This window comes from Labrus bergylta, chromosome 18 (genome assembly GCF_963930695.1).
Source record: "Labrus bergylta chromosome 18, fLabBer1.1, whole genome shotgun sequence".
In the NCBI taxonomy this organism is placed as follows: domain Eukaryota; kingdom Metazoa; phylum Chordata; class Actinopteri; order Labriformes; family Labridae; genus Labrus; species Labrus bergylta.
In genome coordinates, this window is record NC_089212.1 from 11,452,339 (window position 1) to 11,507,458 (window position 55,120).

Genomic DNA, 55,120 nt, shown 5'->3' on the forward strand with positions numbered 1-55,120 from the left:
GTCGTCCCTGAACCAGAAGGTTGAGGGTCCAATCCCCAACTCCTGCAGCAGCATGTCCAATGTGTCCTTTGGTGAGACACTTAACCCCAAATTTCTCCCACTGCTTCATCAGCAGGGTATTTATGTGTGAGAATGAGATAAGTTACTTCTGATGGTATCACTACATAGCAGCCTCTGCCATCAGTGTGTGAGTGGGTAGGTGTGACAGCGCAGTGCAGTGTAAAAGCGCTTTGAGTAGTCAGAAAGACTAGAAAAGCGCTATATAAGCTCAAGTCCATTTACCATTTACGAAAGACTGACAGTGTGCTCTGTTGCATTGGTAGATGTTTAACAAACCCCTGTGATGCACTTCAATTAGAGAAAATGTGCTGCAGGACCATGCAGGCTGCCTCATATACTCAACTGTTAGAAGTCTTCATTAAAGAGCTTTGCTATGAGTCTAGAAATAAAATAACATTCATAACCATAAATGTAACCCGATTTCCACATGCTGATACTGCTGGTTGTTAGTAGGTTGTTAAATGCAAGTTCAATGCAGGTTCCTGTAAATTGAATTATTTTGACTCTGCATAAAGCAAACACAGAAGAAGTGAAAAACAGAAGTGGAAGGTTTATGCCCAACAGTCACAGCATAAGATTTCGGTCTTGGATTCAATAAATGCTCAATTTCTGGACATATTACCATGGATGGTTTAGGGTGCAGAAAGATCTATTACAGATAGCACAGTTGCTGCAATTCAGATGAAAACATCTGGCCAAATGTAAAGGAACCATAGACTGTATATAAGTATACAGTCTATGGTTCCTTTACATGAGAGGAACAGGATAATTTTCACTGTTTAATCTAGCTATTCTACAGAAGTGTATATTGTAGCTTTAAATGTTTCTTTTGCATCATCAGAATGACTTTAGTTTCATTTTGTGGACTTGGAACGAATCACTCCATGCCAAAATGGCAAAGAAATAACTAATGTGGAAAAACTTGTCATTGCTGTCTAGTGTTTCAGTTTCGTATTGAGTAGAAAAATAATATCTGCACTTGGAAGAATTGATGTGCTTTTTACATCGACACAGAGAAATACAAAAAGCAACTCAAGGGAGATTGGAACTTCTTCAGGTTCTCCAGCTCTAGATGATCTTTGCCTTCAAACACCCAAATCATTTTACATCGTTATAAAGAGTGTGTTCAAGACATGATCTTTTTTTTAAATGTCATAAAATAACTGTTGTGATGATTTAGTGGTTGTAATAATAAAACTAATATAATGTACACACATTTGGGAGAGGCTCTGAGGCCCTCTCAGGTCAACTAACATGTCAACGTGGAAACAAATCTTTACTTTATGTCCATTAACACGTGCTAGCAGCTAGACGATACAAAACAATGCATACAGAACACAGTGGGAGGACAGTTAACATACTTAGTCTTTACTTGTACCATTATTACTGACATTGCACCGATACATCTATCTTATTCATTATTGTTGTCGTTGTTGTCGCTGCTCTGTTGCTTAGTGCACATGATGGATTTATGTTTGGTCTTTGTAATATAGTAATGAGTAAGGTCTTTTACCTGCTCTTTTGTAAAGTGTCTTGAGATAACATTTGTTAAGAATAGGCACTAATCAAATGAAGATTCATTGATAGATTAAGACGAAAAATACAGCATTATACTGAGACATCAACTAGACTTCAACAAACACAGACATTGCAAAACATTACGAAATAATAATCAAGGGGAAAAAAGATAATAAAGGTACAAGCAAGGAAAAGAAGAGAGAGAGGGGAGATGGTACTTTTTGTATGGTGGGCTTGAGAGGGAAAAGAGAGTAAGGTGTGTGTGTGTGTGTGTGTGTGTGTGTGAGTGAGAGAGAGAGAGAGAGCTTTCATCTATAAATGTGAGATGTTGATGTGAGTATTAATGTTGGGGTGTGAAAGGTGAGGGTTTGTGTAATGTTTATGTTGTTGGGTAAGGGGCTGTAGTAGGGGTTTTGGGGTCAAAGGTCAGCTGCCAGTGATATGAAGCTAGTATGGGGGGAGAGGCTGAGGGGAGTGATGGTACCGTTAGTGTAATGAGTGACAAAGAGTGACTACTGGTGTAGTTTTGGGTAAAGATGATCCTTTAATTTGTATCAGATGTTGTGATTTTCATGTGTGCATTTTGGATTCTGGGCTGCAGCTGTTAGCTGGTAGGTTGTAACCAGCCACTATAGGTTCCAGGTTTCAAATCCCAAACAGGGGCCTTTCTGTGTGGAGTTTAAATGTTCTCCTTGTGCATGGGTTCTCTCCAATAACTCTGGCTTCCTCCTATGATCCAAGGACATTCTGTTTAAGTGAATTGTTGACTTTCCCATGGTTGTGAGTATGAGTATGCATGTTTTTTTTTTTTTATCTCTGTCAGCCAACAGAAAACACAGCCAAGGGAACAGGCTTGGCAGAATCAGTTGTAAAAGAAAACACTGTTGATCTTGACTGCAGATCTGTCCAGGTTGTACCTCGCTGCTCGCCCAATGACAGTTGGGTTTGGGTCCAGCTGAGCTGAACTTTTGTGCCGAGCCTCATTTTGCCACCAAAAAAAAAGAAGTTTTTTTGGAAAAAGTGAATACTGATGAGAAATGTGACTGTTACTGGAAAAACAAAGAGCAGACTGCTGTGACTTGGAGCAGACTGGGGTTCAGTCAGAATGAAAGCTAATTTCCATCCAAATTTGAGTTAAAGTTAAAGTATCTGCCAAATGATTCAACCATTGTTGAAACATTTGGTATACTTTTAAGCACTCAGCGATGTTGATGAAATATTTTAGACGGTTTTAAACAGAATCAAATGTTCTATTCCAGTCTCAGCATCAAAGACGTTTGTAGCAGGACTCAACATTAACTGCCACTCATCTTGTTCAAATATAGTAAGGATGCAGATGAACAAATGTGGCCTTAGCAATGAGATAGAAACACATTTTTATCTTCTTTTACTTTGTAATGTTACATTGCTGTCCAGTAGATGGCGCCATAGTCAACGTTTTAATCTCTGCTGACTGTGAGGTTTCAAAAAGGTTACATTTTTGTTTTCCTCTGTCCAGTGAAAATAAAGAATAAAGTTAGCACTGCATGTGAACTCATTTTAATTGTACTTGAAAACCAGTTATGTTGATTGAGGGTTCAATCCCCAGCTGCAGCAACATGTCTGTTGTGTCCTTGGGCGGGACACACCCTGAATTGCTCCCGCTGCTTCGTCTGTGGCTTATGAATGCAAATGAATGAGATAAGTTACTGCTGATGGTCTCACTACATAGCAACTACTGCCATCAGTGTGTGAATGGGTGTGAATTGATAGGCGTGACATGCGGTGTAACAAGCTCTAATCCATTTACCAGTTTCAAAAGAAATGTTGGAACTGACGGTGTGATCTGTGAACCTGTGATGCACTTCCATTAGAGAAAATGTGCTGCAGGGTCATGCAGGCTGCCTCAGAAAAAATGAAACTCAGTTACTACTTTGTTGAAGATTAAGAATTTCCACATGCTCAGAAAAAGACGGCTGTGGCTCAGTCGTTAGAGTTGTCGTCCCTGAACCAGAAGGTTGAGGGTCCAATCCCCAACTCCTGCAGCAGCATGTCCAATGTGTCCTTTGGTGAGACACTTAACCCCAAATTTCTCCCACTGCTTCATCAGCAGGGTATTTATGTGTGAGAATGAGATAAGTTACTTCTGATGGTATCACTACATAGCAGCCTTTGCCATCAGTGTGTGAGTGGGTAGGTGTGACAGCGCAGTGCAGTGTAAAAGCGCTTTGAGTAGTCAGAAAGACTAGAAAAGCGCTATATAAGCTCAAGTCCATTTACCATTTACGAAAGACTGACAGTGTGCTCTGTTGCATTGGTAGATGTTTAACAAACCCCTGTGATGCACTTCAATTAGACAAAACGTGCTGCAGGACCATGCAGGCTGCCTCATATACTCAACTGTTAGATGTCTTCATTAAAGAGCTTTGCTATGAGTCTAGAAATAAAACAACATTCATAACCATAAATGTAACCCGATTTCCACATGCTGATACTGCTGGTTGTTAGTAGGTTGTTAAATGCAAGTTCAATGCAGGTTCCTGTAAATTGAATTATTTTGACTCTGCATAAAGCAAACACAGAAGAAGTGAAAAACAGAAGTGGAAGGTTTATGCCCAACAGTCACAGCATAAGATTTCGGTCTTGGATTCAATAAATGCTCCATTTCTGGACATATTACCATGGATGGTTTAGGGTGCAGAAAGATCTATTACAGATAGCACAGTTGCTGCAATTCAGATGAAAACATCTGGCCAAATGTAAAGGAACCATAGACTGTATATAAGTATACAGTCTATGGTTCCTTTACATGAGAGGAACAGGATAATTTTCACTGTTTAATCTAGCTATTCTACAGAAGTGTATATTGTAGCTTTAAATGTTTCTTTTGCATCATCAGAATGACTTTAGTTTCATTTTGTGGACTTGGAACGAATCACTCCATGCCAAAATGGCAAAGAAATAACTAATGTGGAAAAACTTGTCATTGCTGTCTAGTGTTTCAGTTTCGTATTGAGTAGAAAAATAATATCTGCACTTGGAAGAATTGATGTGCTTTTTACATCGACACAGAGAAATACAAAAAGCAACTCAAGGGAGATTGGAACTTCTTCAGGTTCTCCAGCTCTAGATGATCTTTGCCTTCAAACACCCAAATCATTTTACATCGTTATAAAGAGTGTGTTCAAGACATGATCCTTTTTTTAAATGTCATAAAATAACTGTTGTGATGATTTAGTGGTTGTAATAATAAAACTAATATAATGTACACACATTTGGGAGAGGCTCTGAGGCCCTCTCAGGTCAACTAACATGTCAACGTGGAAACAAATCTTTACTTTATGTCCATTAACACGTGCTAGCAGCTAGACGATACAAAACAATGCATACAGAACACAGTGGGAGGACAGTTAACATACTTAGTCTTTACTTGTACCATTATTACTGACATTGCACCGATACATCTATCTTATTCATTATTGTTGTCGTTGTTGTCGCTGCTCTGTTGCTTAGTGCACATGATGGATTTATGTTTGGTCTTTGTAATATAGTAATGAGTAAGGTCTTTTACCTGCTCTTTTGTAAAGTGTCTTGAGATAACATTTGTTAAGAATAGGCACTAATCAAATGAAGATTCATTGATAGATTAAGACGAAAAATACAGCATTATACTGAGACATCAACTAGACTTCAACAAACACAGACATTGCAAAACATTACGAAATAATAATCAAGGGGAAAAAAGATAATAAAGGTACAAGCAAGGAAAAGAAGAGAGAGAGGGGAGATGGTACTTTTTGTATGGTGGGCTTGAGAGGGAAAAGAGAGTAAGGTGCGTGTGTGTGTATGTGTGTGTGTGTGTGTGTGTGTGTGTGTGTGTGTGTGTGTGAGTGAGAGAGAGAGAGAGAGCTTTCATCTATAAATGTGAGATGTTGATGTGAGTATTAATGTTGGGGTGTGAAAGGTGAGGGTTTGTGTAATGTTTATGTTGTTGGGTAAGGGGCTGTAGTAGGGGTTTTGGGGTCAAAGGTCAGCTGCCAGTGATACGAAGCTAGTATGGGGGGAGAGGCTAAGGGGAGTGATGGTACCGTTAGTGTAATGAGTGACAAAGAGTGACTACTGGTGTAGTTTTGGGTAAGATGATCCTTTAATTTGTATCAGATGTTGTGATTTTCATGTGTGCATTTTGGATTCTGGGCTGCAGCTGTTAGCTGGTAGGTTGTAACCAGCCACTATAGGTTCCAGGTTTCAAATCCCAAACAGGGGCCTTTCTGTGTGGAGTTTAAATGTTCTCCTTGTGCATGGGTTCTCTCCAATAACTCTGGCTTCCTCCTATGATCCAAGGACATTCTGTTTAAGTGAATTGTTGACTTTCCCATGGTTGTGAGTATGAGTATGCATGTTTTTTTTATCTCTGTCAGCCAACAGAAAACACAGCCAAGGGAACAGGCTTGGCAGAATCAGTTGTAAAAGAAAACACTGTTGATCTTGACTGCAGATCTGTCCAGGTTGTACCTCGCTGCTCGCCCAATGACAGTTGGGTTTGGGTCCAGCTGAGCTGAACTTTTGTGCCGAGCCTCATTTTGCCACCAAAAAAAAAAGAAGTTTTTTTGGAAAAAGTGAATACTGATGAGAAATGTGACTGTTACTGGAAAAACAAAGAGCAGACTGCTGTGACTTGGAGCAGACTGGGGTTCAGTCAGAATGAAAGCTAATTTCCATCCAAATTTGAGTTAAAGTTAAAGTATCTGCCAAATGATTCAACCATTGTTGAAAACAAACCTGCAGGATTAGGATTTTTTCTGTTAATGTAAGCTCTCATAAAACCATTTTATAGTTCTCTTTACAACCAACCAGTCAAGAAGGGGGCTTTGTTTCTCTGTAGCTGGGTCTTCATAAAATGAGGAGAGAAACATAATTATATTATTAAGTGTAATAAAAAATAGCCAGACACACAGTCTCGGTGTCCAATGTTTAAAATCTAAAAATATCGCTCTATATAACTCTGATCAAAACTTGGGGCAAATTTTTTACCAATATGTTTTTATTGTATGAAGAAAATAACAGTATGTGAAGTAGGCCCAGGGCAATGCTGTGCTAAACAATAAATGCAATTTGCACTTTAACGATGATAAATAGAAACTGCTGTATCTTTAAGGACCACCAGGGGGGGCTCAACCTTGACTTTGGAGATCACTACTTGGTAGAATATTTTGGGAGCTTTTCATCATCTTGTTTTGAATCACTTTCTGATTCATTAACACTCACAAATACACTGACGTAGTCAAACCTCCTGATTTTTTACCAGGTTTTAAAGAAAAGGTTGTTGCAGCATCAAGTTTGTGCAATGTACCAGTTCAGCAGGGCTATTGAATGACAGAAGTAAAAAATAGACATCAAATTTAATAGGCCACTTTCTTCAAGGGAGTGTAAAAGAATTGTGCCACTCACAGATTGGATTCCCAATTCACCTACTTGCATTGACTACTGATAATTGAACAGGAAAAACAAGCTCTTACAGGTATTTCCACTAATTATAATGTAGAAATAATACAGGTTACAAATTGTCAAGGAATGCAGATGTGAAAAGTGAAAGTGAAAGCCTTCAAATGAAATGTGTTCTCATAGCAGATGTCAGAGGATATAAAGGTCAACTCTGACTGAATTTTTTCAGAAGAGGACTTTGTCATCTTCTGTTCCGTACACTTTCGATGATGACTTCTATTCCCCCATTACACACAGAACCTTCAACAAGCTTAGACACCAAGGTAAGCTGTTTGGAGTTCACCCTGCATTGATTTAATGGCAAATAAGGACACCAAAGACGCAGAGAGCTCCCTGAGTAAGTTCTCAACCTGTTATAAATTATAAAGCTAATTTTGTGGCATAGGTGGCCTACTTTTACTCTCTTTCATAGTCATAGATTTTTTTTCTTGTTTGGAAATATTTGAACATTGTCGGTGTGTTGTGTGAAAGGCCAGCAAACACTGAAGTCAACTTTGGCTCAAAGTCTTACTAAACAAGTGTCATGTGTTAACTTAAACAGGGAGGCAAGAACAAAAGTAACTCCCTTAAATTACAAGAAAAAAAACACTTGTACTCTTGAATTGCAAAATTAGGCTTACCACCTCTCATAACATCCTTATACAAAAACATTATAGCCATTTATAGCCTGTTACTGTTACTGTTGGAGGGCTAATTGTAGGCTACTGTCTTTTTTTTTTTCCTCTTTTCTGTTGTTGTATTGTTATTTGGAATATGAGCCACTCCCAAATGATATAGCCTAACACAATTCAGATATTTTTATAACTAGGCTAATGTTTTCCCGTCCTCTGTAGCCTCCCATAGACTATGCAACATGTACAGAAATAGAAAAGCAGAACGGTCTGGTTGTTGTCATTACTGCTTTTTTTCCCGAGGATGTAAGAATTTTTCTTTAACTGATGGCTGATGTTTTATTTTGGAAAAAGGCTATTTTTAGTTGTATAGCCTACTGTGAAAAAGCAGGACCCCTTGATAGCCTATCGTGTAAACGTAAGCAATTTTATCACTATTTGATAGTCTGCAATTCATACCCTTAACGTGATATGTACACTGATATTCACACTTTGTTGCTATACCAAGGTCAATACAGACTAAAACTATTATTTTTAGCTACAGTCTATGGTCAATACGTAGCCTACAGTGTTAGTTAAGGACACATGATTTCCTCTGCTACCTGAACTGAAGCCGCAGGACTGGAGCAAAAGAACATGCCATGTGTGTACGTCATAGTGTGACGTGTGAGGTTTCCAATGAATGAGCCGCTCGAGAGGAAAGAGCATAGGAGCCTTACGGTCAGCGCGTTGTGTGTGTGTGAGAGAGAGAGAGGGTCGTTTTGAAATGCTGTGAGGCGGGTTTTCTTTCTTTCGGACGCAAATATTGCGATAACAACAAAAAAGAAAATAATTTCCAAATCACCTTGAAAAGCACAATGGCACGAGGAGAGGGCGCCGAGCAGTACGCAGCCACTTTACTAGTCAAACCTATAAATACAGAAGTCAAGACGGCAAAGGTGAGTGGCTGTATATATTTTTTTAATTATTTTTTGAGAGGGGATGAAGTGTTTTAATTAATGAAGTGCGTTTCTGTGTTCCCCCTGTTTGCTGATAGCGGGGCGTAAAAGGCGCCTTAATTGACGTTAGATACAATGTGTTCGTTACTTCCTCTACACATTTCAAACGCCCCCCACCCCTGACTTGATATTTAAATTTCACTTGTCCATCTGTCCTCGAGCAGCTGCTAGTGAGGCAGACATACCGGTTTTAAAGGGACCGCCTCGTGATAAGGCCTGAAACTCCAAGACATTTTGTTTAAACTGTACAGTCCTGTCAAATAAAAGCAGCCTCGGTAACGACAGATGTAAAGCAGAGGCGTGACGTGGTGTTAGACTACTGCTCCAGCGCTGCATGAAGCATGAAGCATGAAGCATGAATCATCTTTGGTTTCAGTGTCTACATTGCATTTATATTTAACTATGGCATTGTTAATGTTAAAATGCATTTCAACTAACAGCTTGTAGTGCTTAAGCAAATGCCTTTAGCTTGTGTTGAGGCATTCAATGGCTCAAATTGGTCTTCAAATAATTACCTTAAAGTGTTGGCTTTTTATGTGTGACAGATTTGCCTCTATAGAGCCTGCATATAATATCTTCCACACATATCAAGGCTGCTCTGTTATCAAGCTTACATCCATGGCAGATCACAGGACATTTCATCTCATCGTCAGAATGGTTAAAGGACGAATAATCTAAGCTTGTAGGGGCAAATGCAGTTTGCCTATTAAGATGAGGTGATGCTGGTTTTGTGTCTAGGTGATGTGAGTCAGGGCCTACGCTACAGTCCCCCTTGCTGACATCATCAACCTGGAGGTATATGTGGTTGGCTGTAGCTTGTGAGATGTGATGAGTCTCTAAACGGTCTGCTGACTGGTGGCTGCTGAGCATGAAATGCCACGCTACCACCAACATCCTATTTCTAGAGCCAATAGCAGCGCTGGAGCATTTGCGATGTGTGACCTATTATAACCTCCTAGTTTTACACACCACATCATTGCTGTGGATTTGCCTCTAATCTGACATTCTGAGCTGTGGGGTGAGGGACGTTAGCCAATCTCAGGTCTTTGCGGTAGCAGGTTGTTGAATACAGTAAAGTTGTTGCCAGGAGTTTTTCCACAGATGAGGGTTAAGGCGGAAAATAGGTATTGAACAGTCTACAGAAGAGAGCAGTGTGCATTATGATCATGTAGCTCACCACTGCCTGCATCATGTAACATTTAATCACAGTTCCTGCTGGATTATGAGCATTAAAGTGTCTATTGTAATAAGCACAAACTCACTGACTCACTTTAAATGTCTCCTCTGTCATCCCCTCTTCTTGTCTCCCAGCCACAGGACCTGAGAAATCGTCTGTCTGTGTGGAACAAGCTGTGCTATGCCATTGGCGGGGCTCCCTACCAGATCACAGGCAGTGCTCTGGGCTTCTTCCTCCAGATCTACCTGCTAGATGTTGCTCAGGTGACTTAAATTGGTCAACACAATTTTAAGTATCAAATCATACTGGTATCATTGACTTATTCAGAAAACTTAGTTTTACATTGCTGAATAAAGGAAATATCCTTCTATTCATTCCACCCATTTGTTAATTCTGTAAAATACTCACTAATTTCCCTAATCCTACATAGTTTAAAAAACGGATTAGCGCAAAGGCCAGACTTTGTGTTTGCTTTCCTCAGCCTCGGATCACTTTAATACTCTCCATCCAGCTGTAGTCGGTCAAGCGCATTAACTTGAACCCCTGCTGTTTTGCTTTGTTACTCAATTAAAAAATCAGACTCTTCCACTGTACGCAGTGGGAATTTCAGAAAATGCCTTACAGCTCAAGAAATTAGATCATCAGATTGGCTCTGAATGGCATGTTGTTCTTAAACAAATGAGACAGTTGTGCATTTCACTGCTGTTGAGTTCTCAAAAATGTCTCTATAACCTCATTGGTGTCATGCCTTTTTTTTAAATCATTCACTAGCACTGCAATATGAGGTAGTGTTTGGCGTCCTCTTTGTTTCAGTTTCACGCCTCACTCTTTTTCCACTTTTTCTCCCTTCAGCTGGATCCCTCCAATGCCTCCATCATCTTGTTTGTGGGCCGAGCCTGGGACGCTATCACAGACCCCACAGTGGGTTTCCTAGTGAGCAGAAGTAGATGGACCGGCATCGGCCGCATGATGCCCTGGTAGGTGTCTGAATCTCTCAGCGGCACATTGCCTCAGTACAGGAATAAAAAGCAAAGATAGGGAAAATCTGTGATAATAAGGAAATTGTAACCAAAAAAAATTACTGACAGAAACCAGTTTGGCTTTCTTGCTACTTGCGGCTTTGGCAGTGACCATGACAACAGGGCTGATGTGGCTACTGAGGAAGTACAAGTGGTAAAAGTAGAAGAACATAATCTGTCTGAATATGCATGTGTGCAACAGAAATCCCTCTGACACAACCTTAACATAGAGACATCTTCCTAGATGCAGATGCTGGAGTTTTTCAGCTGTTTTAACTTTTAGTGAAGTAACTTGAGTTGGCATTTAGTGCAACAGCTGGTAAAGCTTATAAGCTTGTAGCTGAATAGCCCTTCTTTTGCCTTGCATTTGTTGGTGCTCTGCTGTGTTTCCTGCATGGATTGTGTGTAAGACTGAATATATTTACCGTGACTTGACCCATTGGCCATGGTTGTTCCCATTATGTTTTATGGAGCCAGAGGTGACCTTATGTGGGTGAAAGCATGAATCTTGAAAGTAATGAAATGAGAGTTATTAATTGTAATTCATAAGAATATGTATGTTCTCTACTGACTGTTAAAACTTTCATTAGCTGTAACCTTCGTTGTAATATCGGTAGATGCATCGTTCCACATCCTCATCTTAATATGAGCAACAGGGTCAACTTAAACTGGTGCATTTTGTTAGCTTTGAAGCCTGTCAAACCAGGACACATGCACATGTCTTATTGTCAATTCAAATGACCCTCATTTCTTGATCAATTTTATTTCCTAATTTCTTGTTCTGTGTGTGAAACTTTTTTTATGCCACTGTCTTGGCCAGGACTCCCCTGTTAAAGAGATTTTGTATCTCGATACCTTCAAATATAAGGTCCTCTAACCACTATAGTCTGCTGTCTTCTCTGCAGGTGACAAAAACAATCCTGGCAAGCTTGTATATCACAATAGATATCATCACCAACAGAAAATCGGTATTTTAAACCATGGAAAAGGATAATGATAGTCCGATATTTGATTAAAAAAAATCCAAAAGTCACCAGCACATTAAACAAGGCTAAAAAGGTGGACCAAAAGCTCGTCCAAACCCTAATAGTGAATCACTTTAAGCGGTCATGTAATAAAAACTATAGAACTGTAAAAATATTCACTTGCTCATACAGATTTTATAACAGAATTTCTGTGTTTTTATATCCACCATAAATCAAATCACCACTAGTGTATCAATAATTTACTTTTTATCTGTTGATTTCTAAAATTAGTAAAATAAATAAAACATGAAATAACCTGATGGAAATGTCTGCTTTTAGTTAATCTGGTGAAAAAAAATACTTACATTTTAAGTATTTGAGTCACATTAAGGCAAAAATATATGAATTTTCATGAAGCTGTTTTTGTTAATTGATTAGATTTTTTCCTCAAGGATTCAATATCCAAAAATATAAAAACAAATATATAACTTATATTAACAAAGCAACCCAATCTCTTCTCACAGTCCACAGTATAAACACTTGTTTTGGTAAACCTTGTGATATAATGGTTACCAGCTGTCCACCTCTGGTTGGGGTTTCCTCCTGTCAAAATAAGGTAAAATGTATAAAAAAGAATGAAAGGCTCAACATGAAATGGTGCAGGTTGAAAAATTCAAATGATCTGCTTAAAACTTCTGCAACCAAATTTACACACCAAGATAGTAACGCCATGTGGAGCTGACAGTTTATCTCGTGGAGTCAGCAATAGATATATATATAGATATAGATATATATAAGATATATGACCTTCAAATTCGTGTGTGTGTGTGTGTGTGTGTGTGTGTGTGTGTGTGTGTGTGTGTGTGTGTGTGTGTGTGTGTGTGTGTGTGTGTGTGTGTGTGTGTGTGTGTGTGTGTGTGTGTGTGTGTGTGTGTGTGTGTGTGTGTGTGTGTGTGTGTGTGTGTGTGTGTGTGTGTGTGTGTGTGTGTGTGTGTGTGTGTGTGTGTGTATTGAGGAGGGAAGTGTGAAATGTGGCTGTTGTAAATCTGTATCTGGTACTGAAGTGTTTTTTTAGCTGCCTGAGGCTGTGATATAATTTGCTCTGCGAACAGATCTAAATATTTAACAGGCTTATTTCCCACGTGAAGTCACGATGATATCTTGAGCATCGTGGGTGTTTGAGTCAGAAATGCAGGCTGTGAGCATGAGTTGAAGGGGAGGGGGTGGTCTACCGGCTTCTACTGCGATTGGTCCAACCCACAACACACCATGAGCCTCAGACCAATGGGGGTGTGTCCATGTGTGTTTGAGTTCCTAGGTTACCTTGGGTTAAGAGGCATGCTCCATTGAAATAATAGAGGTCATTGTTAAAAAAATGCTAACATGTACATGATCTCTCAGGCTTGCAAATCTTATCCAATTGAAGTGAAACAACCAGCTGTTAGAAATGAACACCATGTCTTTATGTCCTCACCGTTCCTCACAGTTACATCAAGAAATTGTAACAGAATACCAGGGAACACAATGCCATATCTGCACATTCAGTCTTCTTGCGTATAAATGGATTTATTGTATTTTTCTGAAGGTCATTTCCTGTGTCTTAACGACAAATGTGACATGTGAGGAATCCGAAACTGTGTGTTCAATCAGCTGTGATGATGTGCGGTACAATCGTAGCCTCTTCTCTAATTCCAGATAAATTAACTCTCATTAACCCAATTCAGTCAGACATTAGATTTAGATCAGGAGGGGCCATCTTTCTTATTTCCCACATGTATCACAGAAGGCCGGGAGCGAGGGGGGGGGGGGGGTTCACATGACCGCATGTGAGTGAACATGATGTGTCACGTTTAATAAAGGAACATCGCTCTGTGTTTGCTGATATGGCTCTGAGGGAGAGTTTGCATGAAAGCTAATTATCTAAGATTACAAGCAAAAAAAGAAAGTTGAAAATTTTGCTGTTTACTCTGCAATGTTTGAGAAGATGATGTTGGTGGTAGCGTGGCATTTCATGCTCAGCAGCCACCAGTCAGCAGACCGTTTAGAGACTCATCACATCTCACAGCTACAGCCAACCACATATACCTCCAGGTTGATGATGTCAGCAAGGGGGACTGTAGCGTAGGCCCTGACTCACATCACCTAGACACAAAACCAGCATCACCTCATCTTATAGGCAAACTGCATTTACAATATTCTCCCAAGAGTGAAGCCTCTAACTGTAAAGCTTCAACTATCTGCTGCATGCATTTTGAAGTGAATCTTCTTTAAGGTAACAGCTTCATTAACTCTATGATCTATTACCGGTACTTGTCTGAAAAAAGGAAAAAAAAAATCTGTTTAAAATGATTTCTACATTTCACCACTTTGGTTAACTATCACAGAAACAGCATTGAGCTGAAACCAGAGAATATTTTGAATTACGTAGAACATGAATACATTTAAATTGTAAACTAAGATTACAATCAATCTGATCATCACCTCAAACTTTCAATTTCCTGCTTTGATACAAATGGGAGACATGGGCAGTGTCAAAAATGTGTTTGCACCAGTTAGAAGTTTGTGTAAACATAAAACAGAATGGTTTCCTCGTGCTTATCAGGAGCTTTATCCAGAATTTTTGTCTGTTTTCAAAGTTACTGAAGTTGACCAGCTTCTTTGTCCAGGGTCAGCTGGAGGGCACACAGAGCTTAGGGAATACTGTTGAGACTGAGTGGAGTGAGAGTGAGGTGCACCAGTGGGGCCACACCGTTGGGTCCACCCTTGTCTCCTCCCTCAGCCCAGACTGAGCCCTTTCTCCACAAAAAGCTCTAACAAGGCAGGATTAGAGGGATTATACACAAAGAGGCAGGGAAAGAGTAGAAAAAAGGGTTAAACTACAGTAACAGTTGGCAGAATTCAATACACACAAACTTTAGCAGTGGGTAAATAGCAGGGTTGGAACTTCAAGGCAAAAATCACTAAATGTTAAAGAGACCATACAACAGCGACTGAAACCAGAAGATATAGTTTTATTTAATTTGCTTGTTGAAAACATGAGTATTTGTTATCTCTTTAAGGGTTCCTTCACTATACTTCCTACTAACAATCCTCCAACCTTATTTTTCTTCCCAGGATCATTTTCTCTACTCCGTTTGCAGTGCTGACTTACTTCCTGATCTGGTATGTGCCTCCTTTTGAGCAAGGGAAGGTTATCTGGTACCTGGTCTTTTACTGCCTCTTCCAGTCAATGCAGACGGTTAGTATCACACATGGACACTTCCCAGTACTTCATTTCTTCTTGACCCAATTTGAACAACGGCCTAACTGTGTTTTTGTGAACGTTCACAGTGCTTCCATGTGCCATATTCAGCCCTCACCATGTTCATCACCAAAGACCAGAAAGAGCGGGACTCTGCCACTGCTTATCGTACGTTACGTTTGCATTTTGATCAAATGTTTTCACCTGCTGGGTTGTGGTCTGTGCGCTAACATTACATTTCTGTGTTTCTGTCAGGTATGATGGTGGAGGTGCTCGGCACAGTTCTGGGCACCGCAATCCAGGGCCAGATAGTTGGAGGCTCCTCAAATTGTCCCAATGAGCCTGATACTTCAGGCAGCAATAACTTCACAGATATCTACTTATCAAAAGCAACACTGGATGAGACAGTGAGTCCATAAAAAAAGAGTTGTCTGAATCTGAATGATGATATTTTTATCTATGGACTAAAAGTAGCGTTTATTTATCTGTGTGACTCAAAGCCAATTCTGTCTTTTTTTTGTCCTCAGAAACAATCTTACCTGATAGCTTCAGGGGTCATCTGCATCATCTACGTCCTTTGTGCAGCGGTTATGTTTTTCGGTGTGAAAGAGCAGAAAGGTATGAATCCATGAAACAATAAGAGGTCTTCATTCATCCATGTGAAGGTGGACATTTTATAATATTAGAAGCAGAGCTGTGAGGCTGAGACATATAATTTACAGTACTTTCTGACTGTAGACTCTACATATTCAATCAGTGACTCAGGACTTAACTTTGTTTAAGCCTTTCTGTGTTTGTGTCTTCAAATCTCGTGCAGCAAATCAGATTTTCCTGACAATCAGACAGGATCAGCTAATCCATCTTAATTTTGTACCCATTTTTTGAACAACATTCAATGGATGACCCTATCCAGATAAACATATTTCAAGATAACCTAATCTGGATTAGCAGTGCTCTAAATGGAACTATTCACTGTGGACTACTTTCTATGTGAGAGCTAGAACTGAAATGGGGTCACTTCAAGGGATTTAATTTAAAGTGACAGAAAATCTATGAACATAAAACTGAATTGCAAACATTCAAACATTTTTATTTAATTTAATTCTAATATGACAACCAGACCACACAGTTATAAAACAGGACCAAACACAGAACCAACTGATCATAGTGTGACAGACCTTAACAGGTCCTGTGTCGGGGCACAGGTCCAGTCTGCCCAGGAGGGTCCAGACAGACTGATGAAGACCTCTGAAGTGCAATAAGCAGTGCTACTGTCAAAAAAGACTTTTTCAACCTAATAGTGATAAAATGAAGGTCAGAATTAAATGTTTGTGTTTTATTATTGACAGCTATGTAATGGCAAAGTAAACCTTTATGTCTTTTACATTATCAACCTGGTACTCATATAATTATTCATCTGCTGTGTCGCTGGAATGGTTTAACAACATTTAAGAATGTATGCAGTATCTGATGTGTTAATGTTTTATTTTTTAACAATTTAAAGTTGTATCACATTTTGTGGCTGAAATAATCCCTAAATTCATTTCTGAGGTCAGAATAATCCAATCTTTTTTGGGTCAAAATGTTTCTAAAGCAACCCAAAAGTTTTGAACAACATATTCTGGAGGGTTTAATTGAAGTAAAAACTAAGCTTGGTTAAATGATGTGATCTGATTTCAGAATCATTTGATTTGATTAAACCCATTTCATCTAATCAGAAAGCCAAAATCTAATCCAATTACTGAAGATTAACTAGGCTCCTTCACTTTGAGAGACACACACACACACACACACACACACACACACACACACACACACACACACACACACACACACACACACACACACACACACACACACACACACACACACACACACACACACACACACACACACACACACAGATGGTATCTCAGATCCTGTTATTTGTTAGTAAACAAATCATGGAGATCATTGTTGTTTATTTTATTGTATTTAAAAAAATATAGATAACTTATGGAAGGCTTGAGAATAAAAGTTTAAGAGAGCTTCAGTCAGTCGAAGTCACAGTTTAAGACGGAGACTTAATTCAATTTACCTCTGATTTAAAGTCTGTATCAATTTTTAACAGTCCTTGGGAATAATTTGGCCTTTCCATAAAAATATTTCAAAACGTGGAGGTTACAGATGCTAAATTAAGCTTAAAGGTACACAGACTAAGGAGATGAAACTTTATTCTTTCTAATAATGACATTGCATGATATTCATGACAGATTTCCAGCTGTCTCATATTTGTTCTCTTCTCCTCTGTGTTGGATTATAGAAAGCAGGAGGAAAAAAACTGAGCCCCTCAGCTTCAGTCAGGGCCTATGGATGGTGATTAGCTACGGCCCGTACATCAAACTGGTCATCGGCTTCCTCTTCACCTCTCTGGCCTTCATGGTAATGCTGTGTTTCATTACCTTCCCCTTATTAGATACACGTCTCATTTCTATTGATATGATAAGGCCATGACTAAAGTGATACTGTACTATTTGGAAAAATAACTTACCATTGTTATTTTTTTTTAAACAGAGTTAAAAGAAAAGACGTTTTACCTTTTTTTTGTCACAAAGTAACAGCCTAGGGTCAGTTAGCTTAGCATAAAGACAAGAAATAGAGGGAAACAGCTAGCCTAGCTCTCTGCGAAGGTTGAAGTTACCTATTGTTCAAGCACATCTTTTATGTATTCAACAAAGCTTAAAGCATGTAAGAAAAATGAAGGAAACCAGTGTTTCCCACAGAATGGCGAGTAGTACCATCAAAATAAAATAAATGTGCTGAATGTCAAAACTAACAGGTGTGTTAAGGGTTGCATGGGAGTAGATTTTACTCTAATAAATACATATAAAAAGATAAAATGACGAATATGAAATGCTGTATTATGTTGCCAGATAAAATAAAATCTATTTCCCAAAATGACAAACCTTTCATTTTAGCTGGAGGTTGCATAAAAATGACTCTTGGACATTTGTCTTCTACAGCTGCTGGAGGGAAACTTTGCCCTTTTCATCACCTATGCTCTCGGCCATCGGAGTCACTACCAGAATATTCTCCTGGTCATCATGGTGAGTGTTTCTATGTCCTGCTGAATGATTATTTAGCCCTGGTGTCAGTATGAGATTGAGAAGACAGCAGGAGCCCTGTTGTGACACATCCATGTGTCACGGTGTAAACTCCCTGAGTTTGTGATGTTTTCTGTCCGTGCTCCGATGTCTTTCCTCACGTGAAGGAGCACATGGTCCAGGGGCTGAAAGGGCAGATTTTCAGCGTGAGGGGAGATGTTGTGTGGGCTCCTGGGAACCTGCCTCCATGTCACACACTCAGTCGGGTTAGCAGGGGATCAAGGAACAGACAGGCACACAGTGGAGCTTTTGTTGCCCTGGCGATCTTTCACTGCCACCATGGGAACTGCCACCATTGGTTGCACCCTCTGTTTCATCCTCCTCTCTGCTCCAATGCCTCCCACTGATTAGGAGTGGAAACATTTGATCATATTTGAAGAGGTGGGAGACGAGGCGGAGAAAGGGGGGGGAAAAAAATCTACTTTATTTTCCCATGTTTGGATATGAAGTTAATGATTGTTCTTGTGTGGTCATTTTACACCAGTTGACCAAGTTTGGCCTTGAGGTTGAAGGTCACCTGCCCCCCCTTGCTGAGTTAAGTCAAGACCACACAAAGCATATTGTGCAAGTGTCCTCTGACCTCCTCCTCTTGAGATCACTTTATCATTTCCTGATCCCACATTTTCCACCATTATAATGATGATTGGTTAAAATATTGATTGATTTCAGATATTTTTCATTTTGAAATATCAGATACGTTTTTCTGAAAATGTAATCTAGATCACAATGGGTATTTTTTTTTGCTATCCAAGATCAGCTTTTCCATCTTTTTTCTGTGTGGGTTTCTCAGGACAACAGTGGATTAGATCACCTTTAACAAACTTTTTAAGGTGATCAAATTTGGATTAAGGGTGCTCTAAACTGTGACAATGAAGAGAGTGATGAAGAAATCAATCATCAATTTAAAAAAAGCAATACTAATAATAATAATTCTTTGACTCTTTTTTCAATTTATTTTTTTACAGCTATCAGGGGCTCTAACCATCCCGTGGTGGCAGTGGTTTTTGACCCGGTTTGGTAAGAAGATGGCAAGTTACTGGGGCATCTCGGTAAATATATATATTTTTTAAATTTGATACATCAGAGGCCTTTATTCATGGAAGATGTACTGTCAATATATTGCTAACATTCTTCTATCTCTTATTACAGTGGGCTATACCCTTCATGATCGTAATCGTTTGCATCAAGAGCAATCTGATCATCTCCTACCTTGTCTCAGTGGCGGCAGGTGTGAGCGTAGCTGCAGCTTTCCTGCTGCCTTGGTGAGTTCATCTGCAGATCTCATCCCAGGATCTGGGTGCAGAAGTGGATTATTGTCCTCTGTGTCTTGAGCTGTCTAAACGTTGTTTTCTGCACTCTCAGGTCAATGCTTCCTGATGTAGTAGACGACTTCAAGGTTAAAAACCCAGACATCCATGGCCATGAAGCCCTCTTCTACTCTTTCTATGTGTTCTTCATCAAGTTTGCCTCAGGAGTATCTCTGGGTGTATCTACACTCAGCTTAAAGTAAGTTGACAAATCCATTGTTGAAATATCTTGAGCCACTTTTTCATAAATTGTTCTTCTATGACTCTAAAATGCAATCCTAAAAAGCTTTGCAGATCAAGTTTATGTCTGCACGCCCTTAATCTTTAACACTATCCGAGATAAGCTCCACATTACCACTCATCAGTGTAACAGTCAGGTGGTCTACACTCACATGTTGTTCCTCTAACTGTGCACTCATCAGCTCAACTTTTCTCCCTCTTTCTCTGCATTTTTTCACAGATTTGCAGGCTATGTGACCGGGAGCTGCACACAACCTGAGGCGGTCAGTTTAACCCTGAAGGTGCTGGTCTCTCCGGTGCCTGTGGTTCTTATTATCCTGGGACTGTTGATACTTAAAACATACCCGATCGATGAGGAGAGAAGGCAGGGCAACCAAAAACTACTGCAGGAAATGCTGTAAGTAAAATGTACAGAAAAGCTCTTCATGTAGCCACTTTTTTTTTGTCCAAGAATGAAAACACTTTGGTGTTAATTCAGTTTCCTTTTCTACACCTGAGGTAAATTCAGATGAAACCTTAAAAAACTGTTTTGCCCCAGTGTTGGCACACTTTTTTTTTAACCCTATCTGGGCAAGCCAAGTCCTTTGTGTCTGACTCCTGGCTCTTCTCCCATCCTCTCACAGGGACTTGGAAGCGGATTCAGAGTCTGAAACTTTAGCCCTGGGAAGCAACGTTTAGCAGGGAGCACGAGTCAACTGCCCTAGATGCTTCATGTGTTTGCACAGACTGTTGAGGGACAAACCACCACCAAGTATCTGGACTAACAGAAGAGGGAGCACAGACCAGCACCGCTGCTCCAACTGCACCAGCGTAGACTGGATTCCTGCATCGGATCACACAGGTTTACATTGCCCTCTAGTGGCCTACCAGTGTCACTACGTGTGTGATTCAGTATTTTCTTTTGGCCTTTACCTCAGCTGTGTCCCAATTTAACTGCATCTACAAAAACTTAAAAAAAGCCAAAATGAAAGGCAGGCGTCTGTTCTTCTACATTTAAACAGGTTTTAAATAAAGCACAGCACTTGGATCGGTTCTTATTTTAACCGAAATGGGTCTAACCACTAGACTAGTCAGTTTAACCTGATCACTTTCTCATTCAGATGAGGATAAGGCAGGTTTGTGTTCAACACCTCGTCCTAAGTGTACAACTAAGACTCATAGGGGGGTGGTCATTCTTATGTTGAAGGATTTTTTTCAAAGGTGTATTGTTTACAGAGATGTTCATGTAGCCGTCTAGTATAATATTTACTTGACTGGTTGCTAGTGCCTCCGTTATTGTTTTTGTGCTTTGCATTGTGGGACACTAGTACTCATACATTACTTGTAGTGTGAATGCACTAAACTGAACACTTTGCTAGAATTGGGGCACAGATTGTGATTTGTGGTATTGTTTAAGAAGGCCAGTTTATGAGATCAGACCTTCACTTGTGCAAACTGCAGTGTGGCGTTACCTCTGATGTTTACATGCTGAAAAATGTCAGCCCTTGATTATATAGGGCATACCAGCACTAAAATTGAAGCTGTATAGGGCTGTGCTACAATTTCTACTCTTCCTTTGGTGTGATTTTTCCTGAAGATCATTTTATGAAGGAAATAACTTGAAGTTAACTTGAATCTTCTGAAGGTTGTACGATGTACTGTATGTAGGCTGAGTTACACAAACATATCGTTTGTAAATAGTTGCGTCAAGATTCTCTCAGATTTTCTGGGTTATTTTTATTTTTGCCACAGAGACAGGTTTCCAATCACACTTTTGTGTGCTTGAGTATTTCAGTCACTCTCTATGATGTTTAAAGACATTTCTGAATGTGCTTTCAAAATCAAATTCAGTATGAGGTCTCTTCACCGAGCACATTCTCACTTCCCAAGGGAAGAAAAATGCTTTATTTAACTATTTATTTAAATAAACTATTTAAGGGATGATATGTTTCTGATAAAAGCACATGTATATAATAATGCAGTGACGGTGGCTGGTTGTTGATTAAACAGCCTAAGAAAAGGAGATATGATAATCTGCTGCGATGTGAAAAACCAGCTGCCTTCATGACTCTCAGAATCAGCATGCCAAACAAAGTTGATTCTGGTGTAAAGTACGCTGGATACATTTGTCCTCACTTGAAGGTTTGATCGTATATCCTTACGGTTAAGTTATGAAAAAACGTAATATATTCTGAGGGCTGTTGAAGTTGCACTTACTGGTCTGAATGATGCACATTGCACACGCTCCTAGTGTTTATATGCTGCTATGTGTATAATATGTAAATATGATTATTTTCTAAGTTGGCCCTTCATAAGCAGTACAGTTTAAAAATCAGTTAAGAGAAACTCATGTGTTGTACATTTGTAATTTTAAGTTTGTAAATAAAGTTTGTCAAAACAGATACAACCTGTGTGATGTCATTGCAATACCCAATATTCCTCCCCACATGTAGGCACCTCTTGATGAGTTTACTTGCCAAATTAAATTCAGATAGTAAGTAGGTGCACATTTCTCATGGCAGAAGATATCAACATTGATATATCAGAAGTCATGATCATCCCAATAAAGAAGAAAACATTTTAATAAAGTCGAACAAAATCAAACATTAACTACATAAAGGCCAGGTGTTTCCACTGCACCAACTGGCCCCTGGTTTGACCTGACCGCTGACCCCTCAACCAAATTAGTGTGAAAAGGAATATCGTGAAAATGAAAAGAATACAAACATACACTGCCGCTGTGTGCTGTCATTGACTGGATTAACCAGAACCAAAGTGTAACTTGTAACTTGACAGCAGGCTGCTGATTTGAGCCTCTCCACTAATTACCTGCAGCCGTGCCCAAGCGCTGCTTTTACGCGCAGATTAAAAGAGAAAGGTAGAAGCACAACGGTCTGTTGCGATGAAAACAAAGTGGCGTCACTACATTTTGTGGAGTATTCTATCACTTGGTCTCTTTACATGTGCAGTAGGCACTTCTCAATTTCAATTAAGGAAAGGAAAAGAGGTTTTAAAACTGGGCAAGCCAAAGTCAAAACCAGTCAGGGTGACAACAACAGGCGGTAGGAAATCTTTGCACAGGTCGTCTTCCAGCACGGTTCCTTTGTCCCAACTGAGCTCCCAAAGGCCCGACTGGCCTCTAGCGCCTGCAAAACCTCGATCCATGCGCCCCAGGGAGCTCCAGGCAAAGGTCCGGTCGGAATTTGCCTACCTTCCAGACGTTTCTGTAACCTGCTCCACGTCTGACGTTCTCGTGCGGGTCAATCCGGCGTTCTACGGTCTGGGCGCAGAGGCTAGTGAGCTGAAACTTGGAAGCTCATGTAAAAGCAACGGAGTTCTCAGACCGTACGGTGACCTGCTATTCACGTATCCTCTGACAGCGTGTGATGCCATGCGTCAGGTAAGCTTTCCATGAGTGTATTTGTTCAACAGATTCCCTGCATAATATAAAATTCTCAACTTCTGACCCTTGCTCACAGTTGACCCCTGGTTATCTGGTCTACAAATTCGTCCTCCACTATGAGCCTTCACCAAAACGTTTCCCAAGCAGAGCGCACCGGATAGATGTCAACATTAAATGCCGTTATCAAAGGTTTGACGTTTACGTGTCTCCTCGCTATTTCAACCTTGTTTTTTTTGCGTGTGTTTTTTTTCACTACCTCCGAACCTTGTTCAGAAACCTCCATGTTTACCAGCTAACCGTGAAGCCCACTTGGGAAAGTGCTGTCGTGCGTAAGAGGCTGATAGGAAGTTCAAATGACTTTCAGATGGAGCTGATGGATGGTACGTTCAAGGAACTGTGGGTTGTATTGAATAAGAGTTGCATTGCATGTATGTTCTCATTGACTTATTTTGATACATCTTTTTAATGAACTGTTAGATTCATGGAGCAGACCTTCAAAGTCACAGGTGTACCAGCTCGGAAAAGCAGTTAATTTCCAGGTCTCTGCTCCAAATCTCCCAACTAACTGGAAACTGTACATCAGTAGCTGCTTTGCTACACCAGCAAGTGGTTTCAAATCACCCCTCAAATACACCATCATTGACAATTTTGGGTGAGTTTTATGGACGGTAAAACATTGAAAGTCTCGATAGTGACCTAATTTGAAGTCAACTGAGACCAGTGTCTAATTGTTGTCCTGACAGCTGTATGATGGACAGCTGGAGAGCCCCAGGAGCTTCCCAATTCATCTCTCGGACTGACAAGACCTTGAGGTTCTCCCTGAAGGCTTTCCAGTTCACCTCTGACCCCAATGCAGGGGTGAGTGTGAAGTATGACTCTGGATTCACATGCTTTAAACAGTAGACTAAACCATTTTTCTCTTTTTAGGTCAACATTCACTGCAAACTGTTTGTTACATCTGAAGACCCGAGTCCTACTCACAAATCCTGCACCTACAAAGAGGAGAGGTGAGCCTTGAATTGCATTTTGAGGACTGAATTTGACCTTTGCTGGTTTCCAAATAGTTCAAGCATATGTTTAACAATTCCGATGACAGGTGGAAGGCCTTGACTGGTGACAACTTCATATGTGAATGTTGTGATTCACAATGTGGGACATCTGAACCCATCAGGGCCACGATGGAAGGTACGTTAAAAACGTTTTTTTCTTTTTTTTAGCCTTGATATAAGATGTTACCCAACTTTAAAAAAAATATTTTATATGGATAATTACAAACTATTTCCATCCACTGGCTGAGGTTGGAAGGCTCAGGTTTATTTCACTTCCTTGTAATTTATTTTTTGCAGTTAGTAAATTGTATTTTCTACACAATTCACTAAGCAGACACTTTTATCCAAAGCGACATATATCAGAAAGTAAGTACAACACGAGCAAGGATCTAGAAAGAGGAGACAAAGTCAGGAAGTGCGAATGAACAGCTTTAAGTCTGATAGGACACAGATGCTGACAGGCAGTGCAGAGGCAAAGCACACAATCGACAGCTGTTCTGGAGAGTTCTAATCAGCTTAAAACCATCCTAAATAATGTCATGATCAATATCATTAAGTGTGTAGGTATTCATTAAATAGCTGGGTCATCAGCAAGGTGCAAAGGGACTTTGCAGATCGAATGAAGTTTGGTAGTTCGTTCCACCACTAGGGGGCAACAGAAGAGAAGAATCTAGTGAGAGACTTAAGGCTCTGTTGTGAAGGTTGGATCAAAAGTAGTGAGCTGGAGGGAGTGTAGACCTGGATGATAGATGATATATATTAATCATAAACAAGTCTATTTCATTGCATCGTTTCTCATTAAACAAAGATACTCAGGTCGTATGTAATCAGGAATTTTATAACACTGAGCTCAATACAGCATAAATTCACACTGAAAGTTGGAATTTTTTTGACATGTCCAGAAAATATGTGAGCGATTATTGTCCATGTGTCTGTAGTGTTCCCAAAAGTTGATCTGAATGAGACTTTTGACATTTAATATGCTGCATTACAAAGACAAACTAACCAATGTTTTCCAGCCAAAGTGTGGATGAATGAACACCAATCCTGCTGTGATTCTTCTATGTTTAGGTCTTTTTCATGTTTTAATTTGATGAATCCAGAATTATTCTCTTATCCTGATATAGTTTGAAACTAATGAACTTGCTGTTGAGGCCAAATTAGTATGTCAATGTCCCCCTATATCTTGACTTTTGTTGTAGGCTCAGTCAGCATTGACTCCTTGCTGGTCTCAGATCAGGATGATTTTCTACCAGTCAGAACCTCCTCCATCAGCAGAGGCGGCGAGGCCATAATCAGTCATTACATCGATGAGCTGAACCGTTACAAGGACCTGTTGGAGAGTCTGGATGTAGTGAAGTATGATGATGATGATGAAGAAGATCGAGTCTACACAGATGAAGATGGAGAGTTGACAGAACCTGATTTAGAAGAGTTGGGTTTGAGAGAGGTCTTAGAAGAGGAGGAGAAAGACTCTGCAGGGAACTATTTCATCTTAATTGAAGATGAAGGATCAGGGCATTTGGAACAAGAGGATTACTCAGAGAGTGAGGAAGGAAGAGAAGATGAGATGTCTGCCGTACAGCAGGTGATCCATCAACATGAGAAAGAAGCTGAGGTGTTGCGTCATTGGGTGGAGTTGGAGCAAACGTTATCAACAGAGGTGAGCGTACAGAGAGAGTTACAGCAGCCGCAGGAGGATGAGGAGGGAAACATGTATCCAGGTAGAGATGACGAGGACAGGATGGTAGTCTCTGAGGTGCAGTGGAAAACGGAAGATGGCTTAGCAGATGATGGAGAGCAGACCTGGTATTTTTCATGGTAGTGTTAGTTTATTTAATTTAGTAGGTTTTTCTGCTTTGAATCTGTTGTAACTCTCTAACAAAAGATGTTTGAATAAACACATGAAAAGCAAAAAGTTTTTTGTGATCTTCAGGATGCATAATCATAAGTGGTTGTCGTGCACCAATTCTGCCATGCTAATAAGATAGCTGATGTCATTTAAAACCATCAAAACATTGGAAAGGACATTTGGTCTAAGCCTTCATACTTGTGTTTTTATGATTCAGACTTGAGCCTCAAGATGAGAAGATGATGTCATAGGAATATGCAAATTATCAGATTTAAGGAGAAAAAGAATACGACTATTTGATCCATTCATAAGTTTTTATTCTTTTAATGATTCTCTGAAACAAGTTTCAAAAACAGAAATATCCCACTGTTTTAGCTGTAACTATGATAAAGGAGGCATTGCCTCCATTATCAGTAACTAAAAGCAGCAAAAATATGTGCACCAAAATATGATTCTTGGATTACTTTCATGTCTCCATTATTTCTGTGACCTTTAGTCATAAACCTTGATTTGAATCATGACAAATTAAGTGGGATTTTTTTGAGCAAAACAATGTATGTATATATAACGATATGATTAAGAGCTTAACAATTCCATTTTCTTTAAATGATATCAGGGTTTAATATAACATAGTAAATAAGACTTTCTGTCAGCAGAGACCCTCTGAACATGAAGAGGAAATAACTTAAGATAATTAATATTTTTCAACATACATAATTGACGTGGAAGATTTTTCGGGAAAATAGAGAAAAGGACTCTGCAGCAGAGATCCACCATTACTGAATATGTTAAATGTACAAAATCTATATTTACAAATGAGCACCCAAAAGTCCCATTGTAAGATTACCGACTAAACACTCTGATTCAGCAGGACAGAAGTGTAACCATTGTTTGACACTAGAGGGCAGTATAATCACATCTCATGCAACTCCAAAGCTCTGCAGACCCTCTGGTCAAAGAAAATAGACTGTATTTACTCTTCATAAAGTACAGAATGAGAACTTGACAAAATTATCACCCAAACCATTAACATGAAAATCAAAGGATTTTTTTTTTCAATCCAGAACTTTGTCAAACACAATCTCAGAAATAATCGTCTCATATACTCAGATCCGGTTTCTATTCCCAAACACACCAAGTAGCGGCAAATTCAGTGTAAAGCTCGAGTCCTTCCAAGTCCTCCCTCGGTTTTTTTAATCATGTGGAAGTCATCGTTCCTCCTTCAACAGTACCTGCTGTTTCATTGGCTTCATCTGCAGCACCTTAGGATGGGGAATAGAGGCGACAATAAGTAAATTAGGATGATCTAGTATTTGTTTACTCAAATGATTGTGTATCTAAGTATGCAGACGACGCAACAGAGTCTGATGCTGTGATCACAGTTTTTGCCTTTATATCAAGGCTAAATGTAATAGTATTTTTAATCAAAAAGTATTTTAAAAAACATGAGTGGAAACAAACACATTGGCAAGTAAAATAGAATAAGTAGCAGCTTTTTTTATTCCCACAAAGATCTAACCAGTTGCACTGTGATCACAGGATATGAACGTCATCACCGCTGCTCGCTCACTTTTGGGGAGTTTTCTAAAGTACATGCTTTGTTCATACATTCGCGGACACAACTTCTTGTAGAAATTTGACGAGGGGATTAGTTGTAAAACTTTTTTCAAAAAGTGGGGGTGAAAAAAATTGGCTGTTTGCGTTCATACATGCAACCTATCGTGAAATTTTTTACATGTGTGAATGGGGCTTATAGCTATCCTGTAACTGATACGAGGCAAAATATATATATTATCAGTCACTGCAATGAAGAAGTGAAGGCCAAATCATTTGCTGATAGGCCAAAATCTCTCAACAGGGCAAATAATATATACTGATACTCAGCCGATCAATATGCCCATACCTAAAAATTGATAGAATGATGCGTTTCATTTAAGTAGAAAACTGGTCTTACCTTTGATAAGCTCTTGATGTGCATCCTGTCCTGCAGTTTGCTCCACCCCTTCACATGTCTCTGTCTCTTTGCCTTTTGTTTTGGGTTTCTTTGCAACAGGCGGTGGCACCTTGCCTCCCTTCTTCTCTGACTCTGCATCTGTCTCCACCTTTGTTACAGAGGGAACATCCAAGCTCTTCTTCTCCTCCACTGGTTTGGTCTCAATCACCACCCTCTTGTTGCTCTTAGAGAAGATAAAGCTGGCCGTACTGGACGGTGACTTATGGAGGTCTCTGGGCGATGTAGGTGAATGCAGGCTGAGGCGAGAGGGGGCGTTTTCCTTGGACCTGGCTGCTGTCCTGAGGCGGATGGCCTCCTGCAGGTTCATGGAGGGAGATGCAGTCATGGCAGGGGGAGACTTTTTGGTAGGGGACGTGACTGTGGATGAAGATGTGGGTGGAACCAGCAGAGACTGTGGAATTGGCACAGCAGGTTGTGAAGTCACTACGGCAGGTGGAGAGGTGGATGTGGGAGATGTGGGTGAGAGGATGATCAGGGACCTTCTGATTGGCTTCTGAGGAGCTTCACCGCTAGAAGAGGAGGTTTGGACCTGATTCCTCATTGTGACCTCGGCCTGCGGTTGCTCAGGGGCTTTAGGAGGCTCAGGGCTGCTGTTAACAGACCGCAGCTTCACCATCTGCAGGAGGGATGGGGTGACAATGGGTGTGGGTTCCACCGGCATGACAGGGGTGGAGGTTTGCTCTGGAGTTTGCTTCTCTTTGCTAGCAGGAATCACTTGGGGCTCTGCACTTGGTAAAGGTGGAGGTAAAGGAATGTTTGCAGGTGCAGGGGGAGCAGGTTCTTGAGCCTTTTCAGGAGCCGGAGGTGAGGCTTGAGGTGTAGGTGGAGGGGGGGTCTCCTGTGGTGCTGGGCTATCAGTGTTAAGGTGAACTTTGTCAGGTTGAGGCTGTATGAGAGGTGGAGGTGGAATACTCTGAGGAGGAGCAAGAATACTGATCGATGTAACTGTGGTAGAGTCAGGTTCTGACGGGATGTTTTCTCGGGATGGATCAGTCTCCTGCTGGGGTTGTGACGGGAGGGGTGGTGGAGGTGGAATACTCTGTGGCGGAGCGAGCGTGCTAACAGGTGTAGCTTCTTCTGAAGATGGAAGAGAAACCTCTTCAGTAGACAGAGTGGAGATCTCTTTAGGAGGAAGAGGGGCAACCTCGATAACTGGTGGAGGGGGGGGCTCTTGCACTGGTGGAGGAGAAACCACTGTAACAAGTGTGGTGGAGATGTCTTTAAGAGGTTGAGGAGGGGCCGGAGGAGAAGCCTCTTCAGGTGGTGGGGTTTGAATTACTTCTATAGGTGGTGGGGGTGGGATAAACTCTTTAGGTGGGGGCACTGGAGAAGTCTCTTTGGGGGGTTGAAGTTGAATCACTTCTATAGGTGGTGGCAGAGGAAAAACATCTTTAGGGGGTGGGGGTGGAATAAATTCTGTAGGTGGTGGCGGAGAAGGGATAACTTCTTTAGTTGGTGGTGGCAGAAGAGAAAACGCTATAGGTGGTTGAGGAGGAGAAACATCTATGAGTGCAGGAGGAGGACGGACCTCATTAAGTGGAGTTGGTAGAGGCGGAGAAGCCTCTATCGGGAGTTCGGGTGGAGAAACCTCTTCAGGTGGTGGCGTAAAAGGAACCTCTTCAATTGGAGGCAGCGGAGTGAGCCTCCTTAGCGTAGCAGGGGTCACGGCTTCCACTGGTGGAGCGGGTGCTGTATATGATGGGGGAGGTGGGATATTTAGGGGTGTAGGGGTAGAACATGAGTCCACACCAGGATTAGAGCTTTCTGGTGGCACCTGGACAGGAAAGATTAACCCCCCACCAAACATGGGTGGAGGCGGAAGAGAGAAATCCATCTCATCAGTAATGACCACTTGTCCAATTGGTGGAGGTGGCGGAGGCCACGACGACTCAGGAGATGTCACATTGGTACAGCTCTTTTTAGCTGCTTCTTCTCTGGCTGCTGCAAGTCTTTCTTCTCGTTTCACTACCGCTTTCACTAGCATTCCGCTTAAAATGTCACTTCCGCTTACTTTCTCATCTCTTTTTGTCACTTTCAAATCTACGTTCTGCTCAACCAGTCTGTCGTTGTTCTCTTTGTGAACCTCTGCATTCAAAATCCTACTTTCTTGAACCTTCTTTACCTCCATCACATGTGTGGATCCATTAACGGCCTCCGCTGTCGCTGTCTTGTGTTTTCTTTCCAGTTTCACGGAGCTCTCTGTGGACGCAGAAGGAGACTGCCTGTGTTGCCTCCTGTCCTTTGGATTCTTCTTTATGATGGCGTAAATGTTATCAGGCAGCGGGGGTCCTAGCAGCAACTCGATGGAACGCCTGCTGTGAACCCACACCTCTGGAGGCGGGGGTGGGGGTGCGTGGACTTTAGGATGTGGAGGGATATTGAAGAGCTCTCTAAGAGCTCTAACAGAAGGACTCGCAGTATCAACTGAGGTGTCAGGTTTAAGATTTTCTCCTGGTTTTATGTTTTCAGTAGGGGGTGGGGTTGAAGGGGAAGTGGTGGGGCCAGGAAAAAACCTTTGAAGCTTTGCTAAGAGACCTCTTTTGTGCCTCGGAGATGAGCTGTGGGACTGTTTTGAAGACACTGCTGATGTGCCCTCTTGGCTGGAGTAGCCACTAGACGGGGAGACTACTGTGCTTTGTTTATTCTTTTCTTGTGAAGCATCTTTGGAATCTGTTTGGCCAACTTTTGCAGCTTCCCCTGCCTTTAGCATGTTCAGCTGGGTTCTGATGGGACTGAATGACACAGAACCTGTAGAATCCTCCAGAGAACTGGTGTCAGCAGTATATCCAGGACTGTCTATGATTTTGGAGGGTATAGGAGAAGATCCTGATTTGTTCTTTTCATTTTCCTCCCCTGGAATGACCCTCACCTCTGCCACATCCCGTGAACGTCTCTTCATCTTATTGTGGAGGGAATACGAGCGGTTTGGAGGCAGGGGTGCCCTCTTTGGCTTCATGACAGAGAGGCTACGCACAAATGGCCCCTCTTTATTTTCCACCACTCGCTTACTAACGAGCTTGCCGTTGGAGGTGCTTTTTGAAGCTTTGCTGATGGATGAGTGGACACTGATATTGTCCTCTTTGGCGGACACATTGCCATCCTGAGACCTATTCTGTCGGGGGGTGCTGCTGCTCGAGATGGTGGAGGAGTCAGATACCAGGGTCTCAGAGGACTCAGAGTTGCTCCAACCAGAGCTGTCGGACATATTTGGAAGGTTTTGGCGGGAGGCAGAGGTGATGGTGGAGGCTTTGGAGGAAGTGGTTCTTGTGGAGGAGGCTCTAGAGGAAGCCCGTGAGGGGGCAGGGCTCGACATCACCAGGCTGCTCTTGCTGACGGTGCGGACGCTGTTGCGACTCCGCCCTCGGCTGATTTCCACCACGTCAATGGAGGGGGGCAGGACAGCATTGGGGATGATTTTGGACATGTACATGGCCTGAGGGGACATGGACATGACGGGGCTGGGCGGCTCCTGCTGGAGGTTGTTGGCTGTGGTCATCCAGTGGACGGCCAAGGAGTGATGCCTCTGCTCTGCTGACAGGTCGGGGTCCAAGCGGTTCAGCAGGGCCAGGTCGTCCCTGTGACCAGCATTGGTGGCAGCGAGCTGCTCCAGTTGTTTTTTGTTGAGGGGATGGATAGCAGCACTGGTCCCAGTTTGCGACTGTGTTGCCTGCTGCAGACCATCAGTGGTTGAGCTTTCGTCTGTTTCACCGTCATAAAGATTTTCTTCATGTGCTTTCTGAGTCATGGTCCAACCCACTCTGTCCAGGCCTAAGAAACCACAGGAGGACTCATTAGTAACTGACATGTTAAAAAAAAATATCCTTTGTTTTTAACAAATAATCATATTTTAAACTTTAATCTTTCTAATTGTATTGTAGCAATAAAACGAAATGATGAGCTCCATACCAAGTTCTCTCTGAACATGTTGGGGGATTCCCGCAACAGTCTTTCTGTGTCTTCTCCTCGTCTTGGACTTTTTTCCGGAGTTCAGGGGTCTGAATGTTGATTCTAAGCAGATTTGCACATAAGTAAAAAACATCCTTTTATACTTATACAAACAGTATCTTTACACAATACACATTTATACTCTATACTCTTTAAAATGATATTCAAACATTTAAAAGAAGTGCTTGACAATAGAGTACACTGGTTGTATAATATATCTTACTATAAAATGACATGGTAGCACAGTAGGATTAACAGGTGAGTTACCTTGCCTGGTGAGTCCAGAGCGGGAAGATCTTGTGGACACAGATGATTTTACAGAGACGACAGAAGTTGTGTCACCGATGGTGCTGTCAGTCATAAACCCTCCACCTTCCCCGTCTGTGTGCGACTGGAAGAAGGAGAAACATCATTATTTTGGGGAAACAACTCACTTGTATGGGACACGTGCATTTGCAGTATGTGTAAGAAAAAACAGCCCCTCTGGGTGTGATGTGTAACTTACAATAGTGCTTTCATTGTCCCGATACTCCACTCCGTTATTGGTTTCTGCAAGGAGAGTAACGTTTAACTCTGCAGTTATAAGTTATCATTGCAATTAAACGTAGTTGTGGTGTGTATATAATCTAGTGCAGTGGTTCCCAAAGCGGGGGTCGGGACCCACTGGGGGGGTCGCGGAACACTGTTAGGGGGGTCGTGAGATTCCTTCCAAAAACATATAAATATGGAAAATGGTTTAAACATTTTTTAGATTTCACCCATTAATTTGAAAATACAGTAAGTAAAAAAAGTACTTTCTTACAATAAATTACAAGAATAATATGATGGTGTTTGGGCTATTGTTTGCTGTTCTAATGCCAGTGTTTTGACCTAGTGCTAATTGCTAATATTTATATTATTTGCTATTATTATACTATTATTATTATACTATTTGCTAATATTGTGATTTTTGCTCATATTGTGTGTTTGCACAACCTGCTGCTGTAACGCAACAATTTCCCAGTTTGGGATCAATTAAGTAATTCTATTCTAATGCGTCAAATGTGGGATCCCAAGTACCTATCACCGTCATAATGGGGGTCGCAAGCTGAAAAGTTTGGGAACCCCTGATCTAGTGCACACCCTCCTGAGTAACATGCAGACATTTATCAACATGCTGGCACGTGGCACCTCTAATTTAGCACACAGATGTCACTCTGCATCTCTACAGTGTTTAGTACCTTCCTCCTGCATCATTTTTAACCCCTCCAGGGCCTCACTGTGGAGGTTCTCCAGGTACTCGGGCCTGCTAGCCTCGATAAACACGTTCTCCTGGAACAGCGGGGTGGAAGGGGTCCTGCTGTCATGGTCTCGCTTCTGGACAGCTGGAGGTAGAGAGAGGGAAGAAGGGATCAGTCTGGATCAACTCAAAGCTGTGTGTTAGTGTAACAGTAGATAAGGGGTCCATATGGAGCAGAGGTGTCTGTTACAGACCTTTAAGCACACAGTAGTAAATATGTTTGAGGGTTAAGACAGGAGAGTGTGAATTAAACAGGTGAAGAGTTCAACTCATGTAGGATTAAACTCCAGTGACTGTGACAATGACTTTTAAAACGGGATTATCGTGCCAAAAGTCTACTGTTGGCAACATATGGTTAGTATTAATGCCTTTTCTTCCAGCCACGGCAAGGCCAGGCAAGTTAATTTATAAAGCACCATTTATACATAGAGCCATTCAAAGTGCGTAACAGTTAAACACAGAACATTATGAACATTTAGAGCAGAGAGCATTAAAAAACAACATATTAAGAATGAACAAGACTTTAAAATCCAAAGTAGTAAATCCAAAGAGAAAAAGAAAATAACAAAATAAGACTATAATTACAAAACATGTTAAAAATATCCTCTTTTAGTTTTTTTCTTTTGTGTTTTTTTTTGGGATGTAATAAGTGATTGCTGTTAAGTAATCTGCTCTGCTGCGTGCCTACCAGTGTTAGTCTTAAAGCCTAATTATAATGACATTTGACAGTGAGAGGGACACTCATTCAAGTGTTGCTGGTTTAATCTGTAAGTACGCTGATGAAGGCCCTGTGCTGAAACGCGTCCGCTGTTGTTTTGTACGCTGCTCTTGCCCGGATAAAAAGTTACTAGAAGGACATTTAGTGTGCAGACTTTTTTGTCTCTGTTTAAGAATTTCTGCGGCCGTGCACCTGGAACTTTATTCATTGTCGAGTGTGCTCCTGTTTTGCTGTTTTTTAAATCTATAATTAACTACCACATTAACTAATCAAAGACTGTACATATGGATCATGGGCCATATACAAAAAGTGACAAGTTTCTTTGAGATACAAACAGCATGATGTCATATAAAAACTCCAACAATTTGAATAAGCTCTTTATGGGTATGACACTTGATAAAACTAAGACGAAGGTTCTTGCAAGTTTTGCATTTGCTGGCGTGTGATTCAGTTCTGTGCTCCATTGTTGTCCTCACACTTTGAGGCCATAGTCTGGGGAATCTCATGTCTAACAACCTGCTAAGACACGTTTATGTAATGGTGACAGCTGCTCCACATTTAGCCTCCTTCTATACCCCACTGTCTGTACTGTCACTATAAGGCCATGCTGGAATTAGCCTGGACAGTTATGTGCTCGGTGATCGCTGCTAATTGTTACTACTGTCTCTTTTGTAACAGCATTACAGGAGGATGTACTGGAGGGAGAGAAAAAAAAAGATGCATAATATGAAAAATCATTATTTTCTTTTGTCTGCAATTTAAAGCAAACAGAGTCGATTAGGCCAGACTGTAAATTCCAGCATGTTACATTGTAGGAATGTAAACAATACAAATTTGTTTGATAGGTCTAAATCATATCTTTACTACTTTATTGCATGTCTGAAGCGAGCCAGTTGATCTTGCTTTTACTGGTCATACTTGAGTAGCAGTTCAAACAATCTCTGTTCCAGTCATAAACCAATAAAGTCTGTAGTCTCATAACTTCAAACAATCGGCTGGTGCTGCTTTTACTCACCTTTCCTCTTGAAGACTCTCGGAAAGCAGTCGAAATTATTATTTCTGGAGTTATTAGTTAAAAGTAAAACCATGGTCTCTGGTAAAACTTGGAATTGAATCCAAAAAACGATGCCTTCCCAAGGTAAATAAATGAGAAAAAGATCTAAAGTAGCAGTCCACTTTCTGTCATTTCAAAAAACATCCTGGACGGATCATGTCAGAATGGTAATCTTGCTTGTTTTTGCTGAAGTTGTTGTTGCCAGTTGAGGTCCATGCGGAGCAGCGAGGGTCTCTGCAGCCAATAGACGATCAGAGCTCACACACTAATCCACAGCAGCCTAATTCCTGACATCCCTCTGTACTGTATATATCCCCCCACTCTTATGGATACCCAGCATCCCACTGTTGCTCCCCATTTGCAGGGAAGCTTGCCCCTGATTGGTCAGTGCGGGCACAGATCAAACTGAGATCATCTGTAAACATTAAAGGGAAGGGAAAGCTGTTGTTAGGGAATTTGAGGTGCGTTTGTGTCACTTATTTTGGCTCTTAATAAATACCACTGCTTTTTTTTTGGGATTTCACAGAATTTTCCCTAAAGGACTCTAGTAAGAGGCCACATTTAGGTACCTCTGCAGGCTAAATTATGAAGAATATAATTTAATTGTTTTGCCACAAGGGGGAGTGAGTGAATCTAACTCCTCAAAAACAAGATTAAAAACATGTTTCAAAGTAGGCCTGCAGATCTACAGCACATGGTCACACATGTGAAAAATGTTCCCTGTTGTTTCCAAAAGACCTAAATTAGATTAAATAAGAATTAAGACAATGATGAGAGATCTTTTAACCTTTTTCTTTTAATCTAGAGCTGCGTTTTCTTCGGATAAGTTTTGTCATAGAGCTTCACAACAGACTATTTCTTGATCTATTTTTCTATTTGGGCCTCCTCAAACTAATCTGCCAGTAATGGGTTTGTTCACTTCCTGGTGTGCTAAGCTGACATGACATGGTATGCCATCTGAACAAATGGAAAACATTCCCATGGTCGTGATCCTCCCGAGTGGTGGAGCAAAAGAAGTTCAGACAGAAAGAAAATAAATTAAATGCGTTGATAAGTGGAAAAAGATATTATATATATATCTTATATATAGATATTACAATATTCTGAACATGATTATTATAATTTTTTGAACCTGCTTTAGCAGAAGCCTCCAGGGATAGATGTAAACACAAAGTTGCTGTGCGAGTATAGGGCAGAGTCAGTCTAGGACAACACATATCTTGTTACCATGACAGCACACACTCAACTGGAGAGGCCTGTAGTTGGAGTGATGGGTGGGACATGTCTGCACGTTAATCAGGGGCTCCTGTGATCACATTGTAATTGTGTCCATATTAATCACTGACATATTAAAGACACCATCTGTCACTGGTGGATTGTGGGGAAGCTGCTGGTATTATTGGGCCTTCTAGTGATTATGCATGAAGTCAGACCTGTTGTTTACATCATGGATGGGGATAAACAAACTAAATCTGTGATACTGCGTCACCAGTTAATACAAGTTACTGAGCCTCCCGTGCGGAAAAACAAAGTGTTAAATAAATCAGCTCAAGAGGGTTTCATGATTACAGTTTATGAAATGTAAATAATGGCAGATTAAAAGTAAGAACATATTAAATAAGCAAACATCTGTTGACAACACTGCTCAGTAAAATATGGATTTTCTGACTGATTTCAGATTTTAAAGACATGTTACATAATCGTGTACTGGAGTAAACAAGTGACACAGACGGCAATGAAAAGTGTTTATCAAATGCAACCATGGAAATACTTTTTAGTCATGAATATTTTGTTTTCGGAGCACTAATGGGTGAATTGATTTAGCTTTCTCTTTCATTAATTTCTTCCAAATTTTTGATTTTATTTTAGAATTCCAGTTTCATTCACAATCTTAAAAATAAGAGCACAAAATATGGCTTTCTCCTCACATTCAACCTTAAGTAAACTGTGGTTTAAAATCAATAAATACACTCAATAACTTGTCAACATAAACAGCAGCTGTCTGATTTATCTTCACACCTGATATTGACCCACAGCCAGGAGTAAGAATGAAGGAAAACTTTCTTCCTGGTTGCTAAATCTCCAACTGTCTGAAAAAAATATATTGTTCTTGTAGGTAACTACAACGGTCTGATGCCAAGTTCCCTGTTTCAAAACTCTATGAAAGACTGAGGACAGACAACATTAATAGTGATGAACGCAAAATGTGTGAAGTGAGAGTTAATATCTCTGAAATGCAGAGGGTACGTACTAGGATAGACAAGTTGCTCACCTTTAAAGTGTAAACATGGATTGTAAAGAGCCATCGTTTGAGTCCCCTGCTTGAGATAGCAGTCTACCTGATGTGACTCTTCTTTTAACTGTCTCATGGGAATCAAACAGAGGTAAATACCACACACACACCTTATGTCCCTGCCCTAACTTGCCTTTCTCTCTCGTTTTGCACCAGCAGGCAGATAGCTGTGCAGAGACATTTTCCCTGGCTCTGAGGGGGCTGTCTGCCAGGTGCCTAAGCCTCTCTAATCAGCCCAAACCCAACGAAACACACTGTGATGACAGTGGGAAAAATGCTGGAGGCTCACTATGATTCTCTAAAAGCTAGTGAGTGCAGACTCTTCATGCACTGGACACCAGTTTCTTATGCATCCTGGTCTAATCTTGCAAGCTGCATGAACTGTTTTTCACGCTCTTGGTCTTTAATGAATTAAATATAAACATCTCATCATTACAGCTGACAGAAAGGAAGGAAGGAAGAAGCGTGGGGGGTACAGGAACAACAATCCAGGTATCAGATAGACCTGCATCACCTGACATGCAGGGTTACACTCTAATGCACCGCCAGACAACACATGCCAGCAAACCAGCATGTAGCGGATAGCTCCAAAAATATAATCAAGAAGCTAAACGCTGCAAACTTAGCATTCTGCTCTCAATAAAATTGTCATATTGTAGTTCAAAGCGCAGCAGTGAGGACACTCCTAAAACTCAGTGAAGTTGCTCCAGTGTTAATACAAGTGAGGAAAATGCATTCAAATGCATTTGCATTGCATTGCATTTGATGTTTTAGTCTTGAAATACTCCAGCAACAGTGTTGTGCTGGCAGGCAATGTGAAGTTAGCCAGAGTAAGCTAAATGTGCGCAATGTGGTACACTAAAAAAATCCAGGAAAGAAAACAGTAGGCTAATCGGGTTCAGTTTTGATTGAAAGCATCAGTATTGGTGTAGCCTACAAGGTTGAGGGTACAGGCCTACATCATATAATATACATGCTTTTGAATCACACCAGCGCTTGTATCTACTGGTATAATAAAGACAACACGGTAACAGAAAATCTCTAAACCCTATAAAATGCCGTTATAAATAAGTAGGAGAATGTTAAATATTCAGGCTTCACTAAGTATTAAGACATAAGTAAAGGATTGGGTGTACATCATGTACCTTTCTTAGCTAAGAAGCATGAGTCACTTCAATCAAATTAAAGAGAAAAAACGTTTTTCCACCATGAAACAAGAAGCGAGCTGTAGTGAAGGAACATTGTTTTCCACAACACTGCTTTCATAAATGATACAACCTTTTACATTTTGGTTATATCTGCATGCTAACTTTAGCATAACACTTAGGCCTAATGCTCTGCTGCTTAAGTATCACCTTGCATCTCACTGTTAGCATGGCTCTGGGCTCTTGTTTACCATCATCACACACATATATATATATATACATATATATACACATATATATATATATACACATATATATATATATATATAGTATACTAGTTAACCTCCCTTGCAACCGTGGACATTAAATCCCCTGTTTTATTCTGGTGTAATCAAGGCAAGAAAAAATGTAGAACAAAACAACATAAATCATAACATCTATGTGCACTTCTAGTGAACTCTGCTAAGCTAGTGAGGTAAAACCAACAGAGCTATCTGCACCAGAATATTTCTACAAAGATTTTTAATCTTAACATTGAGCCCCCACCGCCTGAAATCTCACTCAGACAAAAAAAAAAGCCAAGGCTGGTGACTCACAAAAGTTTCCGTGCACATATTTATCAGTCAGTCTGTAGACATCCCACAGTGTGTTGGCAAACATTTTCCTATCGTGACAAAAGCTCCTGCAGTTGTTGCAGGGCCACAGTAACATGTCTGCATAGCTTTACAATGAAACAATGAAACAATGAAACAATGTGTGATTTCAAAGTTTCATAATAACTGCTGCTTTTGGACAGCATGTTAAGTTCGGCAACACTGACACCAAACTACTGTGTGTGTGTGTGTGTGTGTGTGTGTGTGTGTGTGTGTGTGTGTGTGTGTGTGTGTGTGTGTGTGTGTGTGTGTGTGTGTGTGTGTGTGTGTGTGTGTGTGTGTGTGTGTGTGTGTGTGTGTGTGTGTGTGTGTGTGTGTGTAGTGTAGTCTAAACTGATATCATTCAGTTTAGACTAGAGGGCAAACTGGCACAAAGTTAACCTTCCTTACTATTCAAGTGACCTAAATATGATCTCTTCAATCATTAGGGTGTGGCGATTCTTCACCTACTGAAATGAAATCCTTCTAAAAGCTAAAATACCCTGTAATTAAAAATCATCTGTGCCACTGCTGGTTTAATCTGTTAATATGCTGATGAAGGCCCTGTGCTGAAACACGTCCGCTGCTGTTTTGTACGCTGCTCTTGCCCAGATAAAAAGTTACTTGAAGGACATTTAGTGTGCAGACTTTTTTGTCTCTGTTTAAGTCTTGCTTGCTTATTTTAGAGACATTGCTTAGCCAGTAGTGATGCTGTTAGAAATCTAAATGTGCTGCACAAAAGGTTGTTGATAAATGCCCACAGAGCCTATACAGATTGTCACATCCTCAGTTACAGATGTTCCCACGTCTGCATCAGCTTCAATCTCTCCAAACCAATGAGCAGAGTGTTTGTTGTGTTGTGTTGCGTCAGCTTTGTAGGCTAACTTTGATTTTCAAAGAAATTCAAAAAATACCCCAAGTACCCCTGAGGTGACATCGTGTGAAAAAGCGGATAACTGATTATTTCCCACCATGGGAGGAAAAAAGCGAAACTATATCCGATGTCAGTTATCATAAACCTGTTCTCCTGCCTTTCACTGCATTGTGTCATTGTCACAACAACACTACAGACAATAATGCTGTGTCACAAAAACAGAATCATATAGAACTACAAGGCTGCAAACATTATTAAACGTTTCACTTGTTACAGTTTTTAATTCATTGGGTAACGGATGATGTTGTCTCTAGTCTCTGTCTTACTGTTTTTGTTAACTGGATGTTTGTTCATATAAAAGAACTCCATTTCCTACAATGCTCCTGTATGTATTATGTTCATGCAACAGATTCATCTGTAAATAATATTAACGATGATGCTGTAACTTGTGCCCCATTGCCTAGATAGCATAGTTTCCCAATCTTTACAATCTGTCTTAAAACGAGCAGTGTCTATGTGAAAATATTCAACAAAGTAAAATAAAATGTCTCATATCTGTTACCTGGCATCTAGGCCAAACACACGCGCGCGCACACACACACACACACACACACACACACGCACACACACACACACACACACACACACATAAACATCTTTATAAAGCTCAGGAATGTGAGGAATCTCTGAGGGAAGAGTTTCGAGCAAACAGGTGACCTTCTGAGCGTACCTTGGTCGGACTGTATGACCTCATCACTCTTCCCCTTCATCCTATTTCCATTTAATTAAACCTAAAATATTCCTCTTGAACCCTACAGTATTAAAAAGCGGGGACAGTTTTTGAGACACAAGAGTTGCATAAGAGTAAACCAGCAGCAAGGATTGAGTAAACTCACAGCACTGCATGAGACATAAATCACTGTCAGACTGGTACGCAGGGACGGACATCAGCCATGTAAGGAATTAGACAAATGGAGGTGAGTTAACATGTGACGACAGATATCCTTGGCCCTTTGGCTAAGGATGAAACATTGTCCAGGTAGGTAATCAGAGAAGACAATGAAGGGTTAATGGGTTTAGCCTGATGAATGATAAAGTAGGCCAGAGTTTATCTCTCCCAAACCTGCTACTGTGCAGTTCCCTGACCGGTCAAACTCCAAACACAGTGTTTACTAAAATACATTCCCACAGGACGAACGGTTAGATAACCATGTAGAAGTTCTGGATTACTTAAGTAAAAGGATATATACATCAACCTACATAGGCAACCTTAAGCAGAACAAACAAAACCTAAACTGTCAGGAGATTATATTGTCTTATGTATCAACAGCAGGTTACTTTGTTAGGGATCTAACACTTGAGTTTTAACTTTGAGAGCTTTAAATATGTTGTTCTGAAACTGAAAATTGCCCCAATTAAATGTGTTTCTTAACGTAAATGGGACTGAATGTTTTGGAAAGCAAAGAAAGCAGGAAGTCCTCACAATCTAGAAGTCAAAAAACAGCAGTTTTTGGTAATCTTGTTTACAACTTTAATTCAATAGCCATTTCATTAAAACAAAAATCAATAACCAATTAGATTTATTTTGTGTGACCTGCCAAGGGACAGCAGATAAAAAATACCTTCAAGCTAACTCAAGTACAATGCATCAAACAGCAACTTTTATGTTTAATATTGTACACGGTCCCCTTTAGATTTCTGTTGAAAGTACATGTGAAAAACCACGCTGTCATTGAAAGCTTCATGAAGCATTGAGGTTAGATACCAGTCGTTTATACTTGTCTCATACATACACAGAGAGAGTCCATGTGATGTTTGATAGGTCTCAGTGTCTCAATGAGAGAAGGAACATTGTGATTGGAGGGGTCAGGAAAAACAGAACCCCTTGTTCCTTCCTCGCCATCCTGGCATAGTTTTTAATGAACTGGCTCTGTGCCTGTCATACCAGGCGTTTTGCGGGCAGGAGGCCCCTCTGGCATCATTACAGATCATCATCAGAGCCTCAGCTGGAGGTATTCGCTCGTGTTGTTAAACTCTACTCTATGTTCTTCCTCCATAATAAAACCTCCTCTGGATGCACTTTGGGGATTGTTAAGCTTCATTTCTAAATCAGAGAAAGTGTCTGGTGAGGAGTCTGTTGCAACAATCTGGATGCCACACTCAACAGCAAATGTGGCTCCCAAATCGCACTGAACAGTCAACACTTTGAACCCTGTAGGGATATATTTCTCTAAGTTAAGGCAACAGAGAAACAACTATAATTAAAATAACTGAGCTTCCATCACAATAATGTTTAAACTTGCATCCAACAACAAAATAAAATAAATAGAATTTCCATGTGTGGAAAATAACTTCTAGCCTCTGCTCACTGTGGGAGGTAGCCAATAAGGTGTCCTTTGCAGAAAATAAATACCTTCTCACTGTTCAGTTAACTTTCTCTTACTTACAAAACCTTTCACACCACTGTTATAACTTCACATAAGTAGCACAATACAGTGCAAAGACTCAGTAATGCAGTCTTCAAACAATGCATACCTGCCTGTCTGTGCATGTGTACTATCTATGCAAAGTAGCAGATGTGACTGAAAAAGAATGTGTTGCATTTGTATCTACTGTTGTTGCTATAGTTTGACTGTATGAGAGTTAATTGGTTTGGTTTGAATCAAGTAGATTCCCCACCCCCCACAGAAGACACAGCTGAGCAACAGGCTCTGTGTCTGGAAGGAAATTAGGCATGACAAAAGCACAAACCAAACACTGTTTGAGTTTTTGTAAAAGCCAAATCAGTGATAAAAAATGTTTAAGGAATTTCATCGGATGTTTTTGTGTTTCATGTCTGAGTGCACTGAGGTGTGAATACTGGTGGTGTAAAATTGAAGTTAGTGCTTCAAGTTCACAAACTCAAACAAACAGCTGTGCAATGTACTTATAGTTTATCATGATGTACATGTGAAGTTATGTTGTTGCCAATGAATGAATATAGGTGCACAAAAAAATCACAATCCATGTGGATGTCGGCCCCAGTGCAGCACCCCACCCTCCATGTGACCTGACCACCAGGTAAGTTAAGTGGTGGTATCGCAGAACAGGACAGAAAGATTTTTTTCACAGCAAACAAAGCCAGCAGAGGGTCAGCAGGCGAGCAGGAAGCCGGTGTGTTCAAACATCCCTCCAGTGAGCAAACATGAAGAACTTTGAGCTAAGAAGCAGCGTTGTCCTCTCATTCCCAGGAACTTATCCCAAACATAGTTTGCAATAAGATTTTCTGTCAGCTGTGCATTACATCATGGGAGCAAATTCAGACTCCAAGGGGAGAATGTTATTAATTTGGTCAGCCAAGTTTAAAATGGTGGTCTTTTTAAGAAACCCTGTTTGAAACTGTATCCCCATGATGTCAAAAACAAACATAAACTGTGAAGAATCATTAAACTCAAGCAGGTTTCAAGTCTCTGCAAGCCTGTTGTCATTCTTGGTAGGAAATCAATCTCTGGGTTTACCCCAAAGAAGATTGGATATTATGCAATGCCACCAGATATTGCATCTCCCTCTATCCCACTTTCCAAGCCCAACACAGTTTCAACAGATGGCTGTTCAGCATGAGTCTGGTTCTGTTCAACGTTTCTGCCTGTTAAAGGAAGTTTTATCTTTCCACTGTAATTTTACTAAATGTTGCTGAGTGCTTGTGCTCATGATGGACTAATGTTGGGTCTTTGTAGATAATATAATAATGTGTAAGGTATTTTACCTGCTCTTTTGTAAAGTGTCTTGAGATAACATTTGTTATGAATTTGCACCATACATTTAAGATTGATTGATTGATAGATAAAGATTGACCAGAGTAGCTGCTAAGATTCACACATACAGTACTTATAAAGTTCTAACTTAAAAAGATAAAAACATCATTTTAGAATTCATTTACCTTGTGGATGAACATGCTTCCCTGACTTCTGTCCTCCCTTGTGTCCAGCAGGGCGTCCATCCAAGGCCAGATCAAGTGCAGGACCCAGACCCAGACTCTGCCCCTTAAGGCCAAAATCCTTTTTCTTCTTTCCCTTCAGCCAGCCCAGAGCTCGGCCGAGTGAGTTACTGCGCTTCTTCCGGCTCCTGTTGGTGTGTTTTTTCTGCGCAAAGATATCCACCACATCCTGGGGTATCAGCTCCCCAATCCCCATGGAGTCACGGTTTGACATAGCAACTCACGCTGGAGCTACAGGCTGAAAACAGAAGAAGAGAGGAATAAATTAAATTTGAGTCAGCATTGAAGCTCTACAGAAGGAGATAATATTCCAGGGTACAATACCAGAATTATTTCTAACCCTGCTGACAAAAATATAATTTACAAACCCTTCAAATTTGCTTCAGGGAAGCATTACAGTGTAGTTTGATTTATTTGTGGTGCAGAAGTTTTCTTTATTTCAATAAGTTGTTAAAGTTACCTTGTCACCGCATGGATTTTGCAAGGGGGGCTGTAATGAAAAACCAAGCTTGCTGTTCTGTTCAAGAAAATCCCCCAACATCGGATATTTGATGATTCCTCGCTGCCAAGACACCTGAACTCAAAAAGCTGCCAAATTCAGTCTTCTTACAACAATTACTGTATCTGATTACAGATCTGATTTTCTAGAATCACAGCTCATTATTGTCAAGCTCTTCCGCTATTTATGTAGTGAATATCCATGGCTCCTTGAAAGCACCACAAAAAAACTAAGGACCAAGATGATGGACTAACTTTGCCAAACAGTCATTCTAGTAATGAGCGGAAAAAAAGTACCGGTACTGCAAATATAAACAGCATCAGACACATAGCCTATAGTCTCATTCATAACTTGATTTGTGTGTATCAATCTGTTTGTGTTTGTCACCGTGGGCAATGCTCATTCAACCCATACGCTCAGCCTACACAGACCCCCCCCCGCCTCCAAACTTCACTGTGCTGCACAGAAAGAACTGGCACCGCTCCCTTCATTCCTTAACATGGAGTCATAAATCACAAAGCCGCACCCAAAGGCTCACACACTTTTACAGAGGAACAACAGCACACTAGGAAGAGGCAAATAATGAAAAAAATAAACTGTTGCTAATGTGCATTGAGGCATTTTTATTAAGTACAGCCCATCAGTGAAATGTATGGTTTAGCTTCCTCATAATGTTTAATTGTCTGCCTTCATTGTTTTCTTTCATTCTAAACTGAATTAGCTCATCGTCTTCACCAGGCCTCCTTCCTCCTCCCCCTCACCTTCCTATACTCTCCTACGTTGCGGCAAATTTCCCAGCCTTGCTCCTAGGGATTTGTAGTTGATACTGGATTTATTCCAGCTGTGTACTTTATTAGATACTTATCTCCAAATCACAGGCTAAAAGTAGGAGCAGCCTCTTAAGTTGAGGGGCGTCAGAGCTTGTAAGCGCACAAAGAATGGAGGAAGGTGGAAGCAGAGTCAAAACGAGGGAAATGTCAATCCCTGGAGGATTTGTTGCTGAGAAAGTGTTTGGCTCCTGCATTACACCACAAGCATGCATGGAAATCACTGCAGACGGATTTCAGCAAAAGTTATGAGCAATGAAGTAATAATACTTACTAAGAAGCATGTGACTGTAGCACAGGAACCTAATTCATGTCCTCTGAGGATTGCAAATATGACTTTACAAAAAGATGCCTTATCATCAAAGCTGTGTGTAATGCAGGGGATAGTTGTGATGATAACATAGGGGACTCTGGTTTGGATGAATCATATGGAAAGATTTTCAAGCAGATGTGCAATTTTCAAAGTCAGATGTTAAACATACTGCACACTGGTCATGAATTAACCTTTTATCAGTCAAGTCTGGTCAATGTCAAACTCTCAGTAGATAGAGAGACATGAGGATTATATTATTCACCTTATTAGGTTAAATTAATTCATTATAATACAATAGTCTGGAAGTTAGTGCTACTTACAGATTGTATAACACGTGGATGTAGTCTTTGATATCAGATGTGAAACAAATGCTATGCCAGGGCCACAAAGTTGAATTATTATTATAAGAGCCAATACAGGGGGGAATAACATGGTTGCAAAAATAATGAATGTATGAAACCACATTGGATAATGAGCGTACTGTCAGGGTTTGTTTATGTCCTCAACAAACATTTAAACAATTATAATTTAAGCAATTATCACCTAAATTTCTGGTTTTGAGTCACACAGCATAAGTTATTATTAAGTTGAGCACAGATGATGACATTACAGCTCCACAAAAGTGAAGTCTGTGGTATAGGTCATAGAGTCCGCCTCCTCCATGTTAACAGACGGGACATGGGTCAAAATATATAATCAAAATAGACACCACCAGATACATATTTCTAAAACATAGTTTCTGTCTGTTAGTTTCCATTTGTTGCTATAAAAGAGGTATATCGGCATGATTGACAGCTCAGTTGACAAATATGGCTCCTTCACCTCTGTGTGCACCTAATCAGCAGAGTAGAGGAAGAAACAAGGAGAGGAAACGTAATAAACTGGAACTAAAGAGTCATTAAACTTTGCTTGACCATGAGTGTCTGCTTCAATCCAGTCCAAGAATCTGTTCTGCTGTAGACTGTACAGACCTGAGGGATCTTTGCTGTTTTATTGGTAAGTTAAATGTGTGGTTTGGTTAGCGGAAGGGGCGGGACATCAATACCTGGGGCAGAGTCCTCTGCACAAACTCTGGCATCACCATCGCAATATGTCAGCGCCCATCAGGAGAGACATTTTGGATTTATTTTTGTACAACGGGGGAAGATGGTGACGCATTATCCATTTTAATGGCCAAACAGGCAGGTTGCAAACACATTACTGATGGCACTGTGGCTTCATCTACTTATTTTGTACAGTTCATGACCCTACCTTCAAGATCATTTTGACTCTTTGTTTACCGACAGGGGCCTATATTATGTAACCACCCCCTTTTACCAATAGAGATAGGATATACAACAGAAAAATCATAAATTACAGTAAGGTTGAAGAAACAGCTCTCTGCACAAGTTTCAAAATACTGAACATAATAACCGTCATTAGGATCGAATTTATTACAATCTTGTTGTATTATTATGAATTAGCTTTCATATTTGTACCAAATAAACTGGCAAATGAGAGTAGTGTCCAAAGCAGTCAATGGTGAAGAATAAGACCACAGCTGTAAATTAGCTTTATAGCCAACTCTGTACTGCACTGTGTTGTACATGGCCCCTACTGGTAAACATAACAAGTCTACAGCCATGCTAGCTGCTCTGTGATGCCATATTATGGCAAAGCAGTGCTAAATGCTAATGTCAGCTTGCTAACATGCAGACAATAAAAACCCTTACATGCTGATGTTCAGCGGGTAAAACACTTCATTTGAGTTACGGTAAGTATGTTGAATTAATTGAATATGTAAGGATGCTAACATTTGCTAATTTGCACAAAGGGTTAAGCTGTGGCTCCTTGAAATGTGGATCACTTCAAAGTTATTCTGTTAAAAGTACAAGATAAACAAAATGTTGACCTTTGAGGAGTTTGTGGATACACTAGTCTCTACAAACTACACATGTCAATAAAAAGTTGCATGGTTATCCGTCCAATTGTTTGGAGATTTTTCAGTGAACAATGCAGCTTGTGTAGCTAAAAAGTTAAATAAAGAGTTAAATCTCACGACGGGGGTTTGCAGTGCCTTAGGAAAAGCTGAGGATGAATACTTAAATCACTTGAATGTTTTTCCTATCTTTAAACAAATGTGAGCGTTATTAAGGTAGTATATTGTCTTTATGTAGCCTAGCTAAACTCTGTATTCACTTTAGCACATTTATATTGTCACTGTGTGTATGGAGTAGATGTGAGGAGTGAGTTGTAGTGAAAGGCCAAAAACAAAAATGAGCATCCATCTTCTAAGGAAAGAAGTACCAGTCCCCTCCCTGCACTCAGCCCTGTGTTTCTGTGGCTCTCAATTACAGTCATTTGGTCATGACTAAGATCAGTGCATGTGTACTGACTACAGTCGCCAATAACCAGGGGCGTCAGTCAGTAAGAGGGGGGCTGGTTCATTCCTTTATAGTTCACGTGCTGCTGGTAGTTCATAAAGTCCTTGCATTACTTCCTCCAAAGAGACTGAAATTACACTAACGAACTCTGGGACATTGCACAGGACCACCCAGCAGACCGTTGTCTGTGCAGCCCGGTCACAAGCAGTTGACTCATGCCTCCATTGCTGTGGTAACACACAACAACATGCAATTTTCAGTTTTGCAAACAAATGTAATAGGTTGACGCATAAAAGTGAAGTGTCCTTAAAAGCATGAACACTCTAAAAAACGTTTCTTGATGTTCAGTTTAATACAATATGGCTTCAGATGTACTTAAAAATGCCTCATCAAAAACCTTTCTCGAGCAAATTAGTTTCAGACTCTCAATTTCCCTTCAAAGTAAAAGCCTCATTGCAGACATCTTAATGACAGAGTTGCTTTATTGATCACTAAAACTCTCCACTAATAAAAAAAAATACACAAACTACAGCCAAAATACTATTTAAAATCAGATTTGTTTTGAATCTGTAGGGAAAACCTTGCAAGCATTTTCTACACAGCACTGCATCCGTGTGTATCATATTTTCATAAAGACCATGAACAAGTCACGTGCCCTAAGCTGATATACAAACAATAAAGTGACATGTTCTCTCTCCATCTCTCTTATACTCACACTAAACTGGCTGTGTTTATTTCAGCCCAGCCCCAGTCCTTTTGGAGCGGGCATGTGTTCCAACATGTTGTTTACTTATCCTTTAGAAAAGACGCCATGCAGGCACTCACACTGGAGAAAAGTAGGCACCGCTCAAACACAGCAAACCTCAACGCAGTGTGTCAATATCTGCACTGCTGACTGATTATCTGACACTGACAGCGGTGTGCACATGAAGTAAAGTGCGTCTGATCGTAGTTTACACACTGTCATGGAACAGATCGTGAAATCAGAAAATGTGGAAATGACATTTGACAGCTCCTCGACCTGGGGCTTGAGTACATAAATTCCAGAGCAAACGTGGGTCTCCTCTTTACTTTTATGCTGGCGGGTCAACACAGTGGAAGCACAGTTAGCCACTGACACCTGCCTTGCACACAGCAAGACACAGTAGCAGAGATTACCGTCACAAATCCATCCAAAAACTATGAATATAACAAAGAAACCCATCTTAACTGGGCTCTACTGTACCTTTCTTTGAACCAGCTGTGCAAAAGAAAGAGGTCAAGCCAGTTCTTGTTCTAAGTGAAAACTACTGTATGTACAAGTGGCTTAACCAAGAGGCCTGCACACCCTTAACAGATCTTTGCCAAGGAAGAATTAAGCTAATGATTCCTATTTGTCTTTTTCAGAATGCCTTTAACATGAGATATACTCAACAAGAACAATCACTGACTTTGAAATAACTCCTTTTGTTTGTGAACACTCTGACACTTACGGAAATGTTCTGATACAATTTATCTTTCCTCATTCAGAGTCAACCTTGCTAACTTATCACAGCTTGGCTCATTGTATTGATGGGGAACCTAATACTTATATGATTCCAGTGTGATTAAAAAATATTTACAATTTAGTCTTTAACATCAGTTTAATATGTATCGTGTGTAGGTGATAGCTATCATTGTATGGGCTAGCTCAGTATAAGTAAGCCTAACTTTGAAACAAGCTAGGCTAACAAGCAGTAACTGTTGGAGCAACAAAGTGTTGCAGAAACCTGGATTTTTAAACTTGAAACGTCTGTATTTTGTGTTTTTACATTTTAAAATTATACTTTAAATTGGATTAACAAAAATACAGCCCTAAAATATGCGATAGAAAAACAGCCTTGATAATATTTTACTAGCTTTCACCAACATAAAACTCTGTTAGCCTCTCTGTTATTGTTTGCTAATGTCCCATAATAAAATCCCTGAAATCAGTCCTTTCTTTCACTTTAAAACAGGTGGGTGCAGACGGCCATGTTGTATTTTAGGGCTGTGTGTACCATGGTTATTGAGAGAAAGAAATAAGTTGATAATTTTGTGGGCTATCAGATCAGTGCATTGACCAACTTGGTAACCAATACCTTTCATTGGGCAGTATATGGGAGAGTTAAGATATCGGAATCTGAACAACACTCTTTTAGTTGGCAAACTGCACCTGGATGGTAGTTCAAACATTTAACAAAATAGTTGGTAACGCTACATACCATTTTATTCAAATTCAGAGTGAGACATGAGCCCTCCTGGAGTTACGGAACTTACAATACTAGTTAAAATGCTGCACTGTAATCACTTCCTTATCAACTCTGACGAAAATGGACAATGTTGATTTCACAGGCAGTGGTGGGACACAGGAGGAGGAGGAGGAGGGGTCTCCAGGAATTCTAACTTGACTTTGTTGAGTCACACAGGGAAGCTGGCGGAGCAGACTCTGATGTCTCATGGGGATAAAGAGGGAGTGGCAGAGATACAGGCTGCCACCTTTGTTTGAATTAGGACTGGATCTGTCTAACCAGGAGGCCGTTCAGCTGCTTGGTTTCACATGGCGGGTCCTATCAGTCAGTGAACAAGGGTGAAGACATGCTATGTGTGGTTAGTCGTCTAGACGGAAATGATTGATTAACAAGGTCAATATTCTGTTTCTTTTTAAGGATGTAATGCATCAGTTTCGGTCTTTCTGAAGAGATCTCCAGAACAAAACTTAAAGGACACAGTGTAACTACATTGCAAGTGTTAGCAGTGTGAAACTGGTGTTACTGTGCTGCACCTGAAGGCATCAATCAGGGCGTTGGCTGTCTTCTCAGGGCTTTATCAAACAAAGACAGCATTGCTACTCAAGACTTAAGCAACCATGTCTGGGCTACAACTGTGCACATTCATGTGCGAACACTTAATATACAAGACTACATTTGTGGCGGATGATGAAGCCTCCAAGAGACAAACTGGAAAGTCTTGAGGGAGTTTGACACCTGGGACAGCGTCAATGAAATGACATGAATGTCAGTCGAAGATTTCCCATCATAAGGAAGGAAGATTTTTCCACTTATGCAGCAGATAATAACAATAAGATTTCAAGAGATGGGGGGGGTCCATTGTAGCCACAGGATCTCCTACAATTTGATTCTATAGCTGAATGTCAGGATAAATATACAGTGGCACAAGGCTTGGGCTGAAAACAATCCCTTACTGACATTCTGTGGTCCCTATTTTTGCTGCAAGAAGGATTGAGTTTCAGAAAACAACCATGTAGATAAAGACAGTGATAAAAATAAACAAAAATAACACTGTAAGACAATAATGACACAAATAAACCAAAATGCTAAGAAACACAACTTGCCAAGGTTATTGTGTCAGTGTGTGAGTGTGTGTGTAGGGTGCACAGATCTGTGTAATTCAAGTTGGCGTGCTGCAAGGCCGCTGTAGCCATGCAGCAGCTTGCCTGGTAAGAGCAGCAGCTGCATTCCTGGGAGATTCATAATTACTAACTGAGGAACTCTTCACTCCAAATCTGCTTTCACCCCACATCGCCACCTCCTCCTCCCCTGCCTCTCGTCCCCTGCTCTTGTTCTCCCATTCAGCCCCCCCGACCCCGAACTGTACAGTGACCTATAAGACAGAGCTATGAGAGTCATTTTGAGATAACAACGTTTGTTATAACATAACAAACATGTGATGTGAAGATGTTTGTTTACTGTGTGTTCTATTTATAGGGTAGGCACAAATATTTTACATGAGTGAAACATTTTGTTCTATATTTGGAACAGATACACATCTTTTTAATTGTTGAGTGTATAAATTGTAGTTTGAACATGTAGAATAGTGTGTGTAATACAAGCCTGAGACCCTAAAATGTTTTGACTTAACACAACATCTATCAAGATAATTTTCAATGACAATTAAATCCACCTATTCTCTCCCTGAAAGTCTCCTTCACAATAGAATTTTAAAAAGTGAAAAATCCACATGATACCAGTTCATAGTTCAAGGGGTGTTTCTTAAAATTCACTGTTCAAAATGTTTGGGGTGTTTCTATGTTTAGGACACACACTGTAAACAAAGGCAGGGGTTTAAGAATAAAAAGGCAACATTTCAGAATTTTGAAAGTAAAGAAGAACAAAAATAAACAAATATAAGTCTAATGCATCTGTTTTTTGTGTGTGTGTGTGCATGTGTTCCTATGTGTCTTATAGGAATAGATCAGTGACCATAAGAAATTTAGAAAAATTGAAGTATATGTTTGTGTGTGGGAGGTCATTTTATAAATGTGTTTTTAATTTTATATATTACAAACGTATTTCTGAGCTCATTTGTTTTTGTTCAATTAAATGACTGATTGATTCAGCTGTATTATTTTAAGGTGCTGAAGTATTTGTCAACATCACCTTTTGACATAATTGGCTTACTACATAAGACATCAGTTCCTACAAAGTAAACTGCTGATTCCCTGAAGACTCTGTCTTTTCTCTCACAGCACGTTAGATATTTGGGGCCAGCAGAGACAGTCACAGAGCTTTGTAAAATCAGTGTTGTTTGTTCTGCTCCCAGGGGTTACAAGGGGGTCTCAGTGTGGACTGCAGCCTCTGTGGAGGAGCTCTTAAGACCTCTAAACTGACAGGTCAGTCAGGAGAAGAAAAAAAAAGAAGAAAGAGTTGTGCTTGTGCAGCAGCATGCACGGACCAACTCTTAGCGAAGGCAAACACAGCTGGACACTCGAGGGGTTTTAGAAATACATCCTGGCATTTCAGAGTGTCTGTTCTGTGTCAGTCAAAACAGAGGACAGCAGAAAGGGAATTTAAAAAAAAGGCATCAATTGAAACCATGTGAACTTTCAGAGAGTCGGCAGAAAACCTGCTGGGCAAGTTTGTATAATCAAACTCCATCAGAACCCTAACAGGCATTGATCAGCTCTTTGAGAGGTATTGATGAGGACTTAATGATGAGTTACTCAATCCTTCTGATTAACGGCACACTCATCAGGAACTTTACCCTTACACAATAGTCACATGTCTTTGTCAGTTTCAAGACCAGTTGTTTCTCCTTTCCCCCTCTCCTCAACTGAGCTGAACTTTGTCACTTTCTTGCACTGCCCTCTTTCTCATCTCTCTTGCCTCCCTTCTCCACCTCCTCGATCTTCATCTGGATCTCAGGAATCCATCGGGCTCTTCTGTACCTCTCATGCTTACATAACACACCTGTAATCTCCATGGGTACAAGCCCTGGCACGCTGGTGAAGAAGGAGCACCAGTATGGGACACACCCTTTCTAAACTAATGGCTCAGTCTAAGCCTCACCTTGCAGAGTGTACTAGAGGCAAAAACCTGAAGCCGTGGAGCTGAAAAACACAGCAGACGTTGACCCTGAAAAGTTTGGATTTGGAACTGGCTTCCAGTTCAAAGTCCAGTATAGAGGCAGACAGACAAACACAGACAGGGATGGAGGGAAGGAGAATCCCCTCCTCCCCCAGAGGGGTCCTGTTATCTGTGCCCGGTTAATCAGCAAGCAGAAGATCTATAGAAAAGCATTATGGACTAAATGTGACTAAATGACTAAATGTTCAATGCTGTCAAGCAGTCACTTGCTGCTGGGACAGTGACAACACAAAAGACTTCATTGTGATCAGCTCCATAGCTGAGTGACGCGCTACATGTCTTAAATTACCTGTGCTGAGGATCCCTCAAGGCCAACCTAAGCAAATCTCCCACACCTAGTTTTTCATGCATGTCTGTACTCAGCCTGGTTCTGATACCATCCAATAACACCTCACTCTATCTGATGACACAATGCTGTTTTCTTTCATTTGAAGCATAATCTTATATTAGTTGTTTCATAAAACCACAAGTTAAGTTCAAACAACATGATGCAATATCTTTACATTGAACTCTTTGTCCTATATCTCAAAAGTTGACTCAGTTGAATTCTTTTAATGTGTTTTCCACTTTATTTAAAAAATACTAAACTAAATTTTAACTTTCTACATAACAATCCAAAGGATAAAGGTCTTTATGAGAGGGGAATTGACATTAAAAAAAAAGTTAATGAGTGCTAAAACCTTTTCTGTTAAAACTTTTACAACAACGCAGAAAAGTAAATAGCCTACCTTGTACAAATTTCTGATCCGGATGGGTATGTTCAGCCTCTCTCCATTTGAAGCGTTTCCTCGTTGTTTCCTTCCTGCTCCAACTCCAAACTTTCACCGTCCGAAGGAAAACTTCAGGTGAAGCATTTCCGCGAAAAAGTAATCGAGGAAGCTGCGTGAGTCAGTGTTTGTTTTGTACCCGCGGTTGCAGATCCGTTTTCTCGGATGCCAGCTCAGCTGACCTTCCCGCTGTGACTGAAGACGCTCCAGTGGACCACAGAGGGGAGATTAAGAGAAGTTTCGTAGCCGTAGACCCGCAGCAGCTCCCACCTGGAGGAGGAGGCTGCGCGCTCTCAGGTGAAAGCGAGAGACTGCAGTCAGTGTGGTGGCGACATCTAGCGGCGAGACTGTCGAACAACCATCAACCAAAATCAATAAAGGAAATCGACGCATTTTCTAATTCATAAGTTTGCGGTACAAGAAAGTGAAGATTTACAAATCAACCTTCTTACAACATTTATTTTGAAAATATTTTTGATATGCTTTTCGCATCTTATTAACGTTTAACATGATTTCATCTCAATTTTAAAAAAAGTCTTAGGTCCAACTTATTTTTTATTCTTGTTCTGTTTGAGGCACAAATTAAAATGTGACATTAAACTTTTTATAGCCTAAACGTTACTATCTTGAGGTTTTATTTATTTTTCATACCTACTTATAACAAAAAGCGGAAAACCAAAATAGGACAGGTAATGGTGCCAAGGGCTCCATGTAATTAGAAGTCATCAACAACACTTAACCTATTTTTGATTGATTTATTTAATAGATTATTATTTTTGACTATGCATTTCCAAAGAATAAGACATGTTTTTAATATTTTTTTTCTCACCTTTGAAAATGTACACACACATCAGTTTGTGTAAAAAAAAAAGAAAAGCAATGACGAAACAATAGTTCACGAGACACATTTGAGTATTGTGGTAAACTTTGATGGTGAGTAAAATGGTTGACAATGACACAATGTTACCACGGCCACACATGATGCATGTTA

At 40.4% G+C, this 55,120-nt stretch overlaps 3 protein-coding genes across 5 annotated transcripts; 2 read left to right on the top strand and 1 right to left on the bottom strand.

Moving 5' to 3' along the window:
* Positions 1-7,233: 7,233 nt before the first annotated feature.
* On the top strand, positions 7,234-22,149 carry LOC109981306 (sodium-dependent lysophosphatidylcholine symporter 1-B). 2 transcript variants are annotated; one of them, XM_029276630.2, is made up of 14 exons: positions 7,234-7,325; positions 9,983-10,111; positions 10,701-10,825; positions 14,947-15,070; positions 15,163-15,241; positions 15,329-15,480; positions 15,601-15,691; positions 17,376-17,494; positions 18,076-18,159; positions 19,182-19,265; positions 19,366-19,478; positions 19,579-19,722; positions 19,984-20,160; positions 20,387-22,149. In XM_029276630.2, exons 1-14 carry the CDS (start codon positions 7,269-7,271, stop codon positions 20,439-20,441), a joined length of 1,533 nt encoding a protein of 510 aa, XP_029132463.1. In that variant the 5' UTR covers positions 7,234-7,268; the 3' UTR covers positions 20,442-22,149. The 2 variants fall into 2 exon arrangements, with proteins under 2 accessions (XP_029132463.1, XP_020485691.1); XM_020630035.3 differs by lacking the exon at positions 7,234-7,325 and adding an exon at positions 8,325-8,611.
* Positions 22,150-22,584: 435 nt separating this feature from the next.
* si:ch211-67f13.7 (uncharacterized protein LOC565426 homolog) lies at positions 22,585-26,112 on the top strand. The gene is made up of 8 exons (XM_020630034.3): positions 22,585-23,142; positions 23,222-23,334; positions 23,419-23,525; positions 23,623-23,797; positions 23,889-24,003; positions 24,073-24,152; positions 24,242-24,330; positions 25,397-26,112. The coding sequence occupies exons 1-8, from the start codon at positions 22,645-22,647 to the stop codon at positions 26,017-26,019; spliced, it is 1,800 nt and encodes a 599-aa protein (XP_020485690.1). The 5' UTR covers positions 22,585-22,644; the 3' UTR covers positions 26,020-26,112.
* Positions 26,113-26,341: 229 nt separating this feature from the next.
* si:dkey-157l19.2 (NHS-like protein 3) lies at positions 26,342-54,386 on the bottom strand. Of its 2 annotated transcripts, XM_020630033.3 has the most exons (8): positions 54,091-54,386; positions 43,920-44,214; positions 33,226-33,369; positions 32,511-32,554; positions 32,273-32,396; positions 31,967-32,068; positions 28,001-31,828; positions 26,342-27,308 (listed from the first exon to the last, which is right to left on the bottom strand). In XM_020630033.3, exons 2-8 carry the CDS (start codon positions 44,188-44,190, stop codon positions 27,244-27,246), a joined length of 4,578 nt encoding a protein of 1,525 aa, XP_020485689.2. In that variant the 5' UTR covers positions 44,191-44,214; positions 54,091-54,386; the 3' UTR covers positions 26,342-27,243. The 2 variants fall into 2 exon arrangements, with proteins under 2 accessions (XP_020485689.2, XP_065822321.1); XM_065966249.1 differs by lacking the exons at positions 43,920-44,214; positions 54,091-54,386 and adding an exon at positions 35,018-35,404.
* Positions 54,387-55,120: the final 734 nt, after the last annotated feature.

Coding starts and splice junctions, on each gene's coding strand:
- LOC109981306 (XM_020630035.3), top strand. CDS start 8,531: ATGGCACGAGGAGAGGGCGCCGAGCAGTACGCAGCCACTTTACTAGTC. Junction 10,826..14,946: donor ATCGGCCGCATGATGCCCTG/GTAGGTGTCTGA, acceptor TTTTCTTCCCAG/GATCATTTTCTCTACTCCGT. Junction 17,495..18,075: donor TCACCTCTCTGGCCTTCATG/GTAATGCTGTGT, acceptor TGTCTTCTACAG/CTGCTGGAGGGAAACTTTGC.
- si:ch211-67f13.7 (XM_020630034.3), top strand. CDS start 22,645: ATGAAAACAAAGTGGCGTCACTACATTTTGTGGAGTATTCTATCACTT. Junction 24,004..24,072: donor CCTCTGACCCCAATGCAGGG/GTGAGTGTGAAG, acceptor TTCTCTTTTTAG/GTCAACATTCACTGCAAACT. Junction 24,331..25,396: donor CATCAGGGCCACGATGGAAG/GTACGTTAAAAA, acceptor CTTTTGTTGTAG/GCTCAGTCAGCATTGACTCC.
- si:dkey-157l19.2 (XM_020630033.3), bottom strand. CDS start 44,190: ATGTCAAACCGTGACTCCATGGGGATTGGGGAGCTGATACCCCAGGAT. Junction 32,555..33,225: donor AAAAATGATGCAGGAGGAAG/GTACTAAACACT, acceptor CTCTCCTTGCAG/AAACCAATAACGGAGTGGAG. Junction 31,829..31,966: donor ACATGTTCAGAGAGAACTTG/GTATGGAGCTCA, acceptor GTGGTTTCTTAG/GCCTGGACAGAGTGGGTTGG.